This window comes from Quercus lobata, chromosome 12 (genome assembly GCF_001633185.2).
Source record: "Quercus lobata isolate SW786 chromosome 12, ValleyOak3.0 Primary Assembly, whole genome shotgun sequence".
Lineage (NCBI taxonomy): Eukaryota > Viridiplantae > Streptophyta > Magnoliopsida > Fagales > Fagaceae > Quercus > Quercus lobata.
This window is the reverse complement of record NC_044915.1, coordinates 15170808-15242896: the sequence shown is the minus strand read 5'-3', so window position 1 is coordinate 15242896 and position 72089 is coordinate 15170808. Positions and strand designations below refer to the sequence as shown.

The window sequence follows — 72089 nt, the reverse complement described above, 5'->3', positions numbered from 1 at the left end:
TGTACAGCTATTACTGAATTATTTTATGTTATAAAAAGTTACCATATATACACAAGTGTTTACTATTTGGTTTAATGGAAAGTCAAAATAGATGGCAATATTTATGTATATTTTGAAATTGTCTAAAATGGATTGGTATTCAAATTTCAGCCATTTTATGGGCTATTAATTTCAATAGCATTATGACACCAAAAGACAATTTGATTTGACTATTAATTTGTTTTCAACGTATTTAGACTTGGAAAAAGACAATTTGATGTCCAGCTTTTATATTATATAAGTAGAAAGAAAGCTATTGATTGTCATTGATTTCAATAGCTTTATGACCATTTAATTGATATCAAAAGTTTTGATTCTTTAGTTAGGGACAAGTCCGGCTATTATATATATATATATATATATAGAGAGAGAGAGAGAGAGAGAGAGAGAGAGAGAGAGAGAGAGAGAGAGAGAGAGAGAGAGAGAGAGAGAGAGAGAGAGAGAGAGAGAGAGAGAGAGAGAGAGAGAGAGAGAGAGAGATAAAATTTGATATATCACCTCATTTTTGGATTACAAAGTTACAAACTTTCAAAAAATATTTTATTATTGTTCAAAACACTCACCATCGTGGATTCTAGTTAGTTCAACTAGTAAAGTCTCTGATGGTTGAATAAGAGATCTGTGGTTCAATCCCTGCCTACACCAAAATCTGATTGGTGTCTTGATCTAATGTTAAAGAGCTATTATTAAGAGCGAATGTCATACGTTGAAACTTTCTCAAAAAAAAAAAAAAAAAAAAAACACTCGTCATAGGTTGAATTTATTCAACTATGTGTTGGCTTTATTCCGTGACAAATTTTCTTGTAATTCAGCATTTAAAAACCCTGTATTTGAGTGAGAATAATGTAAGGATTGTGTGTGAGAGAGTGTGAAAATTTGATCAAAAGTGTGCAACAAGAAGTGACTTGCGACTAACTCGCAAGTGGTGACTTGCCAAAATGTAGCACACGTGTGAAACATGCTGGAAGTTGAAGGGTCAGAACAGTTGGATCACTACAAGACAAAAAGTACAGTTTGGCCAGTTTGGCAATGGCAACTGGAACTTGCGACTCATCCTAGTTGCGAAGTGAGTCGCCAGTGCACCTTGTTTTGCTGAAAACTGACTTTTCACATTCCATCTCATACCTTACTATAAATACCCTTATACCCACAAAATGTAGAGAGCTTCCAGAGAGAATTTTGAGAAAAAAACCCTAGATAACAACAAGATTGATTAATCCACAATCTTATACATTTGATTTTCCAAATTCTTCTATTCTCACCCTCTCCATTGTCATACCCATTAGAGGATTATAAACCAAATCCTTAGCTCCCCCAATTCAGAGCAGTGAGAAGGTTTTTGGTGTTTGGAAAGTAGTTCAAGAGAAAACTAATTCATATTGGTTGATGTAATGAGCTAATTGCGGGATCCGGTAAGGTAGAGAAGACACAGTTTGGCGTAACCTTGTTAAAGCAAGAAGCTTGGAGGCTTAGGTGCATCGAGTAGATTAGATTTGGAGTGTCTTTTGCTATTCATATATCTCAACTGATTTTTCTAGTAAATCATTTTATCGCTTGGAAGGCGGCGAAGAGGTTTTTCACCGAGTTCTTCAGTTTCCTCTTCAATAACACGTGCCGATGTTATCTTGTGTGTGAGAGAGTGTGAAAATTTGATTAAAAGTGTGCAACAAGAAGTGACTTGTGACTAACTCGCAAGTGGTGACTTGCCAAAATGTAGCACACGTGTGAAACATGCTGGAAGTTGAAGGGTCAAAACAGCTGGATCACTACAAGACAAAAAGTACAGTTTGGCCAGTTTGGCAATGGCAACTGGAACTTGCGACTCATCCTAGTTGCGAAGTGAGTTGCCAGTGCACCTTGTTTTGCTGAAAACTGACTTTTCACATTCCATCTCATACCTTACTATAAATACCCTTATACCCACAAAATGTAGAGAGCTTCTAGAGAGAATTTTGAGAAAAAAAACCCTAGATAACAACAAGATTGATTAATCCACAATCTTATACATTTGATTCTCCAAATTCTTCTATTCTCACCCTCTCTATTGTCATACCCATTAGAGGATTATAAACCAAATCCTTAGCTCCCCCAATTCAGAGCAGTGAGAAGGTTTTTGGTGTTTGGAAAGTAGTTCAAGAGAAAACTAATTCATATTGGTTGATGTAATGAGCTAATTGCGGGATCCGGTAAGGTAGAGAAGACACAGTTAGGCGTAACCTTGTTGAAACAAGAAGCTTGGAGGCTTAGGTGCATCGGGTAGATTAGACTTGGAGTGTCTTTTGCTATTCATATATCTCAACTGATTTTCTAGTGAATCATTTTATCGCTTGGAAGGCGGCGAAGAGGTTTTTCACCCAGTTCTTCAGTTTCCTCTTCAATAACACGTGCCGATGTTATCTTGTGTGTGAGAGAGTGTGAAAATTTTATTAAAAGTGTGCAACAAGAAGTGACTTGTGACTAACTCGCAAGTGGTGACTTGCCAAAATGTAGCACACGTGTGAAACATGCTGGAAGTTGAAGGGTCAAAACAGCTGGATCACTACAAGACAAAAAGTACAGTTTGGTCAGTTTGGCAATGGCAACTGGAACTCGCGACTCATCCTAGTTGCGAAGTGAGTCGCCAGTGCACCTTGTTTTGCTGAAAACTGACTTTTCACATTCCATCTCATACCTTACTATAAATACCCTTATACCCACAAAATGTAGAGAGCTTCCAGAGAGAATTTTGAGAAAAAAACCCTAAATAATAAGATTGATTAATCCACAATCTTATACATTTGATTCTCCAAATTCTTCTATTCTCACCCTCTCCATTGTCATACCCATTAGAGGATTATAAACCAAATCCTTAGCTACCCCAATTCAGAGCAGTGAGAAGGTTTTTGGTGTTTGGAAAGTAGTTCAAGAGAAAACTAATTCATATTGGTTGATGTAATGAGCTAATTGCGGGATCCGGTAAGGTAGAGAAGACACAGTTAGGCGTAACCTTGTTGAAGCAAGAAGCTTGGAGGCTTAGGTGCATCGGATAGATTAGACTTGGAGTGTCTTTTGCTATTCATATATCTCAACTGATTTTTCTAGTAAATCATTTTATCGCTTGGAAGGCGGCGAAGAGGTTTTTCACCGAGTTCTTCAGTTTCCTCTTCAATAACACGTGCCGATGTTATCTTGTGTGTGAGAGAGTGTGAAAATTTGATTAAAAGTGTGCAACAAGAAGTGACTTGCGACTAACTCGCAAGTGGTGACTTGCCAAAATGTAGCACACGTGTGAAACATGCTGGAAGTTGAAGGGTCAAAACAGCAGGATCACTACAAGACAAAAAGTACAGTTTGACCAGTTTGGCAATGGCAACTGGAACTCGCGACTCATCCTAGTTGCGAAGTGAGTCGCCAGTGCACCTTGTTTTGCTGAAAACTGACTTTTCACATTCCATCTCATACCTTACTATAAATACCCTTATACCCACAAAATGTAGAGAGCTTCCAGAGAGAATTTTGAGAAAAAAACCCTAGATAACAACAAGATTGATTAATCCACAATCTTATACATTTGATTCTCCAAATTCTTCTATTCTCACCCTCTCCATTGTCATACCCATTAGAGGATTATAAACCAAATCCTTAGCTCCCCCAATTCAGAGCAGTGAGAAGGTTTTTGGTGTTTGGAAAGTAGTTCAAGAGAAAACTAATTCATATTGGTTGATGTAATGAGCTAATTGCAGGATCCGGTAAGGTAGAGAAGATACAGTTAGGCGTAACCTTGTTGAAGCAAGAAGCTTGGAGGCTTAGGTGCATCGGGTAGATTAGACTTGGAGTGTCTTTTGCTATTCATATATCTCAACCGATTTTCTAGTGAATCATTTTATCGCTTGGAAGGCGGCGAAGAGGTTTTTCACCGAGTTCTTCAGTTTCCTATTCAATAACACATGCCGATGTTATCTTGTGTGTGAGAGAGTGTGAAAATTTGATCAAAAGTGTGCAACAAGAAGTGACTTGTGACTAACTCGCAAGTGGTGACTTGCCAAAATGTAGCACACGTGTGAAACATGCTGGAAGTTGAAGGGTCAAAACAGCTGGATCACTACAAGACAAAAAGTACAGTTTGGCCAGTTTGGGAATGGCAACTGGAACTCGCGACTCATTCTAGTTGCGAAGTGAGTCGCCAGTGCACCTTGTTTTGCTGAAAACTGACTTTTCACATTCCATCTTATACCTTACTATAAATACCCTTATACCCACAAAATGTAGAGAGCTTCCAGAGAGAATTTTGAGAAAAAAACCCTAGATAACAACAAGATTGATTAATCCACAATCTTATACATTTGATTCTCCAAATTCTTCTATTCTCACCCTCTCCATTGTCATACCCATTAGAGGATTATAAACCAAATCCTTAGCTCCCCCAATTCAGAGCAGTGAGAAGGTTTTTGGTGTTTGGAAAGTAGTTCAAGAGAAAACTAATTCATATTGGTTGATGTAATGAGCTAATTGCGGGATCCGGTAAGGTAGAGAAGACACAGTTAGTCGTAACCTTGTTGAAGCAAGAAGCTTGGAGGCTTAGGTGCATCGGGTAGATTAGACTTGGAGTGTCTTTTGCTATTCATATATCTCAACTGATTTTCTAGTGAATCATTTTATCGCTTGGAAGGTGGCGAAGAGGTTTTTCACCGAGTTCTTCAGTTTCCTCTTCAATAACACGTGCCGATGTTATCTTGTGTGTGAGAGAGTGTGAAAATTTGATTAAAAGTGTGCAACAAGAAGTGACTTGTGACTAACTCGCAAGTGGTGACTTGCCAAAATGTAGCACACGTGTGAAACATGCTGGAAGTTGAAGGGTCAAAACAGCTGGATCACTACAAGACAAAAAGTACAGTTTGGCCAGTTTGGCAATGGCAACTGGAACTCGCGACTCATCCTAGTTGCGAAGTGAGTCGCCAGTGCACCTTGTTTTGCTGAAAACTGACTTTTCACATTCTATCTCATACCTTACTATAAATACCCTTATACCCACAAAATGTAGAGAGCTTCCAGAGAGAATTTTGAGAAAAAAACCCTAGATAACAACAAGATTGATTAATCCACAATCTTATACATTTGATTCTCCAAATTCTTCTATTCTCACCCTCTCCATTGTCATACCCATTAGAGGATTATAAACCAAATCCTTAGCTCCCCCAATTCAGAGCAGTGAGAAGGTTTTTGGTGTTTGGAAAGTAGTTCAAGAGAAAACTAATTCATATTGGTTGATGTAATGAGCTAATTGCGGGATCCGGTAAGGTAGAGAAGACACAGTTCGGCGTAACCTTGTTAAAGCAAGAAGCTTGGAGGCTTAGGTGCATCGGGTAGATTAGATTTGGAGTGTCTTTTGCTATTCATATATCTCAACTGATTTTCTAGTGAATCATTTTATCGCTTGGAAGGCGGCGAAGAGATTTTTCACCGAGTTCTTCAGTTTCCTCTTCAATAACACGTGCCGATGTTATCTTGTGTTTGCTTCTCTCTATCCCTTACTCTCTACTTTTAATTACTGTTGAGTTGTGATTAAAGTATGGCTTAGAGCAGTTTGCATATTTGGATATTTCTTATATTTCATATTCTGCACATACATTGTTTGAATATAAACTTGTATTGAATAATTTGTATTTAGGGGTCTAAACATTCACAAATGTTTCACACTCCAAGTGAGTTTTCAATTGGTATCAAAGCTTATATCCTACAAGCAGTGTAAGCTCGCAAGGATAATCAACAAAGGTGGCTCGGCTGTTGTATCCTGGTGACAACGTGCAAAAATTACTTGTCTAACTACATCGAATAAACCGTAGATGGCACAATTTATCTCAAGGTAATGACTTGGTCCATGCCTCATCTCTGCCACCGCTTTTGGTAATATCTTTGTCGTGTAAATTTCAAGGAAAAGTCAAATAATATCTCTCATTTATTTCACTTAACATATTAATGCATCTTTATTTACTTAAAAATGGATGGAAAGAAAAAGGAATATAAGTATAGAAGAATATTAGTCTACTACATTACATATAGATAGAGAATCCCTCACTTACAAGTAGAGCCACCCCTTATGTTTACCATCCGATTTTAATAACTTTACATATTAATGCATCTTTATTTACTTAAAAAGGGGTGGAAAGAGAAAGGAACAAAAGTATACAATACTATTAGTCTATTAAGCTACATGTAGATTGAGAATCTCTCACTTGCACATAGAGCTGCCTCTTATGTTTACAATCCGGGTTTAATAGATTTACATACTAATGCATCTTTATTTACTTCAAAAGGGATGGAAAGAAGAATAAATAGAAGTGTAGAACACTATTAATCTATTACACTACATGTAGATAGAGAATCTATAAGGTTAAGACGTTTTTTTTTATAATCTTTTTTGAAGCTTGATAAGTCGGAAATTTATGATTGTCATTAAACTAAGATTGTCATTAACTAAGAGAAGACATCACACATTTATTAGGCTCATTGATGACAAAGCGTAACAGACGTATCAATGGTCACAGAATGAGCTATGAACTTCAGACAAAAATTTTGTAACGCACTAACAGTTGAACATAAATACAGTAATTCATTGCCCATTAATTAGGCATGCAACTATAAAAGAGAAGGCAACATAAGTTAAAGGTACACACAAATATACTATACGAAAATCACTCTCCAGTCAATTCTCTCTAAAATCTTTCTCCCTTACTAACTTAAGCAACAGAGGCGGTTTGGCTAACACCACAGCGGCATCTTACTCTTCCACCCAGTTCATTTTTACAGGATTTCCTTCAATAGAAATGACCCCAATCACAGTTTCATCCATCCACTACAACGAGTAGCTCAACTGCTGATTTTTTGCATCATTAGTTTGGCACCATCTGTGGGGAGCGCTAATCATTCAAGCCATCTTTCCTAGTGATAAAATAGTTCCTCGAAGTACGAGATGGAATAAAAATTCGCACAACAGCTAGAAGCTATGCAACAGCGACAAATCCAGGCTCTCCTGACTAATGTGGAAGAACTAACTCGCCAAAATGAAGAGCTGTGAAAGACAATGGAATCCCAAAATGCAGAACGTCAGCGGACAAGTGAAAATCAAAATGAAGAAGATTCAAACTCCCAAGCCAATAGGCGAGACAAGACCTCAGGAAAAGATTCCTCCAGGATGGAGACTGAGCTTCGAAACATGAGGAAGGAGATGGACGAGTTAAAAAGTGCCATGAAGGACAAAGGCAGGGAGAATTTGGATAGGATGATTTGAAGGACGGACTCACCATTCACCACTAAAGTACTGAACCGTCACCTTCCATCGAAATTCCATCTCCCACAGTTGGAATCATATGACGGTTCCAAGGATCCCTTAGATCATATTGAATCATTCAAGACATTGATGCTGTTACAAATGACCCCAGACGAGGTGATGTACAGGGCATTCCCAACGACGCTGAAAGGAGCAGCCAGAGTATGGTACAGCAAGATACCCCCAGGAACTATTGCAAATTTTGAACAACTCAACAAGGGTTTTGTTCGTCATTTCATTGGGGGACAAAGACACAAGAAGCCAACCAGTCATCTTCTCAACGTTCAACAAGTAGAAGGAGAATCACTAAGACAATATGTGACCCAATTCAATAAGGAGCTACTACAGGTAGACGAAGATGAAAATCAAGTCATCCTAACAACTTTCCAAGCAGGATTGCTACCCGAGGATTTTTTCTTCTCAATCACTGAAAGCCCACCAAAAACAGTCGCGAAATTGCTCCGAAAAGCTCAGAAGTACATGAATGCAGAAGATGCGATGCTTGCAAAAAAATGAAAGGAAAAAGTAAGAAAGATGAAGGAACAAGTAGCAATCACAATAAGAAGAAAGAGACACGAAGTGTTTGGCAGACCATAGGGACAGGGCTGGCCCTACCCTTAGGCGAATTTGGCAATTGCCTAAGGCCCCCAAGTGGAAGGGAGGCCCCAAAATTTTAGAAAAAAAGGGGTAGTAAGGGCTAAAAAAAAAAATAGTTTCAAATGATTTAGAAATATCTAGTCCATCCTTTTAACCAAAGAACAAAATTTTTGGTAAATCCGGTTAAATATTGATTCTAAACAAAATCATTGTCCAAAAATAACATTATTATCCTCTAGACAAACCAAAAATCAACAAGATAAACTACAAATCCGATCTAAGAGATTAACCACAAAACAATCACAAATCAAAACAAATAAAACAACTCAAATCCCTAAAATTTTTAGTTTTACCGTTCCTCTACTTCTTTAATTCTTTCTCTTTGCTCTCTGCCTCTCTCATCTCAAGGCTCAAGCAAGCTTTCTCTGCCTCTCTCATTCCTTTTCTGATTCTCTATTCTCTGCCTCTCTTAACTACTCTACCGCCTCTGCTCTAGGTTTTGAGATTGAGAGTTTTATGCGTTAAGGATAATTTATTTCATTATTTGGGTTTGGGCGCTTGGCTTTCAGGTTTCAGCCTTTCTATTCATTGTATTTGTTAAGATAAAAAGCTTGGGCCTGCCTTTGCCTATTTCACATTTGTTCAGTTTGGGCCTTCAGCTTCAATTTTTTTTTTTTTTTAAGCCAGCATTTTGTTTTTTTGGGTTATAGATATTAGATACTATTTGTTTTGTGTTTTTTTGTGGGTGGGTCTTATTAATAAGCCTTGTGTTATGGCTATGCTTAAATTTCTGCTCTAGGTTTTGAGATTGAGAGTTTTCTATGTTAAGGTATAATTTATTTCATTATTTGGGTTTGGGCGCTTGGCTTTCAAGTTTCAACCTTTCTATTTATTGTATTTGTTAAGATAAAAAGCTTAGGCCTGCCTCCTGCCTGTTTCACATTTGTTCAATTTGGGCCTTCAGCTTCAATTTTTTTTTTTTTTTAAAGCCTGCATTTTTTTTTTTTTTTTTTTGGTTATAGATATTAGATACTATTTGTTTTGTGTTTTTTTTTGTGGGTGGGTCATATTAACAAGCCTTGTGTTATGGCTGTGCTTAAATTTTTGTTACGCTTGTGCTTAATTTTTTTTTTTTAAATTTTAACCTTGTGTTTATATATAAATATATATATATATATATATATACATATATATTAGTTAGTGGTAATACATTGAATAAGTCTTTACTCTTTATTTATGCAGGTTGAGATTGTTAAAAACTTGTTATTGTTCGGTGAAACTACAACAATACTTTTTATATAAATCAAGTTCTATTTCTCATTTGCTCTACACTTGAAAGTTATTTTTTTATTTTAGTCTTTATAAATATATTGTTTGATTAAAAATGTCTACTAGAAAATATGCATCTGGATATGAAAATTAAAAAAAAAAAATTAATTAATTGAGTCTCAAAAAGGATCAATGGATAAATTTGTTATTAGTAATAAACAAAATATACACAAAATTTAGATGAAATATATCACAAATGAGCAAGAAATTCACCAAAAAGAGTTAGAAGATAATGAAATGATACAATTGCAAGATAACAATGATGTTCAATTTTGCAATACAACAAATCTTGATAATGAACTTCAAAATAATTTAGAAGAAAATGAAAATAATGAAGAAAATGCCACAAATGAACAAGTTCACCATAATGATGTTCAACTAGAAGAAAATGAAAATAATAATGACATGTTGAGGTAATTGGAAAAATATTGACACAAAATTAAGAGATTTATTAGTAGAAAGAGGTCCAATTGGAGACAATGATATAATTTTTCCTAGAGGTGATGACACTAGACATTTTTCTACTATTTATTACACTCGAATATTATCAAACGGGAAGAAGTATGATAAAAAATGGCTAGTGTATTCAATAGATATGGACCAAGCATTTTGTTTTTGTTGCAAGTTGTTTGAGTCTAAATGTACTGGCCAACTATGTAATGAAGGAACTTGAGATTGGAAAAATATTAGTTCTAAAATTAGAAAGCATGAAACAACTAGAAAGCATATTACTAACCTGAACACTTGGCTAGATTTTGAAATGAGATTGTCAAAAAATAAAACAATAGATAAAAATATCCAAGAACAAATTAACAAAGAGAAAGATCATTGGAAAAAGGTTTTATTAAGAATTATTGTTGTAGTAAAGAATCTTGGTAAAAATAATTTGGCATTCCGAGGAAAAAAATGAAAAGATTTATGAAGAAAATAATGGAAATTTTTTAAGTCTAATTGAAATGATTGCAGAATTTGATCCAGTTATGCAAGAACATATTAAACGTATTCAAAATGGTGGAATCCATAAACATTATCTTGGACATAAATACAAAATGAATCGATACAACTATTAGCAAATGAGATTAAATGTAAAATTATCAAAAAGATCAAAGAAGCAAAATATTTTTCAATTATACTTGATTGTACACCAGATGCAAGTCATCAAGAACAAATGTCTCTCATATTACGATGTGTTGATATTTCAACAAGTCCAATAAAAATAGTAGAACATTTTGTTGAATTTGTAAAAGTTGATGACACTACCGGAAAAGGTCTTTTTGATGAAATTATAAATGTAATAAATATTCTTGAGCTTGATATTAATGATATACGTGGACAAGGATATGATAATGGGTCTAATATAAAAGGAAAACATCAAGGGGTACAAAAAAGACTTCTTGATATAAATCCTAGAGCACTTTACACACCATGTAGTTGTCATAGTCTTAACCTTGTACTATGTGATATGGCCAATTTTTGTCCAAAAGCTATATCATTTTTTGGAATTATACAACGCATATATACATTGTTTTCTTCTTTTACAAAAAGATGGAAAATTTTACAAAATAATGTGTCAGGTTTAACTCTTAAGTCATTATAACAAACACGTTGGGAAAGTCGAATTGAAAGTGTAAAAGCAATAAAATTCCAAGCTTCACAAATAAGAGATGCTTTGTTACAATTAGCACAAACAAGTGAAGATCCTAAAATAAAAAGTGAAGCTGATTGTTTAGCAACATATGAAATTGAAAGTTTTGAGTTCTTATTGGGTATGACTATTTGGTATGACATATTATTTGCTGTCAACTCTGTTAGTAAAAACTTACAATCAAAAGACATGCACATTGATGTTGCTATAAATCAATTAAAATGTCTCATTTCTTATTTTAAAGAATATAGAGAAAATGGATTTACATCTACAATGAATTCATCTAAAAAAATTGCATTGGAAATGGAAATAGAACCTGTATTTTGTGAGAAACGTATTATTCATAGAAAGAAACAATTTGATGAAAATGTTCATAATGAGACAACACGTTCTGTTGAAGAATCTTTTAGAATTGATTATTTCTTATATATAGTAGATAAAACAATTAGTTCAATTGAGAATAGATTTGATCAATTTCAAATATATGAAGATATTTTTGGTTTTCTATTTAACTTCACGAAATTGAAGTCACTAGATGATGATAGTTTACAAAAATACTGTCTTAAACTTGAAAATTTTCTCAAACATGATGTTTATTATGATATTAATGGTTTTGATTTATTTTCAGAGTTAAACTTTGTTAAGGACATATTTTGTATAATTGGCTTATCCTTTGACAAAATGCACTTTACTTGTATTTGGGTAGATCTAGGATGTGTTTAATACTTTAAGAAACTTTATTTCAAGTTCAAGTGTTAAAGCCATGCAAGTCTGTCTAAGAATCAAGTGAGAAAGTGCTGATTTTTAAAGCTCGATAGCTTCTCGACACCTCCTCGACACCTGCCTATCTGTCGAGCTCTTCAGCTGATTCTTATCGCAATCTCGATAGCTTCTCGACAGCTGGTCGATCGATCGAGAAAGCTTCTATTCCCTCAACACCTGCTCGATAGCTGTATCTGTTGAAGTTTAAACCTTGACACCTGCTCAACACCTACCCGATAGCTGTTATCTGTCGAGGTTACGGGAATTCAAATTTTTGATTTTTAGCCTATGCTTATGTATTTGTTTAGGGTTTCTTTTCTCACAACCCTAGACTTATATAAGGCTTATTTTAGAGGCCGTCACATAAGAGAATACAAGGAGAACATATGCAAAAGGTGATCGATGTCTTATTCTCTCTGAAAGAAGCTACTGCGTCTTTACGCCTTAGGGTTTTGTAACCAAGTGCTTCTTGATCTTCATTGTTGATGAAGCGAAGAAATTTGCAGCCAACAATCTTCTTCTAGTTGGTGGTTAAGTCGTGTACTGGGATCCATGCAATTGGTTAGTCATGTACTGGGATTCGTGCATCAAAGGGTGGCGTTCATATATTGAAGAGTTCAGAGGTTTTGAGGCGGTAGAAGGTTTCTACTGTAAGTTCATCTACGGGAATTGTAGAGTCTAGAGACAAAGGTTTTGTACTAGATCTGAAACTTCTCTTTTTCTATAGTGGATTGCTTTTCGGGAAGGTTTCCCCCAGGTTTTTTTACTGTGAAACTAGTTTGTTTCATTGGTTTTCCTGGGTTATCATATCCTGTCTTATTTATTTTTTCGCTGCATGATTTTAACATGATATTGATGTTTGTGTGTTTTAACAAGTTTTATTAATAATAAATCCAATTAACAACTTGGATATAAAACTTGTTAATTCTATCAACCGGGGTCTAAATTTCCCAACAAGTGGTATTAGAGCGGGTTCACTCTAATTGGATTAATTTCCTGAGTGTGATCCTTGACCCTTGTTGGGATAATCTCTTTTGATTCCTTCTTTATTTGATGGAACTAATTATGCGTACTGGAAAGTTCGTATGAAAGTTTTTTTGCAGGCTCTAGGTGAACATGTATGGTAAGCTGTTGAAGTTGGCTGGATTAAGCCAAAGGAAGCGCCGGTGGATTGGGATGATGCAACAATCATAGCGGCAAATTTCAACAGTAGGGCCTTGAATGCTTTGTTTTGTGGGGTGACCAATGAGGAATTCAAGAAAATATCATCCATAGAAGTTGCTAAGGAAGCATGGACTATTCTTGAGACCACCTATGAAGGTACCAAGGCAGTAAAGACTGTGAAATTTCAAAGACTCACTAGTAGTTTTGAAGAAATAAGAATGGAGGAGGATGAGACCTTTGATGAGTTCTATGCTAAACTCAAAGATATTGTGAATTGTGCTTTCAATCTTGGAGAATGTATTGCAGAATCCAAAATTGTTAGGAAAATCCTTAGGTCCTTACCTGAAAGATTCCATGTCAAGATCACTGCCATTGAAGAAGTGAAGGATATTGATCAAATTCCTTTGACTGAGCTTGTAGAGAACCTTCAAACCTATGAGATGGGATTAGGCTAAATGGGAAAAGGTGGAAAGAGTAAAAACTTGACTCTTAAGGGTATAGAGGAAGAGATTGAGGACTCTGAAGATGAAGATGAGAGTGAAGATGAAGATGAAGATGAAGATGAGGATGAGAATCTAACTTTCATAACTGATGAGATTATCAAGCTTCTTCAATTTAGGAAGAAGAATAAGGGCAAACCTCCTAGGAAATTTAAATCCTCTAGGAAGGGCAAGAATAAGAAACCCCTTATCCAATGCCATGAGTGCAAAGGTTTTGGTCATATGAGGATAGAGTGTCCAAACTATCTCATGAAGGAAAAGACCAAGGAGTCCAAAGATAAAGGGTTGGTTGCTACTTGGAGTGATACTAAGAATGATTCTTCTGATGAGTATGTGGATGAATGTCGTCATGTTATGGCCTTTGCTGCCTCAACCGATAAGGTGATTGTGGAGAGTGCTACTGACAGTGAGGATTCTTCTGATGATGAAGTACCCAAGAAGATGACCCTTCAAGAAGCCTATGATAAGCTATGCACTGAATTTATAAAATCTGAGAAGACTTTTCATCTTTGTAGAAAAGAGCTTAATGAGGTAAAAACTGAATAGGCTGATCTGTTAGTCAAACTTGATGAGACTACAAGGTTAGTTAAGACTCTTGTTGTGAAGAACACTTCTTTAGAAGAGAAGGTCAAGAATCTTGAAGTTGAGCTTAGTCAAGCTAGAAATCAAATAGAGAGGATGTCTAGTGTAAAGCTTGATGAGGTATTGAGTGCTCAAAAGCCTAGTTCTGACAAGACTGGCTTAGGATATGCTGTTTCCTCTGGCCCCTTCTCTTCCACAGCTTCTGGATCAAGGACTGTCTTTGCGCCTCAATCTGAGAAAGGTAATAAAGGTATGAAATCCAAAACGGTTTTGGCTAATTCTAAATCCTTTGTTAGACCTCATGTTTGTCACCATTGTGGTGTTTCTGGACACATTCGCCCTAATTGTTTTAAGTTGTATTCTCATAAGCAATTGTCCAAACGGTCACAAGTTTCCTCTCAAGGACCTACACCTTTGTTTGGAGAGTTATTAAAAGCTTTGAGCTTTTTAACTCAATTTCAGGAGAATTTTAATTCTTTTATGTCCTTTAGTAGACATACTAGGACACCTTTTCATCTTCACGGCCAAAGATTCGTCCTGTGTGGATGAGAAAGGAGCCTAAGACTTAATTGTCTTTTTCTATTTGTCCTTTGCTTTAATTCTTTCTATCTAAAGTAGGACTCTTTTTGCTTGATTTCTTATCTGCTTTTGGAATCATGCTTTCATGCATATGCATCTTTCTTTCATACTTTCATGTTGTTTGTCTGTTTTTGTTTAGTTGTTTAGTTTTTATTTTGTTTTGTTCTCAAAATAAAAATAAAAAGAAAAATCAGAAAAATACAAAAATAGTGTGTTTTGTGTACATTGGTACTTGTGTACCTTGGATGGCCATTGAAACAAAGTTTTCTAAACTTTGTATCTTTTGTAACTTAGATGAGCATCTCTATGCACAATTAAGCAAGTAAACTTTGTGGCTCTTGTTTGTGATGAGTAAGATTAAGATTAAGATTATCTTTTATACTTAACACTCGTATCACTTTTTTTGATGAGAATGACTAAAAAAATCCTAAGAGAAAGGCATTAATAACCATCTCACCACTGTTACCCGCCAATCATAATATGACACCTGTATGTTTCGGCATAGCAAAAATGCAGTGTCAATGACATTTGTGTGCTTAAGCATAGCAAAATTAGAATGTCAAATATAATTGGGTATTTATTTTCTCTCTAATATGCCCATGCATGATATGCTTAAAAGAAAAATATGCAAAGAAAAATCAAAAGCAAAAAGATCAAAAATGCTTTAAAAATGATTGCAAGCGTGTATTCTAAGAGATGTGGGAGTTATAAGATGTACCTCGAATGTGATAGTCCCCATCAATCAGTTATGATTGTGTGTGAGTTAAAGTGATTTTCTCATATCTCAAATTGTCATAACATGTATACACATGCAATCTTGCGATATTTTTCACACAACACGCAATATTCTTTGCTACTCTTGATACATGTCTAGGTACAATGTGATTTGGCTATCACAAGGTTTTACATGTGTTAACATATGCTCACTAAACTGTTTTGACTTGTTTTTGAAATATAAAAATTGGTTAGACTTGTTTAGTGTGTATGTGCATTTTGCATCTTTCTATTATCTTGTCATCTATAGCATCTTGTTTCATTACATTCATGCATTTATATGGAATTCTTTGTACCCCCTTGATCATCTTTGATCATCTTTATGTCTCTCGGGTGAAGCTTTCTAGCTTCTTGTACCCTTTGTCAATCATGACAAAAAAGGGGAGAAATTATGGAGACTTTGTGGTTTCTTTTTTAAGATCTACATGTTAAGAGGAGAAATACATGCCTTTGTAAGGGAGAGATGTGTTTCATCTTGTTAGGGGGAGTGCTTACTTCCTTCTTCTTGTACACCGGTCTTGTGACCATGTTTACATACATTGTGTTTATCATATATATATATATATATATATATATGCTGATGTATGTCTTCTTCACCTACCTCTACATGTGTTGTTTCTTTTCTCTCTTTATACACATGTTTCTTGTTTTTGTATGCAATCTATTATTTCTGTTTCACACAAAGATACCTTGATGAGTTTTGTTTAAAGTGTTTCAGAAATACAGGTTGTCAAAGTCTACTTGCCATAAACTCTTTTCTTGCAAAGTTTTTCAAGAGTTTGTGTTAGGATAGATTTTATTGTATTCAACAAGTGAATATGAGTTGAGTAATTTATGACTTCTCTCATATGTTCATTTGTTTGTTGTGGTTTTGTCACGGATTGCCAAATGGGGAGATTGTTAAGGACATATTTTGTGTAATTGGCTTATCCTTTGACAAAACGCACTTTACTTGTATTTGAGTAGATCTAGGATGTGTTTAATACTTTAAGAAATCTTCTTTCAAGTTCAAGTATTAAAGTCATGCAAGTCTGTCCAAGAATCAAGTGAGAAAGTGCTGATTTTTAAAGCTTGATAGCTTCTCGACACCTCTTCGACACCTGTCTATCTGTCGAGCTCTTTAGCTGATTCTTATCGCAATCTTGATAGCTTCTCGATAGCTGATCGATCGATCGAGAAAGCTTCTATCCCCTCGACACCTGCTCGACACCTGCTTGATAGCTGCTATCTGCGAGGTTACAAGAATTCAGATTTTTGATTTTCAGCCCATGCTTATGTATTTGTTTAGGGTTTCTTTTCTTACAACCCTAGACCTATATAAGGCTTATTTTAGAGGTCGTCACATAAGAGAATACAAGGAGAACATATGCAAAAGGTGATCGATGCCTTATTCTCTCTGAAAGAAGCTACTGCGTCTTTGCACCTTAGGGTTTTGTAACCAAGTGCTTCTTGATCTTCATTGTTGATGAAGTGAACAACTTTGTAGCCAACAATCTTCTTCTAGTTTGTGATTAAGTCGTGTACTGGGATCCGCGCAATTGGTTAGTCACGTACTGGGATTCGTGCATCAAAGGGTAGCGTTCATATATTGAAGAGTTCAGAGGTTCTGAAGTGGTAGAAGGTTTCTGCTGTGAGTTCATCTACGGGGATTGTAGAGTCTAGGGACAAAGGTTTTGTACTAAATCTGAAACTTCTCTTTTCTATAGTGGATTGCTTTTCGGGAATGTTTCCCCCCAGGTTTTTTACTGTGAAACTAGTTTGTTTCATTGGTTTTCCTGGGTTATCATATCTTATCTTATTTATTTTTCCGCTGCATGATTTTGACATGATATTGATGTTTGTGTGTTTTAACAAGTTTTATTAATAATAAATCTAATTAACAACTTGGATTTAAAACTTGTTAATTCTATCAACCGGGGTCTAAATTTCCCAACAAACTTTTTAAAAGAAATTTTACAAATAAAAGATTATACTCCAATTGACATACTAAATTATATAAAAAGATTAGACTCATTTCCAAATACATGCATTGCTTATAGGATTTTACTAACAATATCTATTACAGTAGCTTCTGCAGAAAGAAGTTTTTCAAAATTAAAATTAATAAAATCATATCTAAGATCAACAATGTCCCAAGAAAGATTAAGTGGATTAACTATATTATCGATTAAAAAAGAGATGTTAGAAGAACTTGAATACAAAAATTTATTTAGTCAATTTGCATCTCAAAAGGCAAGAAAAATAGATTTTAAATGAAATATATTATAATATAAAAATATTAAATAAACATTAATTTAATTAATATATAAGTATAAAAAAATGCCCCATTTTTAGTTCTCACCTAAGGTCCCAAAATGTCTAGGGCTGGCCCTGCATAGGGAAAAAGAAGGAACTTCCAAATAGAAAGCCAAAGTTCACTAACTTTACTCCTCTAATAATGCCAATTGAGCAGATAAGGGATGATCCCTCCTTTCAATGGCCGAAACCAATCAGTACTCGAGCAAAAAGAAGAGACAAGAACAAGTACTGTAGGTTCCATCAAGACCATGGGCATCGCACCGACAAGTGTAGACATTTGAAAGATCAGGTGGAGATTTTAATCCGGCAAGGAAAGTTACAGAAGTATGTCAGGAAAATGAAGCTCTACATATACCAATGAAGGACGATAAAGACAGAAATCAAGAAGCAGGAGATAGCAAACCTCCTATATGAGAGATAAAGACGATCTCGGGAAGATTAACGGCAGACAGAACGTTGAAATCCCTTAAAAAAGCCCATGAAAGAGAAATAAATAGTGTCCATTCACGGCTCCCTCCAGTGAAGATGCCAAGGAATGATGAACCTAATATCATTTTCTCAGAGAGAGACGGTCGCGGCATTAGGCAACCCCATGACAATCCACTGGTAATCATGCTCAAAGTAGAAGAATTCAACATCCACCGAGTGCTCATTGACAACGAAAGCTCAACAGATATCATCTACTTACCTACGTTTCAGCAGATGAAACTAGATAAGAAAAGGATCAGGCTCTAGGGCTGGCCCTGCATAGGGAAAAAGAAGGAACTTCCAGATAGGAAGCCAAAGTTCACTATCTTTACTCCTTTAATAATGCCAATTGAGCAAGTCCTGATGCAGATAAAGGATGATCCCTCCTTGCAATGGCCGAAACCAATCAGTACTCCAGCAAAAAGAAGAGACAAGAACAAGTATTGTAGGTTCCATCAAGACCATGGGCATTGCACCAACGAGTGTAGACATTTGAAAGATCAGGTGGAGACTTTAATCCGGCAAGGAAAGTTATAGAAGTATGTCAGGAAAACGAAGCCCTACATATACCAATGGAAGGACGATAAAGACAGAAATCAAGAAGCAGGAGATAGCAAACCTACTACAGGAGAGATAAAGACGATTTTGGGAGGATTAACGGCAGACAGAACGCTGAAATCCCTGAAAAAAGCCCATGAAAGAGAAATAAATAGTGTCCATTCATGGCTCCCTCCAGTGAAGATGCCAAGGAATGACGAACCTGATATCGTTTTCTCAGAGAGAGACGGTCGTAGCATTAGGCAACCTCATGACGATCCATTGGTAATCATGCTCAGAGTAGAAGAATTCAACATCCACCGAGTGCTCATTGACAACGGAAGCTCAGCAGATATCATATACTTACCTACGTTTCAGCAGATGAAACTAGATAAGAAAAGGATCAGGCTTTTCACCTCTCCTCTAGTGAGCTTCATTAGCGATAGAATCATCCCTAGGGGCATCATCACTCTAACCGTAATTGCAGGCACTTACCCAGCACAGGTCACCAAGGAAATTGATTTCCTCATAGTTGACTGCCCTTCAACATATAACATCATCTTGGGAAGACCTGTACTCAACAGGCTAAGAGCAGCTACGTCAACATATTTCTTGAAGGTGAAATTTCCAACAGCCCATGGAATAGGAGAAATCAGAGGAGATCAAGTTCTAGCAAGAGAGTACTACCAAGCTACCTTAGCATCTGGGGAGAACCACAAATGGGTGATCAATGAACCAAAGCCCATCCCCCAATCGTCAGAAACACCACAGCAAGTTGAGGTCATCCCAAGAGATTCGACAAAAGTATTGAAAATAGGATCAGCACTCACCACTCTGGAGACAGAGAAGATGGTTTCCTTCTTAAGGATAAACCTAGATGTTTTCACCTGGAAACACAAGGATATGTCTGGAATTGATAGGAAGATCATACAGCATCGTCTCAATGTCAACCTAGAATGCAAACTTGTATAGCAGAAGTAGAGAATATTTGCACTAGAGCGCAACAGAGCAGTAACTAAAGAAGTAGATCTTACTCTTCACAAAAATATTTTATCTTTTACTCTATTTTATGGGAAAAGAAAGTGTTATAGAGAGCTTATATCCTACGAGCTGTGTAAGCTCACAAGAATAATCAGCAAAGGTGGCTGGGTTGTTGTATCTTAGGGACAACGTGCAAAAATTATTTGTCTAACTATATTGGATAAATCGTAGACGGCACAATTTATCTCAAGGTAATGACTTGGTCCACGCCTCATCTCTGCCACCTCTTTTGGTAATATCTTTGTTGTGTAAATTTCAAGGAAAAGTCAAATAATATCTCTCATTTATTTCACTTAACATATTAATGCATCTTTATTTACTTAAAAATGGATGGAAAGAAAAAGGAATATAAGTATAGAGCACTATTAGTCTACTCCGTTACATATAGATAGAGAATCCCTCACTTACACGTAGAGCTGCCCCTTATGTTTACAATCCGGTTTTAATAACTTTACATATTAATGCATCTTTATTTACTTAAAAAGGAGTGAAAGAGAAAGGAATAGAAGTATACAATACTATTAGTCTATTAAGCTACATGTAGATAGAGAATCTCTCACTTACACAAAGAGCTGCCTCTTATGTTTACAATCTGGTTGTAATAGATTTACATTTTAATGCATCTTTATTTACTTCAAAAGGGATGGAAAGAAAAATAAATAGAAGTATAGAACACTATTAATCTATTAAACTGCATGTAGATAGTGAATCTATTGGGTTAAGACCTTTTTTTAAAAAAAAATCATTTTTAAAGCTTATAGTTATAGGGGTTAGGACCTAGGACTTTTTTTTTTTTGATGAACGGTTAGGACCTAGGACTTGGGACAAAACTTGATGGTAGATCATATGAACCATGCGATTCCAAACTAGGGCGGCATAGACTTTGGATTAAGGCCCAGCCTGGTTGAAAATTAGATAAGCCTAGAAAACCATCTAGACTCAACTTTTTCGTCCCCTTGTTTTTTGACTGAAAAGACTTAACCTTGAACAAATAGAAGCTGCGAGCGAGCGATACACTTAAATTTTATTTTAGGAAATTAAAATGGATACACTTAAATTAAAAAGTTGCTGAAAATAGGCTATCATAGGGTCATTGGTAGCCTATTTTGTGCAACTTTTTAAACATTTTAAATACATTTACACATTTTTTCACACATTTTTTCACCACATGTATATCAAAAACATTTAAACAACATTACTCAAACACCTTTACTAAACACCCCCCTTTGACTAATCTTAATATAACTGAATTTGAAACTGGGTACCCAACTGGCCAATTAATTTTGAGAAAGATTCAACTTTGAATGAAGATTCAATAATCTGTTTTAAAAAAGAACTAAAATAAAATCTTTGAAATTTTGAATAAAAGAATTAAGAAGAAATTTGTTACTTTTCACATTTTGAGATAACTAATTAATTTAGTTGTAGGAGATAATATTCAAATAAAAAAAAATTAGCTGTAGGATAATGTATTTTATTTTTTCATCATCAAATTTGGACAAAAATTAAGAGCATTTGTCATCTTTTTCTTTGCATTTCACTATTATTTACTAAACCTTTTACTACCCTGTGAAGAAGTTTCTAACCTTGGTAAATGAATTGTGGAATGATTTCATTATTCGACTTTCAAGTATATCTCGTTTATTTAAGAGGAGTGTTATGTCCATAACATTTTTACCATAAATTATATTTTTTGATTAAAAAAAACCCCACAAAAAAGTTTAGCTCCAATACAGGCGACACATCTGCCTAAAACAGAAAGAACTTTCATCGTCAAAATCGACCTCAAAGATTTTCCAAGTGAATAATGATTAAAACCTCTCAAGAAAAAAGTGGAAAGTTGTACCTGCAAAATAATAGAATTGACCAACTTTAAAACCCAATAGTTTCAAAGACCATATATTGTTTCCCATCGTTTAAAGCCCCTTTAAGGGAAGCATGAAGATTAACAGTCACCATATAAGCCATCGATCACTCTAGTCTTGAATGCATTTCATCAACTCGCATGCTAATCAGTTTGCACATTTCGATCATCATCATCATATCTTTATAGTCATAAATACGACAAAGATATAAGCAAAAACACAACTTTTTGGTGTCACATGCATTCCACGCCCCAAATCACATCATCGTCCCCACACAAAGAGACTGATCAAAATGGTGGGGGCCAATCATCGGCTCAAAGTAAATATAGCTCTAGCAGCCCCCACCACTTGATTAGTTTTTGATACGACTCTTTTGATCACTGAAGAGATAAAGATATACCATTCTCTCGTCGACCTAATCTTTTACCATAGTTTTGTAACTTTGCTTTTTGTTTTTTGTTTTTTGTTTTTGTTTTGTTTTGTTTTGGTTTTCTATTTTATTTTTTTTATAGAGTTTTTCGATAAAGTTTACTAGTAGATCTGTTGAATCTTTCAAAAACCGTAATACTCATTTAACAATGCCCTACGTGCTTTGCAAATGATAAGAACTAGGAATTAATTACTATCTAGGAGCTAGAGCTAGTAGCGGCTCAATAATTATTTTCTTGGTATGAGGCATGTCTTGAGTTTGAACTTTAGGGGATAGAGGACTAAGAGGAGGATCTCGTTCAATTTAAAGATTATTGCTTTCTATTGATTATAAGTATAGGTAGGACCGAACTCAAGTTATGACTCAACTCATTTGATAGAACGTTTTCAACCTCATACCCTTTCAGTGTTTTTGACATTAGTTTCTTAGCAGATAGGAGAGCTATTATGGTTATGTTCATTTAGGATTATCACGATTAGTTGCTTTCACTTTTTTTACATAGAAAAAAGCCAATCCAACTTATCATAATTGTCACTAAAAAAGGGGAAATACTGTGCACTAAAAGCAAACAATGGTCCCTTGAAAATTAAACAAAAATTAGGCTAATACAATCTCCCTTCAAAACTACACATAATTAATTCCAACAATTCTTAAATTCAAAAATAACATGAGTTGTTGATAAGCATATGCATCTTTACTTTTTAACACTCTGGAAAACTGTTTTTTGGAAAAATAAATTGTTTTTCTATATTTGTAGTAAACTTGAAAATGATTTTGAAAACATTATATGTCATTTGACTTTATAATTTTTTAAAAATATTTCATGTAGGTATGGTGTTGTTGGCAGTTTGTACCTAGTGATGACAAGGATAGATTTTTCGATACCCCAAAAGATATAGGTATTGTCTATTGTCATGCTTTATAGATTTTTCTTAACAATTTAGATTTTAAATTAGGGATAAATTATTGTCAGAGTATGCATCATCAAAGTTGATGATGCCAAAAATTGTCAGTATGTTATTCGTCCAACAGAGCCAACGTCTTCCTTGAATACTTGGAAGACAAAATAGAGATTTTGGTGAAGAAAACACCAGTAGGGTGTTTTCTTAAAACCCTCCGATGGTGAAGCTAGTATTGTGACTTTAGCTAGTGATAATTAAGTAATCAAAACTTCTTTAGGATTTCAATGGTGTATTTGTGTGTACCTTTCCTTCATTTGTCTGATTCCTTTTATAGGAGTTGGACCTTGTAAACTGCCTTTATTACGCCACAAATCAGGCTTTATTGCCTTTGTAACCTATCAAACAATTAAGTTGACAATCTTTAATGATCAGCGGTTACAGAACCTATTGAAGGTTGTGTCAATTACTGATGTACCTATTATAGTTTCTTCTAATAATTCTATGATTATATTTAAAAGAGTAATTCTTAAGTACTCTCAGAATATAGAGAATGGTGCTTCTTCTCTCATATTCATGGTAGGGTTCGCTCATTAAATTCATGATGGGGTCCACCATGAATGTGAGAGGAGGGAGCACCATTTCTCCGTGTTCCGAGAGTAACTAAGAATTTTCCTATTTAAAAAATGATTTAGACCACACTAGCTTTCATGGATGCCATCCGATCATAATTTCTCCGAGTTTTATTAAGAAATAAATGATCCTTTTATGGCACTTGTAACTTTTTTTTTAGAATAATGATAGAGACACAAACTATTTTACAAATTGCTGATGTAGTGAGTGATTATTGGTAATGAAAATGTAATATTAATGATAGGTCTAGATGAAAACCAATAAGAGTTTGACCATATCAATATTTTGTAAAAATGTTGTAAAATAGTTTGTGTCTGTAACATTATTATTTTTTTTTTTTAACATATGATACTCTTGTAATCCTATCTATCTATTTTCATTATTAAAAAAAATAAAAAATCATATCGATCTATCCATTTGATAATCTGTTTATCTTCACAAATATATGTGAATTGTTAAGATTATAAAAATTAAAATGAATTATCAGAGTAATGAGGATGTCCGTATCACAACAAAAGAGGGGAAAAAATGAAACTATGAAAGTAACATAGAATTAAAATTTGTTTAAAAAAAAAAAATCTAAAAGGTGCTCATTATATAGTATCAGAAAAGTATTCAATTTTTTTTCTTCCTTGAAACAAAAAAAAAAGGGGGGGGGCTCGAAATTATATATAAAAAGGTACTGATGGGCTAACAATAACATAGTAATACATGCACCTTTTATTGATCTATCTAGGTAGTGTAATACGCTCGAATGTGTGAAAGGTAGTAATTGAATACTGGGAAAAGTGAAAACAATAATGGTGTAATTGGTGCAATGCAAGAAGGATTGCAGCGTGAAAGAACAAATGATGAAAAAGAGGCTCAAATTTATCATGTGATTCAGACTTCTTGTTTTTATTCCCTTTCCATCTCAATGTCAAACAGATAGTCAAATATGCTATTCGTAAAAAGAAGGATCAGAATGACACAATGTGATAGTTTAGTGGAATGTTGTTGCCGAGAATGACACAATGTGATAGTTTAGTGGAATGTTGTTGCCTAATTTTGTTGACCTTCTATATTTTGTTTTAAATTTTAGAACTATAAAATTTTTAACGAATCTTTAAAATAAATAAAATGTTAAAATTACAAATTTTTTTACAAATTATTGATATGATGAGTAGTTATTAGTAAGTAAAAAAGTTATATAAGTGATGAGTTCAGATGTGAATCAGTAAGAATTTGTACATCAGCATTTTGTAAAAATGTTGTTGTGGGGACCAGTCAATCAACAGGCCCATTAAGGTCAGGATCGTGGGGTCTGTGGCCCATCCGAGGATGCATATCCTTCCAAGGAGGCCAAGTCAGGTCATAAGGGTAATTACTGAGGGAGGGTGGTAGTCAATATCACGAAAGTAGAGTTCTGTATTCGTCCGAGGACGCCATACTTCTCGGCAGTATGCGTCCGAGGACGATCAGGACGCGGTCTTGTTACAACCGGATCTCATAATTATGTCACCACTAAAGATAGGATAAACAGACCAAGGGTAAGAAAGAAAAGGCAAACAAATATCTATAACTACAATTGCCTTTGCATTAATTACCTCTCAACCAACTCTCTGACCGCATTAATGTGGAGGTGATACCTGAACAGTAAGGAGACAGCCTCACAGCTGCCCATAGGAAGTTCCAGGAGGTGCTAGATGGGACAGAAAGAAATCTCCCGAACCCAACCTACACGTGTGTGATGAGGATGGAACACAAAGGGTCGTATATAAACTGAAAGAAGAACATGCAAGAGGAGGATCGGAACAAAAAAGAAAGAAAGAAAGAAAGCATAGACTGAAGAAGAAGAATGTAAAAAGCAAAAAAACTGTATCGATTACCAAAACAAAACGATCGTTGTGTCAGCTCTGAGCCTTCAATATACATGAGGGTGAATCTTTTCATTACACAAAAGTTAATCTAGTTCTTAACACCCACGCTCTACAAATTACATTGTTTGGGCCTATTTACGTGCGAACCCAGTATCGTTTTGGGTCGTTACAAATTAAGTCCTTACAGTTGTATATAATTCTATAGCTATAACATTATTCTAAAAAGAATTAATAATATTGTTAAGGAGGGAAAAATGTAATTTTGTTTGTTGCTAAAATTAGTATATATATATATATATATTATATACATACTAGACTCATCAACCGTGCTTTGCATGTGCAATAATACTCTTTTTATTTATTTGTTTTTTGATAGTATTATAATGTTTAAAAGTGATATATAAATAACTGTGTGTATTTTTTTAAAAAAAAGATGTAAGGTAATGTGGAATAATGTTTAAAAATGAGATAGAGATAGTATCTTAAGTTTTAGGCCAAATAGATAAAATAAAGGAAAAAGGAAAAACTTAGGAATAATAAATTACTCTTTTAACCAATTTTTTATTTAAAATTATTTAACTAAAAGACAAATGTATTTTAGAGAGTTTAAGAATTTGTGTGAAAGTATTTTTGTGTGCAAAATGTTGAAATCCAAACATAGAATCATGTTATTAATAATATATATATTTATTTATATACTGATAATATTTATATAAAAAAAAAAAACAAAAAACAAAAAACAAATTGGGGGGCCATTGCCCTATAGTCAATGTATGCCTTCATCATAGGATCGAGATATAGCTTTCAATTAAATTTTGATTTTGATTTTTTTTTTTTTTTTTTTTTTGAGAATCAAATTTTGAAATATTGAATGTTAACAAATGGCGATGAGATCTATATAGACACATAGACCCAAATATACATACAGCCCGATCGAAATAATTAATAGAAAATAAAGAATTGAATTCTATATATTGAACCAAATGAAAAAAAAAAAAAAAAAAAAAAAAAAAAAAAAAAGTCAAAACATAAATCATGTATCTCAATAACAAGATCAAAATAAGAAAGAGGAGTCTCATGAAAACACTATAAAATTAGGTTTGAACACTATAGAATTAGGTTTGATCCTCTTTTTTTTTTTTTTTTTTTTTTTTTTTTTTTTTTTTTTGAGGGGAAACATCAAAATTTTTATTAAAAAGCACCTCTTAAATCGGCTTGAACTACAGAATAAAGATGTGGTGGAACATCCTCCATCCACACTAGGAAATCTGGTATGCCAATGGCATGTCTAGCCAGACCATGAGTTAAAGAATTACCTTCTCTAAATGTATGGGAATAAAGTAATTTAACAAATTGTGAGGATAAACTTTTCACCTCATCTATGAATAAACCAAATGGAGCTAAAGGGACCGAATCATCCGTTTGAGCCTTAAACACTTCCAGTGAGTCTCCTTCTAAGATAGCTTGTTGAACTCCTATGTCTGATGCCAAGGAAAGGGCTGTAACAGCCGCCATCGCCTCAACCTCTCTACTGCTATAGGCTTGATGCAACAGTTTCGAGCATGAAGCTATCACTTCACCATCTCCAACTCTTATCACCACTCCTATCCCTGATTTATTTTCTTTCGGAAAGGTCGCGCCGTCGTAATTTATTTTCAAAAACTCACTCCTCGGAGGCTTCCACCTGCTTCTGGTCCGTCGTGTTTCCTGTTGTACTTGGGGTGCATGATCTGCTTGCCTTCTTTGAAATTCCAGTAGCCACGTCCTTGCGGTATGAGCAAGTTGGTGAAGACTATCAGCTGGTATATTAAGTCTTACTCTGTTCCGCTGGTTCCATATCATCCATACCGTTGCTGCAAATAATTCAACATCCTTTTTCTGCAGAATCAACCACGATAATAGCTCTTTGAAGTCCAGGAAGTGCACTGAACTTCTGAAACTCCATGTTTTCTTAATTAAAAGAATAGGGTAATATCATTAAATTATAAAGTTCTTGACATTTTAATGTTTTTCTTTTAATGAAATTTCTTAAATATTCTATTATAAAAAAGAAAGTTAGAAAGAATTTAGATTTTTAATTTCTACCTGCCCATGAAAGAAAACAAAAAATGAACTTTTATTAAATTTCTTTTTCTTTTCTGAATGAGATCTTGCTTTGCATGGTAACATTCTTTTTTAGTTTTTTTTTTTTTTTTTTTTGAAATGCTAATCATAGTGTGCGGTGTGCCTGACAGTCCAATGCTTCCATGTGTCTAACCATTGAATTGCAGGAGGAAGTCACGTGCTTTCTAATTGACGTGGCGCAACAGGGATGCGGCTTTCTATCTTCTGTCTAATCAGATAAGATGCCACCTAATTATAGGTTTTTTTCTTTTTTTTTACAAAATATAAATTATATTTTAGTCCATGTGGGGGCCAGAGTCGCGGCATCCAAAATATTTTGGCAAAACTATAATGTTAGTCTAAGAAGTTTATCCTATGTGTGCAATTGGTCCCTCAAATTTTAAAACAGAGTTATATTAGTCTTTCTACTAACTGCCGTTAGTGATGTTACTTACATGGTTAACGAAATAATGACTTGACATTTTTTTAATAATGATGTGGTATTTTTTAATTCAAAAAATTACAAATTGTTTGGTACTGATTGGGTCTTAGTATTATGTTGGTACCAACATGTTAAACCTAACAAGTAAGTTAAAGATTTAAAAAAAAAAAAAAACTACTTGCAAAGCTGCTCACATTTTTCATACAAGTTTTGAAAAATATTGGTTGAACTTTACGGAGGCTTCAGCCTTCAGCGAGTGTCCCACCCTTGTCGCTTTTAAAACATATTTACTGGTCTAGTTTGTTTTTAAAAATGTTTATTGAAATCCAATTTATGTAGCGTCTGTGTCTTCCGTTTACTTGATTTGATTTCCTTAATGAATTTTTCTTGTTGATGTATATGGAATGGCCCCTCTTCATGAACTGCGGTAATTAATCTGACATTTTAAACAAATTTCCAATGTCTAGGAAGTGAAGAGGATGGAAGTAAACTACTTGCAGTATTATCCAATCCAGATTGCCTACCATGTTACTCAACAGCATATATGTTTGAAGTACTCCAGCCAAGATGAGGATTCAATTCGACAAGCATTGCAGGATCTAAAAGAGCAATATATTGTCGGAAGGATCTAGAGTTTGGTGTAAAGCACAATTCTGTATTTTGGTACCTACTTGAACTGAAAGAACAATGTAACAGGTTTGCTATCTGGACCGGAGATGTATTGCCAAACTTTTGTAGAATAATCATTACGTCTGTGTTAACAGAAAGCCAGAATGTGCAGGTTCAAGTTTTAATTAAAAAAATTTGTAATTTTTTTAATGATGCGGCTAGGGTTTGGGTTTCTCCACTCTCTCCCCTTTTCTCTCTTGTTTGGTACTAGGTTTTGAATCAAATTGTTTATTACATTTTTTTGATGGGGAGATTATTTCTTACATGTAAATTTATTTTGTAATTAAAAAATGCCACATCATTTAAAAAAAATGTCAAGTCATTATTCCGTTAGCCACGTAAGTAACACCACTAACGTTAGTTAGTAAAAGGACTAATACAACTCAGTTTTAAAACTTAAGGGACCAATTGTGCTCGGTTCAAACTTGAGGGACCAATTGCGCACACAGAGTGAATTTGAGGGATCAACATTGTAGTTTTCCCAAATATTTTTTAGTTATAATATTTTTCATTTTTTTATTTGGCCTTCCTTTCAAGACATTAGTCCCCTTTTGCTCAATAAATTTAACTAACCTCGTTCAAATAGTAACTATCCAACCCAAAAACTTAACAAAAACAATAAAAAATATTCACAATAGTGATTATATTTGAACAAAAAAAAAAAAAAAAAACTATTTTACCAATAAATAACAAAAAAAAGCATGTGTTATTGGAGAAGCTAAAACTAATTTTTTTGTAACTACATTAAACTGGTATAAATACCAATTGAGTATAGCAAGTTGTTAAAAATAAAATACAATATTTTATTAAAATTATATCTCTTCTTTCAATTAAAAAACTCAAATTCTCTCATTTCGTTTTATTATTTTAATAAGTTGTTTATATTATTTTAAATGAAGTGATAAAAAAATAGAACATTTATTATTGGGTGTATTGTAAAGTGAGGTGATAGAATAGATAAAATAACTTTTTGAGGTGCTGAAAGCTAAAATTTTTAGCACCACCAATGTGAATGCTCTAATTTATAAAAAATAAATAAAATAAATAAAAAAACCCTAGCCAGCCTAGTATTTTAAAAAAAAATATTTTGTTTAATTTTTCTTTATTGGTAAATAATTGCATCTTAATGTATTTAAAAACAACGATTTTAAATATTTATAATTTTTTAATACTATATAGATGCTTATTTGGATTTTTTTTTTTTTTTTTTTTTTTTACTCCAACCTCCGCTAGCTTAAAATCATAGATTCGTTCCTACTTATACTTATTGAGTACCCATTACGTCAATGGTGCACAACGGTATTCAATTGTGGTATTGATAAGCATAAAACATGATCCATGCGTGCTTATGTACATTTATGTTTACTATGTTTATAAGATTTCTTCTTAAAGAAGGGAAGTTCATGAGTCAGAATTTTAGACAAACTAATTTTGGGATAAAAGGAAATTTACATTCATTATGTAGTCTGCCCCTCCAGCAAAAAAAATCCTCAAGAACATCAAATCATTATACTAAATTTGATTAATCAAATATTTTTCAAAGCATTGATTTAGAAAGTATTTTCAGAAATTATATGAAAAAAATAATTGATTTTTTTTACAATTTTCTACATTTCTCATAAATGTGATATAAAAAATTTCCTAAAATAGCCTATTAATAAATGTTCTAAGGGCACATATTAAGAGGACCATTTGATTAAGGGAAAAAGAAAAAAAAAAAAAAAAAAAAAAAAAAAAATTTTTTGTTGTTGTTTTTTTTTTTTTTTTTTTCATAAAAATGATGTCAAAGTTTTCAAAATGATTTATTAACCATTGCAACACCTTTTGATTAATTGTTTGGAATAGTGTAATACACTGATACTTTCCTGACTCTCTTTTAATTGGCTCATAAGTCATGATCGTTTTTTTAATAAAGAAAATACCATTTTTTTTCAAGGAAACATGTGGTTCCCATGTAATTATTTAGGAAAACACTATCTTATTAGATAAGAAATCTCACGACCAATTTTTTTTTTTTTTTTGTTGAGAGAGTTTCACAACCTATGACATCTGCTCCTAATAATAGCTTTTTATCATCAGATCAAGATACAAATTAGTTTTTGACGTAGGCAAGGATTGAACTCCAAATCTCTTATTTAACTATCAGAGATTTTACCAGTTGAGCTAACTAAAACCCACTCATGATTGTAATTATATGATGATAAGGAAGAAGCGCCCAAGAAAACTACTCACCAGTGAATTACTACAATTATTACAAAAAGGAAAGACTAGTGCATCAATTGACACCGTTTATTACTCCACTAGATAATATTTTTACATATATTTAAGAAATAAAGTCAAATTATGTATAAAATTGTTGCATGCTAACCAATAAATAATTGAATATATATATTTTTAAATATACATTCAAAAAAAAAAAAAAGTCCAAAAACTATCCACATTAATCAATCTATAAATGTGTATATTTATATTTTTGCTACAACAACCGTGTATTACACCGTTACTCTAGCTTTATATATGTATATTTTAATAGTATTTTACTTCACCCGTGAGGAAAAGAGAGATATGATTTTAAATAATAATAAAAAATTGGTAAGGAAATAGTGTGTTAATAAAATGTAGTGTAAAATAGATAGTTTAATGTGGTATGTTTTTAAAAATGAGTATGTTAAATAAAAAAAGTATATTCTTTTTCTAAAATAGACAAAAAAAATTTGCATGAGCTTATGCAAATACTCTAAGAGCACTCACATTAGTGGGTGCAAAATTGTGCAAAATAGAAAAAAGATGCAAAATTTACACAATATTTCCTAAATCTGCTCCGCATCAGTTCGACTATTGTTGTGTAAATATACACCTTTGCTACAGTAACCGTGCATATTTGCACGATTACTGTAGATGTGTATATTACTATTTTATTAATTTTTTCTCTCACCTTTGCTCTCATTAGTCTCTCTTCCCCCACATACTCTCAACACTACCTAACCACCACTTAATCACCACCACCACCACAACCCATGATATTCCAATCACAAAATCAACCAAAACAAAGAAAACTCAAACCAAAAATCAATCCAAACCCAAAATCAAACCTTCAATGGAAAACTCAACAACTTAGAACCCAAAATCAAACTTTCAACCAAAAAACCCATCAACCCAAACCCAAACTCAAATCGAAGCCATCGTCACCACTGCCATGGAGAGCTTGCTGCTTTCTTTGCTTGTGGAGAGCTTGCTGCTGCCATTAGAGAAGAGAGAAACAAGTGCTTGAGAGCTACGACAAAGGAAAAGATCAAAAAAAAAAAAAAAATGAAGAGAAAAGACCGTGGAAGTAGAGAGAAAGATGTGATTTTGTGAGATAAAAAAGGAAAAAATAAAATAAAAAAGAGGGTCAGAAGTTTTAGTGGTGGGAGTTAAAGTTAAGGGGAAAGGAAGCTTCCTTACTTGTAAATATCTCTACAATACAATTTAATTATAAAAGAATTATAATTGTGTTTTTTTTTTTTCAAACAAACATGATTTTATTTGAAATTTTGTTAAAGTCTATATTAAATTTTTTAATTCAAATCAGTACATTTTTTAAAAACTAAAATCATACTGATAGTAAATAATATATATTGATGATGCAAAAAATCGCTAGTGAGTCGAACGGTCCTCACATGCTCTTGACAAAACCTACGAAACAAAAACACAGAAAAAACCTTATAGAGAGTACCGGTGTGGTACCTGCCAAATACCTTCCGAAGGTTAAGTTAGAAAGAGAATTTTTACAACTCTAGAGTGCCAAAGCTGGGGAATCATGCGTACCTTGATTTATGAGGGTTTTGGGGTTTTTATAGTAGTGTAGAGTTGACCTCTGTTTCTTTGTGGAGAAGGTATTTCCTTGTAGAGAAGATTCTCATTAATACTCGTATTTTATGAGATCCTTTCCTTATAGGGATTCCTCTGATTATGGTTAGGCATAGAATGCATGATATTTCCATATTAGGATTCTTGGAGACCACTCGTGCCACTTAGGTGCCACGTGGCTTTAACAAACCGTCTCCCTTGGATCCGTCTACTTTAAGGAGTCCATCCATCGCCCTGCCTCTCCATCCAGGTTATGAGTCCATCTGCTAGTTCTTTGGTTGGTAGAATAACTAGGCCGTCTCTTTTGGCAACTCCGTCACTTATGACTGTCTTTGTTAATTGGATCCGTTTGCTTTGGGATTTATCCCTACCAGTTGTCCCCTCACCCCACGAGTCCATCGCCTGGTATTCTAGCTAGACAGTGGGGTGACGGCTTCACCTAGTTCTAGGGAGTTGTGTTTTGATTGACAGGGTAGTTGAGAGTCATAAATGTTGAGGGGACACATGGCACAATTTTAGTGGTTAGTTACTTGGATCGAAGCGTCACTTCGTCTCTCACGCAATTTCTTCTATATATATATATGTTGTCTTCTTCCCCCATTTCTACCTTTGTTGCTAATTCCCAGAGTCAGAGCTTGATCGTCGCTTATGAGAATCCGTCGATTCGTTATCTCAGCGCATCCTTTAACCATACCAGCCCGTCTTCTATTCGCACCGTACACTTGTAAGTGCTCCTATCCTATATATTTTTCCTTTTTCTTTCTTTTATTCAAGACTTATGTGACCACCGTGTAAATAGACTTGTAGAGTCTTAGGAATTTATTCGTCACTTGTAGGTGTAATAGATGTCTAGTGAAGCATTGAGTGAACAGTCGTATGTCTGCGAAGGAGTGGGCTACGATGAAGTGTACCCGTCAGGTTAATACGACCCCGGCGCCTCATACCCTGAAAGGGATCTATCTGCCAACTCACCTTCCGAGGAGAAAGATGAGGATTTGGACGAGGACGGGTCTGAGAGTGATATGGACGAAGTTTCAGGCAACGAGGAGAGCGACAAGTCCCTGCTCAGAATCGTTGTTGGCCCTGATGGCCTTAGGAACTTCATCCCCCCCCTAATAGGACGGTCGATGATTTTAGTTCGACCATACAAAGAAAACACTCCAACACCTTACGAGATAGGTATCAAATTCCCATTGATGTCCCTATCCGTCTGCCACACAAATTTGAGAAGTGCTACTACCTTGATACCCTTGATGTTGGGATGTATGAGCAAATGTTCAAGGCTAGGTTTAGGCTGCCTTTGAGTGCACTCCACCATCACCTCGCCCAATATCTAGGGCTAGCCATCACCCAAATTTCTCCGAAAGCTTGGAGAATCTTTCTTGGTGCCGAGGTGTTGTATGGGGTATTAAGTAAGGGGAGCCGTCGCTTAACCTTGGAGGAGTTCTTCCATTGTTATCATCCGTTGGAGATAGTTAAGTCCCAGGGCATCTATAGTTTCCTAGCAAGGAAACCATCACTAAGGCTAGTGTATAAGACCCCTAACTCCAACCGAAATTGGAAGAACCGGTATATTTTCATCCAAGGAGACAATTGGGTGTGTCACCCTGATGAACGACAGGATATGCCTATTCTTGATAGAACTTGGGGTATAGTGCCTCCGTCTGGTAGGTGTCCATTTACTTAGTTTGTCTGTCACTTACACATATTTATTGTTGTCTAATTTAAGGTTCATTTTGGTTGCAGCCCAGGATCGTCCAGAGGTTACCCTCGAGCAGTGGAATTTTTTGGAGAAAATATTTTGTATCCCCTTGGAAGAGAGGACCTGGAAATAGCTCGTCACCTTATACACTATCCACCGGTATTGTGAGGGCCCTGAGCCTACAGACATAGCCTGTCGCTACAACCAGACCTCTCGCAAACTTGAGTCCGTCGTTTATTTTTTATTATTATTTATTCTTTATTCTTTTTGAATAATTCTTGTCTAACTCTCTCCTCCCGTTCCCTTTGGCGTAGAAATGGACGATGGTAAGATGAGAGCCTTCATTTGTAAACAAGCCACTGAACGTGCAAAGAAGCGGTTGAAGGGGGTTGTGCCCCCTACTGAAGGGACGGCGCAAGCTAAACCATTTTTAAATAAGAAGTTAATGGATAAGGGTGACCGTCCACCAAAGAAACTCAAAGAAGCAGCTGCGATCACCGTCAGAGAGACGCTTGTAGCTACCCAGGTGCCTCCTCCTATCCATCATGGCGTCGATAAGGGCTAGATGACGGCCAAAGGTCCCGTCCTTGAGTAGCGCCCCCCTCTTCTTCATAAGGATCCGCGATATGTTGTGGGGCTTCTGTCTTCCATCATTAAGGACGACGACTATAAAGACTTTGGTAACCATGCCACTGAGGCCATGGGGGAGTCAAGTCTCTTTGGCTTGGCTTAAGTGCGCAATTGTCCTCCTTCCCTTCCTTCTTCAACTATTGTTCTTATTTCTAACCTTCTTTTAACTTCTTACAGGGGGGTGATGATGATGAAAGGTCTGATAGACCGTTGTCTGGCTCGAGAGAAATAGGTTGATAGTTTGAAGGAGAAGGCTGAGATTGTTGAGACGGAGTTGAATGAGCTTAGGGCTTGGAAAGAATCACAAGTCAAAAAGCTGTCCATGACCAAGAAAGCTCTGGAAGAGTCAGAGATTTCCAATTTAAGGGAGCAAGTCTGTTGGGCTAAGGATGACGGGACAATAGAGTTTCGTAATTCTGACGGCTTTCTTACTAAGCTCAGCAACTGCTACGACAACGACTTTTAGGAGTGCCTTCGTTAGGTTAAAGCTCTTTACCTCGATTTGGATGTGTCGCAGGTGTCTTTAGACAATGTGGCCCAAACTCTGGCTAGAACCGTCAACCATGAAGGTACTGATGAGATCCTCGAGGCCGACCCCATGCCTAACGTTCAAGCTGATGGAGAGACGGCTCCTGAAGATAAGCAGGTCAAGTCCGTTGGGGATGAGAACCATCCTATTAGGGAGGAGGATGGGCCAACCGAGCATGAAAAAGTCGTGAATGAAGACAACCCCGTCAACCAGCCTTAGTATTTTTTGTAAAATTTACTATTGGGTCTTGTTTTTTATTTTTATTTTATTGTAGAAATCCTTTTGAGAACAATGGTTATGTAATCTTCAACATTGCCCACAAATTTTTGGCTTTTTATTTATAAGTTTATGAGCTTTCATTCTACCTAAAAAATCTTGGAACTTATACTCGTTGGCTTTGTAGATTTTAGGGAACTTGTTTGATGTTTCAATCTAAGAATATTCTAGGGTAATCGTGGTTCGTCCACTTTATAAGTTGGACTTAGTAAATTTTCAGGATGAACATGGTCCATCCACCTCATGGGTTGGACTTAGTAGATTTTCAAGATGACCATGGTCTGTCCACCTCATGGGTTGGACTTAGCAGATTTTTGAGATGACCATGGTCTGTCCACCTTTGAATTTTAATAAATAACCTTGGCTTATCATCCGTCCATCTTATATATGGGGCTTTAATAAACCTTCTAGTGTTGCAATGATCTGTTCATTTCATAAATTCGACTTAACAGGTTTCTCAAGGTACTTATGGGTATCCCTTAATTCGTCCACTTAAGAAATTATGTATTTCTCAGGCTCACCCTTTAGGGTTTCAATAAGGACTTATAAATCTTAGGTTACCCCTTGGGGTTTCTTTGAATCCGTCCACTTAAGGACTTGTATAAATTTCAAGTTATCCCTTGTGATCTTTCTTGAGTTCGTCCACTTAAGGACATAAATTTCAAGTTATCCCATGGGATTTTTGAATCTGTCCACTTAAGGGCTTATACAAATTTCAAGTTATCCCTTGGGATTTCCTTGTATCCTTCCACTCAAGGACTTGTATAAACTTTAGGTTATCCCTTGGGATTTCCTTGTATCTGTCCACTTAAGGACTTTTATAAATTTCAAGGTATCCCTTGGGATTTTTGAATCCGTCCACTTTAGGACTTAGTTGTAGATGTAGTTTTGTAGATATATATATATATATATATATATATATATATACACACATGATATATCTGAATAACTCCTCTTATTATGGTAAACAAGTGCATAAACCAAAAATTGTTTTGAAAGAATAAATAACTGCCCTTTAGGCTAAAAGTGTTGTAGACAATAAAAATAACTAGGAAGAAATAAACTGGAAATAAGGAGTGGTGGTATGTATGCTATCGTCTACTGGTAATATTTTTTTAGGTGCTCGGTGTTCCATGGGTGATGCAATTTTTGACAGTCAAGTGTTTCCAAGTGATAGGTATCTTTCCTCTACCATGAAGTGATTCTGTAAGGTCCTTCCCAATTGGGCCTTAGCTTTCCTTGGAAAGGATCTCCTGTGGCACTCATCACCTTCCTCAGGACAAGATCTCCAACTTGAAAGTCCCTGTGCCTGATTCTAGAATTGTAGTGCTTGACCATGAGGTCCTGGTATTGTGTTAACCTTAGCTCGGCTGTTGCTCTTACCTCATCCACTAAGTCCAGTTGTAGGTGCATGGCCTCATCATTCCTACTCTTATCATGATTCTCCACTCTGAAGCTTGTGAGTCCGATCTTAGCAGGGATAATAGCTTCGCTCCCGTATGCTAGTCAGAAGGGTGTTTCCCCTGTAGGTGTCCTTGTTGTTGTCCTGTATGCCATAGTACACTTGGCAGCTTGTCTGGCTATATACCCTTTGCCCTCTCGAGCTGAGTCTTGATGATTTTGAGTAAGGATTGGTTCATGACCTCAACTTGCTTGTTGGCCTAAGGGTGGACGGGCGAGGAGTAATGATTCTTGATTCTTAATTGCGAGCAAAAATCTCTGAATGACTCGTTGTCAAATTGATTTCCGTTGTCTAAGACCAGGACTCTAGGGATTTTGTACTTGCAAATAATGTTTCTCTAGATGAAGCTTCGTATGTTTTTCTTCATGATGGTGGCTAGTGCTTCAACTTCCACCCATTTGGTATAATAGGGCCCATGATGTCCAGCCCCCACTAAGCAAAAGGTAACGGGGCCGTCGTCGGCGTAAACTCTTTTGTTGTCTGTCTAATGATGTTGCTGAGTTTTGACATAAGCTTAGGCATCCTTCTGCATGGTAGACCAATAGTATCTTGCTTGAATCAACTTGTGTACTAATGACTGTGATCTCGAATGGTTCCCGCAGATTCCTTCGTGAAGTTCCCTCATGACATAATTTGCTTCCTCTATGGTTAGGCATCTTAGGTACGGTCGGGAGAATCATCTTCTATATAGTATGTCCTTAATTAGGACAAATTGTGCTGCCTGGACCTTTAACTTCCTTGCGGTCTCTTTATTGTCGAGTAGTGTGCCGTCTCTTAGATACAAAACTATTGGTGCAATTTAGTTGCCTTTAGAACCTATTTCCTGTACAACCATGCCATCTATCAAGGGTGAAAGCTAAACAAAAGAAAGTACCTTACTGGAGATGAGCATATGTTTCGCTAATGTGGCCTTGGCAAGACAGTCTGCTTGCTCGTTCTTTTTCCTTGGGATTTGAACAAACTTGGCCTGAAGGTCGTTCTCTACCCACTTCCTTACTTGCTCTAGGTACTTCTTCATCCGTTCACCTTTGCACTCGTAGTCACCGTTCACCTAACTCGTGATTACCTGAGAGTCGCAATAAATAATCACACTTGTGGCCCTTGCTACTTTAGCGAGGTCCAGTCCCACCACTAAGGTTTCGTAGTCTGCCTTATTGTTGGCTTTAGGGAAGTCGAGAAGAACCATGCACTCGATCTAGTCCCTTTCTGGAGAGTGGATCATTATTCCGGCATTGTCAGCCTGCCTGTTGGATGATCCGTCTATATGGATACTCCATTAAGGATGCTTCTCTGCCCCCTGGCCTTCCATATTGGTGAATTCCACGATGAAGTCAGCAACTACCTGTCCCTTCATTGCAGTGCAAGGGCGATATTGAATGTCAAATTCGCTTAACTCGATTGCCCATAGTGTCATCCATTTGGCGGCTTCCGGATTACTCATTGCTCTCAGTAGGGGTCTGTTAGGATGACCACTGTATGGGCCTTGAAGTGGGGTTTAAGTTTGCGAGCTGCGGTAATTAAGGCGAAGGCTAGCTTTTCCATCGGGGGGAATTCTTCCTCTATGCCTCGAAGCACTCTGCTAGTGTAGTACATAGGCTTCTGCACCCTTTCCTCTTCTTTGACTAAGGCCGCACTGACTGTAGCTCGGGAGACGACCAGGTAGAGAAACAACTCCTCTCCAGGTTTGGAAGGACTTAGCAATGGTGGGGAAGAGAGGTATGTTTTTAAGTCCTTAACGCTTGTTGACATTCGCCTGTCCATTTGAAGGACTTCTTCAATGTGCGGAAGAAAGGCAGGTATTTATCCGTTGCTCTTGATACGAACTTGTTCAGTGCCTCTACCTTGTCGTTGAGGCTTTGTACTTCCTTTACATTCTTAGGTGGTGTAATTTCCATTATGGCCCAGATCTTGTCTAGGTTGATTTCAATGCCCTTTTGAGACTCCATGAATCCTAGGAATTTTCCAGCCATTACCCCGAATGCACATTTGCTTGGATTGAGTTTCATGTTATAAGAACAGAGTGTATCGAAGGTCTCCTTGAGGTCTTCCAAATGATGATCTTCCCTTTGAATTTTCACTGACATATCGTCCACGTAGACTAAGACATTCCTTTCATTTTGATGTGTAAATATCTTGTTCATGAGCCTCTGCTACATTGCTTCTGTGTTCTTGAGACCGAATGAGATCACTTTATAATAGAAGAGGCCTTGGCTAGTGATGAATGAAGTTTTCTCTTGGTCAACCTTGTCCAGCTTGATTTGGTTATAGTCAGAGAAAGCATCCATGAAGCTCAATAACTGGTGCCTCGCTGTTGAGTCCACCATGACGTCGATCCGTGGGAATGGGTAGCTATCTTTGGGGCAGGCCTTGTTTAACTCTGTGAAATCTACACACATCCTCCACTTTCCCCTAACCTTCTTGACCATCACTACATTGGCTAGCGAATTGGGATAATATACTTCCCTTATGAACTCTGCATCTTGCAACTTGTGGACTTCTTCCGCTATAGTTTTGTCTTGCTCTTGGGCAAACACTCTTTTCTTCTGGCAAATAGAGGGAAAAGAGGGTGATACATTCAACCTATGAACCATGACTGAGGGGTCGATCTTGGGCATGTCTTTGTGGCTCTAAGCAAAGACATCCTAGTTCTCTCTTAGGAAGGTCATGAGCACTTGACGAATGGGTGGACTGGCAAAGGTGCCAATTTTGGTTGTCCGCTCAGGTCTGGAGTCATTGAGAAGTATCTCCTCCAACTCCTTGACAGGCTTTGCAACCGTCCGTTGCTCTTCTATGCTCAGAGTTTGTAAATGGTTATCCATCTCCAACATCGCTATGTAGCATTCGCACGTTGCTACATGGTCTCCACGTACCTCTCCTACCCTATATTTTGTGGGGAACTTGATCATCAAGTGATAGGTTGAAGTAACGGCCTTTCACAAATTTAGTATAGGTCAGCCCAGTATGGCATTGTAAGTGGATGAGCAGTCGACGACAGGGAAAGTAGCATCCTTAGTAATCTATTGAGGGTAATCTTTGATCGATAAAGGTAATGTAATTGCCCTCGATGGGATATACTTTCGTGCCTCCGGCCCAACGAGTGGTGCATTGGTCTGTACGAGTCGTCCTTTCTTGATCTGTTAATTCAAGTTGTAGCATTCAGCTGTGTTGTGACTATGGTCACGATGAAAACGGTAGTACTTGTCTTTGGACCTCCTTGTTGGGATCTCCCTTTAACTTGCCAGGCCACGTCAAGGTCGTATCGTCCTTGATCTGCATTAGGACTTAATCAATCGGGGTAGTCAGCGGGGTGAAATTAGTAAACCTTTTAGTGGGCGGTTTGAAGCACCTATCCTCCCGTCAGTCTCTAGTCCTAGTCATCTTCCGCCCTCTTTCCTGCTACACATCTTCCTACCTATCCTTCTTCTTGGGTTTTTCCTATTGGGCTAGTAGTGCATCTTTTGTGTTCATGTATTTAGTGGCTCAGTAAAGTACATTTGACATGGTTTTTGGGTCGTTTTTGTATAAGGAAAAAAAAAAATTCCCCTTCTGCAAGCCATTGGTAAAGGCAGGAACAAGTATCTTGTCATCAGCTTCATCTATTGAATGGGCTTCTTTGTTGAAGTGTGCTATGTAGGACTTCAGTGTCTCGTCCTCTCGTTGCTTGATGCTCATCAGGCATGCAGTGGATCTCTTGTACCTGTGCTCCTATAAAGTGCGATGCAAATTGCCCACTTAGCTCCTTGAAAGTACTGATGGAGTCAATCTGCTGAACTATACCCTGGTGGGACTTTTTAGCGTAGTTGGGAAAGCTCAGCATATGATCTCATCCGGAACACCTTGTAAGAGCATGAGGGTTTTGAATGACTCTAAGTGTTCCAAGGCTTCTATCATCTGGAACACCTTAGACCCATCATAGGCTTCTATCCGTGGCATATGAAACTTTGCTATAAGGGGGAATGTAGTGACGAGCGCTGTAAAGGGCAAATCTATCTGGTGAGCTAGCTTGTCGAGGTCGTTTGACACCCGTCCCTTGAGGTCGTTTATCATGAAGTCCATCCTCTCCTTCATCATCTGCATCTCTGCAACCATGTGCGGTGGTGCTATGTCTGCGACAGATAGACGGCTGGTGTCCTGTCACTTTTGTTTACTCAGGGCATTGCTGCCCTCCGGTCCTTCTCGATCCTGCCTTTTGGCGATGTGCTGGGGGTCGATACCCTTTTGCTCCTCTCCCTGATTATTGGGCCCAGCGTTTCTTTGATGCAGCTGTTCTTCCAAGTCATGGTTTTGCTTAGTAAGGCATTCCACAGCCTCGGCTAAAGTCTATACCTGCCCTTCGAGGGCAGTAGTGCATGGTTCACCTTCTTGATTGTTGTTGGTTGCCATCGAGTGTGTGAGTACCATACAACTCATTGTCTAGGAAGCGGTAATATGGCTACAATCGCAGTTCCCACAGACAGCACCAACTGATGATGCAAAAAATTGTCAGTGAGTCAAATGGTCCTCATGTGCTCTTGACGGAACCTGTGAAAAAAAAACATAGAAAAAAACCTTATAGAGAGTACCGATGTGATACCGGCCAAATACCCTTCGAAGGTTAAGTTAGGAAGAGAATTTCTACAACTCTAGAGTGCCAGAGCTGGGGAATCATGCGTACCTTGATTTATGAGTGCTTTGGGGGGTTTTTATAGTAGTATAGAGCTAACATCTGTTTCTTGGTGGAGAAGGTATTTTCTTCAAGAGAAGATTCTCATTACTACTCGTATTTTATGAGATCCTTTCATTGTAAGGATTCCTCTAATTATGGTTGGGCGTAGAATGCAAGATATTTTCATAATAGGATTCTTGGAGACCACTTGTGCCACATAAGTACCACGTGGCTTCAACAAACCGTCTCCCTTGGATTCGTCTACTTTAAGGAGTCCATCCGTCGCCCTGCCTCTCCATCCAGGTTATGAGTCCGTCTGCTAGTTCTTTGGTTGGTAGAACAACTAGGTCGTCTCTTTTGGCAACTCCGTCACTTATGACTGTCTTCGTTAATTGGATCCATCTGTTTTGGGATTTATCCCTATCATATATATATATATATATATATCTATAGATATCTCTCTCTCGCTCTCCCCAATGCGTACCCTGAAACGACACACCGAAATATTTCATTGATGGCAGAATGATGGTCGAAGACACTGATCTATTGGCTGTCACCAAAGCCATTATTTTGGTGGTCTGGCCACCAGTGCTGGTGGCATGGTGGGCGAAGACACCGATCTAGCGACGGTTGTCGAAAACACTATTTCAGCGGTTCGACCATCGAACCTCCACCACAAGTGGCTCCATTGGCCGAGCCACCGGTGTTGATAGTTTACTTAAAATATAAGTTTAAATTAAAAAAGTATGACCATTAGGGAAAATAATAAAAAATTGATGAAGAATGAATATTTTATTGAAATATCTTGTAAAATAGATAAACTGTGTGGATGTTTTGTAAAAGTAATAGTGTAAAATAGAAAAGTAGTTTTTTTTTTTTTTTTTTTGGTAAAATAGACAGAATCTTTTAGAAGAGCTGATGCGGTTGCTCTAACATATTGGTCATACAACTAGACTACTCTATTACGATAACAACATACATCTTCTTCTTTTTTTTCTTTTTTTTTTAATCAAAATAAGAAAAAGTGTCCCACAGGTCTAATAATTCCCTTACTAAAAAACAAACAAAAAAGCTAGCACTTAAGATTTATGATAAATTAGTGTGCGTATGGCATTGTCTTAAAAAATCAGTTTTTTTTACTATTTAGTTTATTTTTGCTACTATTCTTGAGTCTCATTACACTTTTTGGTACTATTGATGAGTCTCATTGTACTGTTTCAGCCACATTTTAGCTTTATCTATAATACTTTCAGTAAAAAGTTTTCAGTTTCTGCTAAATAAGTTGTCCCCAAACAGACACTTGGTATATATATTGTATACTTACTCAATCTAATCCATTATTTAGAAAACAATGTTATTATATTTACAACATTTTTACAACACATACAAATTAAACATGAGAAAAGTGACATATTCTCTCCTCTTTTTTCTCCCTCACCAAAAACTCTCCAACGAAGCAAATACCAAAAATATCCATCTACTAGTACATGAGAGTATTCTCATCAACACTCTCAAATGCTATAAATGCTAAATTTTAGCATCAAAAGATCAAAAAGCATACTCCATCAAAGCTCTTAAATCCTATTCATTTTGCAATCCAGCAACAGTGGGTTGCTATCTCTAGCAGCCCACTGTAGCAAGATTGTAAAAAAAAAAAAAAAAAAAAAAAAAAAAAAAAAAAAAATTGTTTAATAAAGAGAGAGACAGAGGAGAGAGAAAGGAAAAATAAAAAATGAATAAAAAATAATAAAGAAAAAATATTTAAATGGAGTATTAAAAAAAATAGAAGTTTTGATGAAAATGATATTTTAAAATGATGTGTTATATATTATAAAATTAGTTTTTAAGATGATAAATGTTAAATTTTTTAGAAGTGATTATGAGAATGCTTACTAACATCAATCCTATCCTAAAGTAGCTATTCATAAAGTGTACTCCTCCCACTTGTACAATAATTCCCTTACTCAAAAAAAAAAAAAAAAACAAAAAAAAAACCTAGAACGTAAGATTTATGATATATTTTACCATATATATATATGTTGTACCCCTACTCCATTAGAACTCAAAACGTGTACATCACAAACAGTGAAATATCCATGGAAAAGGCATGAATGGGGTTTTTTTTTTTTTTTTTGCTGAATTGCGTTCTTCATAATTTAACAGTCACATAACACAAAACAATAGGTGGTTTGAAAATTCCCGCATATTTTAAGACACATACAGCTCATCCCCGCTCTATATCACCTACTCTCTCTCTCATCCTATCCAAAAAAACACAAACAAAACAACATTGCAAAGTCACAAACTTTCTTTGTGTGTGTGTGTGTGTGGGCGTGTGCGTGTGTGTGTGTCAGCCAATTCATTGAATTTAGAGAGAGAGAGAGAGAGACCCACTTCCTCGACCAAATCTCCGCCGTCGGTCTGTCATTGTAGTTACCGTCCACATGCTGCCGTACGAGACAATACAGGAGGCATCGGCGGCACTTGGCCGCAACCTGACTACGGCGGAGACCATTTGGTTCAACTACTCGGCTAACAAGTCCGACTACTTCCTTTACTGCCACAACATTATCTTCCTTTTCGTTATATTCTCAGTGATCCCTTTTCCTCTGATCTTTATTGAGCTCGCTCGCTTGGCTGGCGTTGATCGATACAAGATTCAGCCAAAGGTTAGGTTGTCTTCGCCCGAGATTTTTCGTTGCTACAAGGATGTTATGCGCATTTTCCTTCTCGTTGTTGGTCCTCTACAGCTCGTTTCTTACCCTTCTATTAAGGTACGCTTTTTTTGTGTTTTTGGGAATGAGATTTGGCTTTGCTTTTGGGCTCTGCCAAATCTCTGGTTTTATTGATATTTTTACAATTTTGGCTTGTTTGGGTTTTCAATTTCTTTGCAATGGTGATTGTGGGGTTGTGAAATTTGGTGATATTTTTACTGGGTTTTCAATGCAATACGAATTCCCTGATTGTTTGTAATGTCAAACAATTTCTATGATTCGAGCTTTTGGCAGTTGTCGTCCTGATTTGAAGTAATCATTGCAAATTCTTTTCCATGTGCCTAATGAGATTTGCAAGCTTCTGAATTTATGAGATTTTTTTTGGGGGCTAATTATGCCTAAAATCTTGAACTTCTGAATGAAATAATGGGCCTTTTTATTTTGGGGGGATTTTTCTTTTTGGTAATTTTAGTACTCATGGACCTGTTCTTTATCTTTCTGGAATAATTTTTGAAGTATTGAATTTTGAGCAAATTTGTGTTCATCGACAGATAATTGGGATTCGAGCGGGGTTGCCATTGCCTTCAGGATGGGAAATGTTTGCACAGTTGGTAGTATATTTTCTGATAGAGGATTATACCAATTACTGGATCCACAGGTTTCTGCATAACAAATGGGGATATGAAAAGATTCATCGAGTTCACCATGAATACACAGCTCCAATCGGATATGCAGCACCATATGCACATTGGGCCGAGGTTTTGATCCTCGGGATTCCATCTTTCCTTGGGCCAGCCATGGTGCCTGGTCACATGATCACATTCTGGTTGTGGATTTCTTTGCGGAATATAGAGGCTATTGATACGCATAGCGGGTATGCATGATACACTTGACTCTTTTACTTGCTTACTATTCTTTATTGCTTTAGTTGAGTGTGATGAAATGATGCCAACTTTAGAATTTTTTTTCATTCTTTATTTCTTTTCTCTAGTAATAGAATTCTATTTAAAGTACATTGGATTTCATATATCTTCAATAGTGCCTTGCCTTTTTGTTGAGGGGTCCTAGGGTCAGGGTGATGCCTTTTTGCTTTTCTTCTTTTATTTTTCTTTTTTGATGGTGGGGGATGGCTGGGGGCAGAGAAGGGAGTTCTTTGCTTTGTTGTTAGTTTTTTTTTGAGTAGTGAGTTACTGTTAATTTTTACTCAAACAAATTAGCAAAACGAATCATTTATACATTAACAAATATAAAAGTATGAGGAAGATATGCTGAAACTTGGAAATTTCTGTCTACAAATCTGTTGTCTGTTTAGATGGAGGGTGATAGTTGTGGGTGCATGAATTACTTTAATTTTACAGTTCAGATCAGTTGCCATCCCTAAAAGTCAGCTTTGAAATTTTTACATATGCAATATTGATATAAAGGTTTTTTTATTTTTTAATTTTATTTTATTTTATTTTATAAATGTCTTGTGCATGCCATCTAAGAACCGCCTCAATGATGATTATCATTTCTTTATTAAACTTTGTAAAAGCTTTGGCAATGTGCACATAACTGATTAGTTATTGGAGTCCCTAGAGATTGTTGTCATGATTGTTGATACTTTATGACTCTTTTTGCATATTAAGTAACTTTAAGTCTGACTATCTTTTTAATTCATTTTTTTTAGTCTCCTTGGATGTTATTTCTTGTTTTTGCACCAGATCAATTTTTTATTATTATTATTTTTTTTTTTTGGGGGGGGGGGGGTGTTATTAGGCCTAGTTTTAGGTAAGAGTGTGCTTGCTAGTCCACAGTAGTCTTACAAAATCTACTAATCACCATGAAGAAGAGTTGTTAAAGGCTTAAAACTTACAAGTTGATTACAGTGACGGAGAGGAAAGACAAGATATTGGTCAGGATTATGAAAAGTAACCTAGTAATTTAAGTATGCATACTTCCATGGGGAGAGACTGATAGAAATAGAGGCAGTGTTGAAAGTGAACGTTATTTTAATAATAAAAAATAATTACAAACTTGTTTTCCTTATCCTTGAATCAATGTTTTTGTACGTGCTGTATCATACCTGATACCTATTGTCATATCAGGGTTGTAAATTGCATCTGCAGAACTCTACCCGCAAGAGTTCTAATCCAGTGACTTTTGGGAAAAAAGAAGGTTTTTTTTTTAATTTTTCTATTTAAAATTTTTTTATGGTTAATTGATAGCCAACTTCCCAAGAAGTCACTAAAGCCTCTGCAACCTGTATGGAGCTGTAAGGGTAGGATGGGATATGCTGCAAGGTTTTTAATAAAGAAAGTTAGAAAGATGCATTGGTATGCCAACATCATCAAGAATAAGTATGAAAGAGAAATTTTTAGTGGAAAAAAGGCTGGTGTGATTAGCTGTTCAGTTTAATAGAGAGTTAGACATCTTTTGATATTTTTTACTACTATTGTGGATGATCTTAGCAGTTCATTCAAAAAGAGAGCTCTATGGTCTTTGTTATCTGCAAGTGGGTTTGACTAATGAGATCAAAATAGTCCTGGAAAGAAAAAGTACCAAGTAAAGTGAGTTTTAGATGATAGCCTATGTGGAAAAGGATCCGTGTAGTTTGCCTCGAGATGGTTGTGAACCGGCCACAAGACAATGATGACAATAATTGCTGCTTCATAGGTGGGGTATTAACGGATGAATATTTTGGTCTTTTGAGTATTACATCTGGCCCTGGGTGGGTTTAGCGAATAAGTAACATACAAATGTTGACTTGGATTATTATGTTCCAGGAATTCAGTTGGTTGCTTAAATTACATGTCTATCATTGTTTTGCATGTTTTGGGAATTCACCTATGATGGTTCTTCCTTTGTATGGATTTTTGTACCAATCAGCTCCATTTTTTTTTATAGGTAGGTAATCATGGAGTTGATTAGTACAAATGTTGTATGGTTTCACTTTCACATGCTACTCTATATCCTTGTTGTCTTCTATATGGAATTCTTTACCACTGAGGGCAGCAGAAAAATGTTGAACATATGTTTTGCACTACAGGTATGACTTCCCTTGGAGTCCCACTAAATACATTCCTTTTTACGGTGGTGCTGAGTATCATGACTACCATCATTATGTTGGAGGACAAAGCCAAAGCAACTTTGCTTCGGTGTTCACCTACTGTGATTACATTTATGGAACTGACAAGGTATTATCAAATTTTTTCAACAAATTTATTTTGCTATGTATATTGTTAAATTATCGGTTCTTCCAAAAGCTTAATTTACTAGAAAATGTTGAATTTAATCATTTAACCATAGTTTAATACTCTTCCTCACATGGGGCCTAAATTCCCCCTTGATAAGTGGGTCCCAACACATGGGATTTTTTTTTTTGACATTTTAAATGGGAAGTAGAGTAAAGCCATGGATCAAATTCAAGATCTCCTGCTCTGATACCATGTTAAATTACTAGTTCTTCCAAGAGCTTAAGCTACTAAAAAATGATGAATTTAATCATTTAATCATAGTTTTAACATACACATTGTAAAATGGTTGCAACTGAAAGATGTTTCTGCAATAATTCTTCTTTGATTGTTTTCTTCAGGGCTATCGATATCAGAAGAAGATCTTTCAGAAGGTAACCAATAATACCTCGCCCTTCTCTTTATCCTTTTGTTTTTGTTAGAATGTTAATTATGTACTATGGCATTTTGGTTAGAGCCTATTTGACATTTTTGTTAACATTTGCGGGGTTTGGAAAATCTGGATGCAACTGTTTGGTATGGTTCAAAGATTCTTGAATTAGTCTGACAACTTGATTAGTTTCATATCTTGAGAGAGACAAAATTTGAGTAACTCAGGAACTATCTAGACACTTGTTTCCCCATAATTTTATTCAGATTGATTTAGCAAGCAGGTAAATTTTCTTCTTTATGTACTGTATTAAATGGTTGTCCTGGAGGTTGAACTGCCTTGCATTTTATATTTTGATCATGAATTATTTATTTTGTTTTATGCAAGGAAGATCTTTTCTATCTTGGGTTTTGTATTTTCTTCTTCCTACTAATTATTTTACGTTGTTTTTATTTTTATTTTAAATCTAATACAGTTGAAAGGGGAATTGAAAGGCAATGGTGAGCAGAATGGAGTCCCATATCGCTTTTCTACCCAAGATCTTAAATCCGACTAGCTGTGGTACTGCAGAACCCTATCTGGAACAATGTTTTTTGTTAAGCTTCTTGCTAGTGACAACATTCTGGAACCTTCTATTTAGAAAGTTAACATCAGTGTGCTAGTCAAAGTAGAAGTCCATAGTGACCAAGGTGGATATTAACTTGGGGCTCTTAAAAATGGTGATGTTGTGTAGCTTTAGGGAGGGATTTCTAATGTCTAAGATTCAGAATTCGACTTTGTGCTTTAAAACAGAATTTCAGGATTTGGGATCTTGGATTGTGTCTATGAATTTCAGGAAAGTGTTGGTCTTCTATCTTTAGTTCAAAAGTAAAATAAGGTATGCATGTTGATGTTGTGTTGTCTCTGGTCCTTTGAGATATGACTTTCTCCTTTTGTGGATTACCTGCCAATGGTATAATTGTCAGATTTTTGTGCAAATGATTCATTATGCAACTTTATAATAGGCATTCCTTTCCATGTTATTTTCTGTAGATGGTCAGGTTGGTTTTAGCCTTGTATGAGCTGTTGGGATTACTGTATCAATAACTCAATATTGGACTGTATTACATTATTTGCCAAAAGTTTTGGGGATTAAAAATTCTAAAACAAAAACCTGTAAAGGGGTAGTATTACCATCAATGCTGACTGTTACATTATTTGCCAGATGTTTTGGGGATTACAAATTCTAACTCAACCTGTAAAGGATAAAACTTATGTTTTAAATCGTAATTGGATCCCATAATATTTATTTTTCTCATATTTTTTAAAATGTATTATTACTTTGGATTTCATAATGTAATCTTAACTCTTAATTGGCATTTGCATTTCAAGAAATGGGATAAGTAGACACCTATTGCTCCAATTATGCAGTGAAGTTCTTTATATTTCGGCCAATTTATGAATGTTTTCCTTCCATCTGAAACTGTATGAAGCTTGAGGAACAAAGAGTGCATGGAGGGGGTTAACATATCTCTTTCAAAGGTTCCAACTTCCAATTATTTTTGCAAAGGTTAAGAAACTTGATGAACTTCTTTTCAGCTAAGTAAATTGACGAGCTTTGCGCACAGTTTAGTTAGTCAAAGTTTGTTTCTTTTTACACGGAGCTCCTGAAATTTGTGCGAAGAATTTTCAACAATCAATCAAGCATCTTTCATCTTGAATATAACCGGACTTTAAATTTATTCCATATCATAATTTTATATTTCTTAGGATTTATAAATATTTTACGTGATTAGTTTATTTTTTATATTAGAAAATAATTCTATAAGAAAGAAAACTATTACCAAAATTTTTTTTTTTCTTTTTGAGAGAAAGTTTCAAACTATAGCGTCTGCTACTATCGGAGACTTTACCAATTGAGCTAATTAGAAACCCACAACTATTATCAAAATGTTATTTATTTTTGTAAGGCATGCAATGTTCAAATAAAATTTTTTTATTGATATCTAAAAACATTTTAAATTTATTTTAACCCTTTCAATGGTTAGTTCAGGGACACGAGTCATTTATAATGCTGCTTTGAAAATTTGACTTTCACCTCAGTTAGTTAGGAATTTGAGTTTTGACTATGTTGTTACAAATATGAAATATCACATAACCGTCCCCAAATCTCTCCTCAACCAACAAAATATGCACATTTTTTTTGACTTATTAAACAACAATGGGTCAAAAAAAAATTATTTATTTTCTTTTCCCAAAAAGAGTTTATAAAAAATATATCTTAAAGCAATGCCCTTAGTATTTGTTAACTTTTCTCTTAAATAATAAACATAATAGGAAAAATGTTAAAGGTTACAAGACTTGAATATTGTTGATACCCATTTTCGTGATACATTTCTACAAGTCTGATTCAACCAAGCCCAACCGCCTTGTGGGTCCAATTCATGTATTTTATTATATTTTATCATTTTAAAGCATGGCTGAAACCCATGCGACAAACGTGGGAAATTGAGAAAGTATGATTTGAAGGGTATGTGTCGGTTTCTTTTGGATCTTTTGCATGAACCTAGCCCATGTGTGCTATTAAGTGGGCAAGGGACACTAGTAGCACCTTAGGCTCATGGAGGAGGTCTTGTACCCGAAATTTCCACCCTAAAAGAGTTTTTATGCTCTGGTTGTTTCTGGCCCGAAGTTTTTGCCTTAAACCATTTTTTCCTTTAAAACATAGTTGGCTCTCATTGGCCAACTCCAGCTGCTAGCCCTCACATAAGCGAGTATTCTAATAATCTGAAATGGTTGATAGAAGGCAACCAATTAGAGCAAACCCATTTAGAGCAAACCCATTAAAAGCATGCCAAACTCTTCCCTAAAAAAAAAACAACCCAAGCCAAGACACCAAATAAGTGTCATGGACTCATGGGGGATAAAAGCCTCTCCTACTACCAACAACCAGTCATTAGTAACACCCCAGACTCAATATAAAACTCTTTTCAGCTTAAAAATCAACCAATCACGTTTTACCCCCATAGTTGAAACTTTAGAGTAAAAGCCTATTCAGCCAGCTAACATTCTCACAATTCTAAAATCAAGGGGTGGAAATATGGGTACAAGGGAACCTTCTCTCTCTTCCTCACAACCTGTCTCAATTTCCTCTTCTTGTTCTTGTTGACTATGGGTCGAAGTTTCAGACCTATGTGTTTTTTCTTCATTTTCTTGTAATTCAATTATGGCATTTTGATTTTTCTCTTGTTAAAGCATCATTAGCTTTTTGTTCATTATACATTTGGAATTTTGGGCTTGATTCTCCACAAAGAAACATTTCTAAAGAACCCAAGGGGAGATTTGGGCTATTCTCACATTTTCAGCCGTTGTCACAAAACGTCCCTGACAAATACTTAAATATGGTAAAAGATGCAAACTTTGGAGAAGCAGTGGCAGTGAGTTAGTGACTGTAACATAAAACTGGGGTGGAACTACAGCCAAGGGTATAAGGGCTATGGCCCCCAAAATACTTGATTTTTCTTTTGTTAAATCACTATTAGCCTTTTGTTCATTATACATTTGGAATTTTGGGCTTGATTCTCCACAAAGAAACATTTCTAAAGAACCCAAGGAAAGATTTGGGCCATTCTCACATTTTCGGCCTTTGTCGCAAAACGTCCCTAACAAATACTTAAATATGGTAAAAGATGCAAACTCTGGAGAAGCGGTAGCAATGAGTCAGTGACTGTAACATAAGACTGGGGTGGAATTACAGCCAAGGATGTGGGGGCTACGGCCCCCCAAAATTTTTTTTTAATCCTTTATAATATTTATAACTATTTAAAAATTTAAAAAGAAAAAGAAAAAAGATATAGCCTACAAAAATAGAAGTTGGCTCCTCAAGCAAAAATTCCTAGTACCACCCCTTGTAGAGATATGGCTTGAATTTAGGGGCTTTTTATGCACATACATGATCTATATGGGAGTAATTCCACTATAAGTGGACTCACTTGTTTTTTGCCTAGTTTAAATTGAACTAGGACTCCTTGTTTTGGATGACTTGTCATTTGGTGGAGGTCTACTTAAATTGGATCTCTTTTCACGTGGTGAAGGAGACTTTTTCTCATATTAGTCTTGAAATTCTACTTGACTTTGGAGTCCAACATGAGATTGATTTGATTTAGCCGACCTTGAGAGACATCGATGTGATTTAGAGTTATAATTGGAGTAGACTTTGTCTTTTGCTTGGATTAGTATGGTGTATGTGGACACAAGGAAATTACATTACAAATTCTATTGCTTGAAGGACTTGCATCTTTGCCAACTTGAATATCCTATATAAACAAAGTGCGTTGTGGAAAATTTAGAGTTTTGTGTGTGTGAGTAAAAGAGGCTTTCTCTTGATTTAGTTATTTGATATTTGTGGGTTGCAATTTGGAATTGTGAGAGAGGTTTGTTACCGCTTGGTTTTTGGTTTTACGGTTTGGAGATTTGCTCTCTCTTGGTTTGTTGCAACTTTTGGATTTGATTTGTGGTTATCTCTTTGGTTTGAGCACAATTGGTATTTGGTATTCGTATTTGGTATTTGTGAACCTTTGGTACTTTGGTTTATATTTGTGAGAGAGAGCTATTTGGGTGTATTTGGGATTTGGGTTTGTGAGAGCGCCTTTACATCAATTTTTATTATCCCAAATTTGTTATAGTGAAATTTGTTCATCGTCGCTTGTGGATGTAGGCTATTGCTGAACCACGTAATTCTTGGTGTTTTGTGTCTATTTTTTTTTGGATTAATTTTCTTTGTTCCTATTGTTTGTTTGGAGATCTTTCTCAAGTCTAAAATATTTTCACAATCAATCTTGATAATTTTGCGCTTTCGCTATTTTATAACACCCCTGACATAAGAGAAGAATCAACCGAAAGGTTCCATGATAGGGAAAGCAACCCAAGCAAAACTCTTGAAAAGGCTATCACCCATACTCACTTTAATTCTTTCTCTTGCCATACTTGTCCCTGTAATATGGCTATTATATATGAGAGACTATGATTGTGAAATAGTCCTAAGGTTGCCAAAATTGCAACTTGGTATTGGTATTGGGCTGATCATTACCTTCTTAATTAGTTAGCAATATTGTTGTGTTCTTGCAATCTTGATTTCCAAAGGCAGAACTTCTTGCAGTTATAGTGCTTTGCTATGTTCACCGTGGGGCTTGCCCTCATTGGGGCCTATAACAAGGAAAGTCGTACAATATCAGGCTCACCAATGTGGCTGAAATTGAAGGTTCAGCTGAAATAGAAGGTGCATAACAATGAAAATTAGAACAACATCAAAACGTGCATTTATGATACTGGAGCATGCAATGATTTGGTGATGACAATGGGCTCCAGGAATATTTTTTAGGGTCGTGTTGGAGAGGTTAACAAAGACCTCTTTGTAAATAATATTTTCTTATTTCATCTTAATAATTAGGGTGATAAGATGATATATTTTCTTGTAACCCATTATTTGAAAGAAGATTTTTGAAGTCAACGCAAGTTCTCTTTGAAGATGAACCTTAGGTAGGAGATAAATTTACCAATAATACTAGCAAGAGAATAAATGATAAACTATAAATTCATTGGGCATATTGTTTATTAGTATAATGAAAATATTAATTATTGTTGCAAATATTAAATCTTGGAAATCATCTATAGTTTCTTATTAAAAAAAGGCAAAAGACTGTATGGGTTTAGAGGTTTGGTTGGAAGACTCACTCGAGGATATTTCTCCTCTTCTCTTAGTTGATGTTCATTAAGCACTTAGGAATAAATTCCTGGGCTATCCTTGGTTTGGTTTCTCAAAAAGAAAAAAAAAAAAAAAAAGATACTTTAATTTATTATTTATTAGTTTTTGTCTTTACCCTTTTCAATTTTTTTATTTAACAATTCAACTCAACTTTGACAACTTATTGACCTTTGTAATTCATTAAGAATAATTTTTATTGGGCTTGCTTTTTTTTTTTTTTTTTTAAATTAGATTAAATTAATTTGTTGTTAGAATTTTTTTATTCTAATTTTAAAAGGCCAAAATCAAATTTGGTGTTGAATATGAATTGGTTTGTTTTTTTGGGTTTCTTTTAGGGCATTCAAGTTTTTATTTTAGGATGATCAAATAAATAATTTTAAAAAATATTATATATAAATAATTTTTTCACAAGTTAAGGGGTTGATTGGAACCCCTGGAGACAAGTTGGCGCCGCCCTCGGTGTTGAGATCATTAATGCTCATATGAATTCAACTAAAAAAGATTATTATCCATAGCGGTTATGTTATTTACTTTGTATGCATATTCTTTAGAGTGATGGAAGAAATACTACAAATTTTACTATATAAGTTTAAGGCGAAAACACCATTTTAGTCCTTCTATTTTGGGGTCACAATCAATTTGGTCTCTACATTTTGGTAGCAGTCAATTTGGTCTCTGTTATTTTTAATTTGACGTCAAATTAGTCCCCCCCGTTAACTCACTAAAAGAAAATGCTTAAGTGTCAAATGGTATCCATTGCTAGCACATTTAAAGCTTACATGACTTATATAATAATATTAAAAATTGACAACTCATCATTTTAATTAATAAAAATGCCACGTCATGAACAAACACTGATACGCCCGACCAAAATGGTAATCGTCCATACAATGCAAGATAGGGACGACCTCAATAAAATCGTCCAGAGATAGAAGGTCGTCGCTCAAAGACCTGAACACTCGTTCCCACTCTTCGCGGAACGGTTACGGGCATTAATCAACCTTCAGACCGTTGGGAATGGCAGCTCATCATTAACACCCAGCAAGGGCGTTACAAGACAAGATTAAAGCCTCCATCAAGACTCCACCAACGGCTAGAAGAAATGACCTGCAGGCACACATATATAAAGACTGAACCCCAAAAGGGGTGGGGTAAGAAAACACTCTAGCACACTATTCTTATTGCTCTCCTTTGTCAATCTTTCTGACTTTGGCATCGGAGACCTTTTTGCAGGCACAACGCCGGCGAACTGCTTCCTTTCGTTCGTCCACGGATTACAGAAGATTGATTTGGTGAGGAACGGCTTCCATCTAGACGATCATAATCAAATGACGATCATTTCATCATCAGTTTGGCGCCGTCTATGGGGAACGACAATTCAAAACGTAACCTGTCCCCAATCCAAATGGAATTCAGTACAAATCCAGATCCTGCTGCACTGGCCCTACAAATCCAGTCGCTGTCAGCAACCGTGGAAGAACTCACAAGACAGAACCAAGAGATGAAACAACGACTACTACAGGAAAGCAATCGTGCAGATAGGGGAGATGACGAAGACAGCAACAGAAGGCGAACCAGCACTCCGGAGGAAGCAAGCTCGGATCTTTTGAGAGAGATGAGGAAAGAGATGGACGAACTAAGAAACGCCATAAAAGGAAAGACGGACCAAAACTTGGAGAGAATCGTCCGGAAGACGGATTCACCCTTTACCATGGCCGTCCAGGAGTGCCCTGTACCCTCCAAGTTTCGTCTATCCCAGCTGGAACCTTTCGACGGGCTGAAAGACCCCTTGGATCACCTGAATACCTTCAGGACGACCCTAGGCCTCCAACAGCCGCCTGACGAGATTTTATGTCACTCATTCCCTACGACCCTCAAAAGAGCAGCCAGGGAATGGTTCAACAAGTTGCCAACATCGTCCATTGATAATTTCGAGCAGTTGAGCAGCTCCTTTGTCCGTCACTTCGTAGGGGGACAGCGACCAAAGAGAACTGCCGACCACTTGCTTACCATCAAATAAGGAGAGAAGGAACCACTAAGGTCCTACGTGACACGCTTCACCCGAGGAATGTTGGAAATAGACGAGACAGATGACAAGATACATCTCACGACCTTCAAAGCAGGATTGAAGTCCAGGGATTTTGTGGCATCCTTGGCAAAGAACCCCCCTAAGACGATGGCCGAGGCACTGTTAAAAGCTCAGAAGTACATGAACGCGGAAGAAGCCCTGGCAGCTATTGACGGAGCAGATAAGAGTAGGGAAAAGAAGAAAGAAAAGGAGGACGATCGAAGAAGGCTAAAACGGGATCGGGATGACAGACGGAATGACGATGGAAATCGAAGGAGGGAGGACAAAAACCCTCGTCCATCAAAGTTCACCCCGCTGGTGATGCCAGTAGATCAAATTCTAACAGAAATAAGGGACGAACCATCCCTAAAGTGGCCGAAACCACTCCATTCAGCACCTGGATTGCGCGACAAGAGGAAATACTGTCGTTTCCATAAAGATCATGGGCATTACACGGAGGACTGCAGGGACCTAAAAGAGCAGATTGAAGAGCTCATCCGTAACGGGAAGCTACAACAGTATGTAAAAAGGGGGGATTTCGGCAGGTACGGACAGAAAAGCCAGCCAGTTAATGCACGAAGAGACGAAGATCGCCCACAACCTCGTCCACAGAACGCACTAGGGGAAATAAAGACCATCGCCGGGGGACCAACCACCGGAGGATCATTCAAGTCTCTCAGAAAGTCATACCAAAGACAGGTAAACAATGTCCACAACATACCACCGTCAAAGCAAAGACTCACCAGTAAGGACTTGCATTTCTCTGAGGAAGATACCAGAAGTGTGAAGCAGCCCCATGATGACCCGCTCGTCATTATGATCATGATCGAGGGGTTCAACACGCGAAGAGTCCTGGTCGACAGCGGAAGTTCAGCAGACATAATCTATCTTCCTGCTTTCCAACAACTAAAGCTGGACCCAAAAAGGTTCCGTCCTTTTGAGTCTCCCCTCGTCAGTTTCAGCGGAGACAAAGTATACCCCAGAGGAATCGCGACGTTAACAGTAACGGCCGGGTCATACCCCCTTCAGGTAACTAACCAGCACAATTTTCTGATAGTAGACTCACCCTCGTCCTACAATGTGATCATTGGCAGACCAATGCTTAATCGCTGGAAGGCTGCTATCTCCACCTACTGCTTAAAGGTGAAGTTCCCAACAGAACATGGAATTGGGGAGATTAAGGGAGATCAAGTACTGGCCAGAGAATGCTACCATGCCATCCTGGCCTCAAAAGAAAACCATACGTGGACGATTGAGGAGAAGACGCCAGAGATTATGGAGAAACTTGAAATGGTAGATCTGGCTGAAGGGAATCCTCCAAGGACGACCCAAATAGGGACGAGCATGAGTCAAAAGACGAAAGGCGAAATCGTCAGCTTTCTGTAGAGCAACCTCGATATTTTCGCCTGGAGCCACAAGGATATGCCAGGAATCCCAGCAAGCCTCATCCAGCATCACCTGAATGTTGATCCGGGAAAGAAACCTGTCCAGCAGAAAAGGAGAGTCTTTGCTCCCGAGCGAAATAAGGCAGTGATGGACGAGGTAAATAAGTTGCTTGCAGAAAAATTTATCCGAGAAGTCCACTACCCAGAGTGGTTGGCCAACGTAGTCATGATCAAAAAATCAAATGGGAAGTGGAGAATGTGTGTCGACTTCACAGACCTGAACCAAGCATGCCCAAAAGATAGCTTCCCGTGCCCAGAATCGACCAGCTAGTAGACTCCACAGCAGGACACAAACTTCTCACATTTATGGACGCGTTTTCAGGATATAACCAGATACAAATGGCTGAAGAAGACCAAGAAAAGACCGCTTTTATCACCAGCCAGGGACTTTACTGCTATCGGGTCATGCCTTTTGGGCTCAAAAACGCAGGGGCCACCTATCAAAGATTGGTAAACCAGATGTTTGAGAAGCAAATCGGGAGAAATGTGGAGGTTTATGTTGACGATATGCTCGTCAAGAGCAAGGAAGAAGAGAACCATCTGGACGACCTCAGAGAGACGTTCAATACTCTCAGACGGTATAGCATGAAGCTAAATCCGTCCAAATGTGCCTTTGGGGTTTCCTTGGGAAAGTTTCTCGGGTTTGTAGTATCGTAGAGAGGGATTGAAGCAAACCCCGAAAAGGTCAGGGCCATCCTGGAAATGTCTTCACCCAGGACGGTCAAAGAAGTGCAGTCCCTAACAGGGAGAATTGCGGCCCTCAATAGGTTCGTCTCGAAGGCGACGGACAAATGCCTTCCATTCTTTAAGACTTTGAAGAAGGCGTTTTCATGGACGGAGGAATGTGAAGCGGCGTTCCAAGAGCTGAAAAGTTATCTCAGCAACCCGCCCCTCCTGAGCCCGTCCAAAGAAGGTGAAGATCTATTCTTGTACTTAGCCGTCTCAATCACGGCTGTCAGCGCGGCATTGATTAGAGAGGAAGGTGGTTTGCAACTTCCTGTGTATTACGTTAGCCAGGCCTTCCAGGGTGCCGAGGCACGGTACCCACGTATAGAGAAGATCACCTTCGCCCTGATTATGGCTTCGAGGAAGCTTCGTCCATATTTTCAAGCCAATCCCATCGTCGTGATGATGGATCAGCCCATAAAAAAAGCAATGAACAAGCCCGTAGCAGCAGGAAGAATGGTACAGTGGGCAATCGAGCTCAGCCAGTTCGACAAAAAATACCATCCAAGGGTGGCGATAAAAGCACAAGCACTGGCCGATTTTATAGCGGAGTTCACCGTCCCTGAAAACATAGAGAACATCTGGACGGTTAATACTGACGGATCGTCCACTCAACGAGGAGGCGAAGCTGGAATCGTCCTCACTTCTCCCGAAAAGAATGTCATCAAGTATGGAGTCCAACTTAAATTCCCAGTGACCAATAATGAAGCAGAATATGAGGCATTACTGGCAGGATTGAGAGTAGCTCGGGCACTAGGAGCTGAGAATGTTGTACTCAGGAGCGATTCCCAACTCGTCATTGGACAAGTAAGGGGGGAGTACGAAGCAAAGGAGGCAAGGATGCAGAAATACCTCAAGCTGATGAACCAATTGATCAGCTCCTTCAATTACATAGAGTTCGTCCAGATCCCCAGGGATCAGAACACAGAAGCTGATGAGGTGGCACGAAATGCCTCAACGGATAGCGGAGGTAAGAGGATCGATTGGAAGACGGAAGAACAAAACCAACCCAGCATACTGGAACTTCAAATTTCCTCCGTCCACACAGACCATGGATGGACGAGCCCGATAGTCACATTCCTTCAAGAAGGACGACTACCGGATGATCCAGAGGAAGCTAAAAAGGTAAGGAGACGAGCAGCCAGATTTACGATACTTAATGACGAACTCTACAAAAGAGACTACTCCCAACCGTATTTGAGATGTGTTGAAAAGGAGGAAGCCAGGTACATCCTTGAAGAAGTGCATGGTGGAATCTGCGGAGATCACACGGGGGCAAAGTCCCTCACCAGAAATATCATGAGAGCTGGCTACTTTTGGCCAACAATGCAACGAGACGCAGCTGATTTCGTGAGGACGTGTGACAGTTGCCAAAAATATGGGAATGTTCAAAGAATCTCCAGGGAGAAAATGACCACAATATCATCTCCCTGGCCATTCGCACAGTGGGGGATCGACATCATGGGTCCCTTACCTCAGGGAAAGAGACAGGTGAAGTTCTTGCTCGTCGCCATCGACTACTTCACAAAATGGGTGGAGGCAGAAGCTCTAGCAACAATCACCGAAGCAAAGGTACAAAATTTTGTTTGGAAAAATATTGTTTGTAGGTTCGGGATACCAAGGACGATCATATCAGACAACGGTCATCAGTTTGACAGCCAAAGCTTCAGGTCGTTTTGCTCGAGCTTGGGCATCAAAAATAAGTACTCATCACCAGGTCATCCCCAGGCCAATGGACAGACGGAAGTAACCAACCGGACCCTGCTCAAGATCATCAAGTCCCGGTTGGTGGGGGCAAAATGAATGTGGCCTGAAGAATTGCCAAGCGCCTTATGGGCATATAGGACGACAGCGCGGACACCAACTAGAGAAACACCGTTCAGTCTGACATATGGCACAGAAGCAGTTATACCAGTCGAAGTTGGTCTCACAAGCTTAAGGAGAGAATTTTTTGACGAACAAACCAATGAGAACCAATTGAAGGAAAACTTAGACAGTCTGGACAAGATTAGAGATCAGACAGCTGAAAGAATGGCAAAGTACCAGTAGAAGATAGCAGAATACTATAATCAAAGAGTGAAGCTAAGAAGATTCAACATTGGTGACCTCGTCCTTAGAAAAGTCACCCCTGCGACAAAGGATCCAGCACATGGCAAATTGGGACCGTCCTGGGAAGGACCCTACAGAGTCGTCCATTATTCGCGTCAGGGCAGTTACCACCTGGAGGATTCAGAAGGAAAAAGACTACCTTGTCCGTGGAACGTGGAACATCTAAAGAGGTATTACGAAAAGGAACCATAAACTTCATTGTAAAACCAATTTGATACTTCTATCTTATGTATGCAATTATTCGAATTATAAGTATTGTCCAGCATCCCTTAAGTGTTATTGAGCAAATCATGCGCCACTGTTTTCAAAGATAAGCACAAACGATCGTCCCTAAAAGGCTTAACGACGATAAAATTCCTTAAATGGATGTACATCGTCCCTAAAAAGCTTAACGACGATAAAATTCCTTAAATTGATGTACATCGTCCCTAAAAAGCTTAGTGACGATAAAATTCATTAAATGGATGTACATCGTCCCTAAAAAGCTTAACGACGATAAAATTCCTTAAATGGATGTACATCGTCCCTAAAAAGCTTAATGACGATAAAAATCGTTAACAGAGTTACGTCGTCTCTTAAAAAGATTAATGATGACAAAATTCTTTAAACGAATTACATCATTTCTAAAAAAGCATAACGACGACAAAAGTTCCTTAAGGGGATGCACATCATCTCAAAAGCTAAAATTCGTTGATGTCCGTGTGCATCACACAACATGATTTCGTCTGTACAGAAGAGCAAGAGGATCAAACCCCTCAAGTTGATCAACGTAATCTCGTCCATACAGGACAACCAAAAAGTCAGATTATGGGGAAACATTTCCAAAACCCCCAGGAAGGTACAAAAATCCTCACAACTCATGCAATCATGAAGAGCAAAAACAAACACAGACATTTATAAAATCAAACATAGAGTTAAATTGTTCTAGAAGCAAAAATGGGGGGCCCCAAAAACAGGAGGGGCATCCAAACAATAGCTGTTCTTAACTTAGTGCATAAAAAAAAAAAAAAAAAAAAAAAAAAAAAAAAAAAAAAAAAAAAAAGAAAGAAATTTTCCTTAAGGCAGAACCATGCTTGACCAAATACCTTCGCAGCAGCTCGAACCCTTTGAAGTACCACTGGAAAAGAATGGTGTTATATTCTTCAGTGATTTGGAAAGCAGTGACGGCCTTGGCCACTACAACCTTTATCTTCTGAGCGGCCGCCGCTAGGAGTTCGTCCTTCTGCTTCACAGATTGTCTCTCAACGTCTAGCTGCTCCGTCAGTACACGAACCTGCTCCTTGGAAACGTTGAGAGAATCCATGGTTGTGATCAAATCCTTCCGCAAACCAGAGGCCTCAGCCTCCAAAGCTTCTACCTTCGAGTTGGCCACGACGGCCTTCTCTTCATTCGCTAAGTACAAAGTAGTGATGTGCATGGTCTCCCCCAACACCTATGGACAAGTACAAAGTTAATAAAAATTAGTTCAATCAAAAGCAACAAAAATGGTCAAGCAGATAAAAACGAAGAAAGGGACAAGATGTATGATGATTCACCTGCACAAGCTTATGAACGTGGCAGCTCACCATCTCGTGTGAAGGAATGCTCATGACTTCCCTCATCTCACTAGGGGTAAAAAGCTCGTTGGCACGGTCCATGGCCGTCCCAGCGTCAGACCAAACGCTGGCACCAACCTTCCCTTTCCCCTTATTAGCGGCCTTCTGCTTCTTCGAAGGACGAGCCACCTCCTCAATTGAAATACCAGGAGATGCAGCCAGACTCTCTTCCAGATCAAGGGTAGGTGTGGACGACCCTCTCTCCACCACCTCTTTTTCCTTCTCCTTTTCTTTATCTGTGATTCTCAGCCTCTTCTGGCCTATGCTGGAAAGGGGCTCATTCTTTTTCCCCTTAATTTTGTCATACATCTCTTTATTAAATTTCGACGTCATTTCTACACAAAAGAGATCAAGGACGAATAAAAAAGGTGTAAGGACGAATAAAAAGAATACAGATAAACACGAAGAAAAGACGCGAAGTGCAACTTACGTTTTCTCTCTTCACGGTCGAGGGTACTGAGTACGTAGAGGGAAGGTTCTGGTCCCAGACAGTGACGAGCTAAGGTATGCGGATCAATCAGCTCACCAAAATCTTCTATCGTCCTTGCGTATTTGATTGCAGCCTGCACTTGCTCTACAAATTTGGCCTCTAGCTCTGGACGGTCTTTCACTGCAAAGGACGACATCAACAAAAAAAATAAATAAATAAAAATAAATAAATAAAAAGGGGGCCAACAACATTGGGGTACACGCACCAATCAAAGGGGTCTCCCATCGTCGCAGCAACCTAGGTACGTTCCCCCACAGATCATCAGGCAACGTTTCCCAACCGTCCCCAGATACAAAGAAGTATCTTGATTTCCAGTAGCAAAAGGACGACGGAAGGTCAGCTACCAGACGAGCCTTCCTACTCCAGGGTACGAACTCATAGTACCCAAATTCTCTGGACTCTTTTAGACGATACAAGTGGACGAACTCATTAACTGAGATCATATCCCCGTCAGCAATGGTCGTCCAAATCACCATAAAACTAATCACTATTCTCCAGGAGTTAGGCATAAGTTGCCCTGGTGCAAGGTTAAAATGGTAAAGAAGCTCCATTATGAACGGATGGACGGGAAATTGGAGGCCACACGAAAAAGCAGCCTCGTAAAAGCAAACTTCTCCGTGGGCAAAGGCGCAAGCCTTTTCGCCCTTCCTAGGTAGACGAGCCCTAGTTCCCTTTGGAAATTGGAATCTGTCCTTAAATTTATTAAAAACCTCAACTTTCAAGGAGCGATTTTCCTTCAGGGCATGAAATCGATGGACCGTCGCTGGAGCAGGGGAATGGGAGGACGAGGGAACACGGGAAAGAGTGGTGGTCGTAGCACCGATCCCGGCCTCTTCCTCGACCACGTTTGAGGACGAACCCCCCTCTAAGTCACCTAACCCTTCTTCTAAACCCATATTTTCCTCTCTTAGGTGCCCTCTAATAGACCGAAACCAAGCTTGAGACTCCAACAGAAGAGAGTATAAAACACACAATGTCGAACCTAACCCGGTACCCCTATTAACAAATTCCTCAACTACTGGGTACGAACCGGTAAGGGAAGGCGCACTCAATAGGTCACCGGAAAGCTCTACCAAGGAACCTAGGCGGGCAAGGAGAAAAGCTACCGAAGGGAAGTTACGCCTAGCTTCGAAAGTGTCCACCATTAAAGGAAAAAAGGAAAAACTAACACCACCACTCAGTAAGAAGAGAAAATAGTACAGAGAGAAAAAGAAACTTAAGTGACACAAATGCAAGGAAAAACCAGAAAGGAAAGAAAAGCGTAAATGGGGGTGGGCGTACCTGGAAATTAGGGAGAAAACTGAGAAGGTGAGGAGCAAAATACGCGTAGGAGAGATCAACCGCACAGAGAATGGGGAAATGGAAAAAGGAAAAGCCAAAAGAAATCAAAGGTCTCTGCCTTGGAAAGTGCGGGAAAACTGAAAAGGCACTCACCGGAAACGAGGCACTCCCACCAATAGAAATCAAACACGTGGCACTGAGAGGAGCCACAGCCGCCACTACACAATCAATGCGGAGCAGAACTCCAAGCGCCATAACTGAAAAAAATAATAATAATAATAAATAAATCAAAAGTAATGATAATAACAATCTTTTCATATTCCTATAATCGTCCGAGAAATGGACGACCATGGAATAGGGGGGCAGTTGATACGCCCGACCAAAATGGTAATCGTCCATACAATGCAAGATAGGGACGACCTCAATAAAATCGTCCAGAGATAGAAGGTCGTCGCTCAAAGACCTGAACACTCGTTCCCACTCTTCGCGGAACGGTTACGGGCATTAATCAACCTTCAGACCGTTGGGAATGGCAGCTCATCATTAACACCCAGCAAGGGCGTTACAAGGCAAGATTAAAGCCTCCATCAAGACTCCACCAACGGCTAGAAGAAATGACCTGCAGGCACACATATATAAAGACTGAACCCCAAAAGGGGTGGGGTAAGAAAACACTCTAGCACACTATTCTTATTGCTCTCATTTGTCAATCTTTCTGACTTTGGCATCGGAGACCTTTTTGCAAGCACAACGCCGGCGAACTGCTTCCTTTCGTTCGTCCACGGATTACAGAAGATTGATTTGGTGAGGAACGGCTTCCATCTAGACGATCATAATCAACTAACGATCATTTCATCATCAAACACCAAAGATGAAAGAAAATAAAATAAAATCAGCCAAAGACCGAAATAGAAAATATAATTCCTATCATGGTCTTCTGTTGCTTGTTTTGCATTGAGCCCATTGACAAAGCGAGTATTATGATTACATGGTGCAGCAGAAGGCCGAATGAGCTAAAACCTTACTCAACGCTCTCAGTAGCTTGCAGAGGGTTTGGGACAGTGGTGAGGACACTGGCAAGAAATTGGCACCTCTGGATTTTCAATTTTCACAATTCCAAATACACATAGACGGTCTTTTGTAGATCTTCGAAATTTGTGTGCGTTTGGATTGCAAGAAAATGAAAGAAAATAAAAGGGAATTAAATTTTATATTTCGGTCTTTGGCAGATTTTCATTTTCTTTCATCTTGGGTGTTTGTTTATGACATGGCATTTTTATTAATTAAAATGATGGGTTGTCAATTTTTAATATTACTATATAAGCCATGTAAGCTTTAAATGTGCCAGTTGTGTACACCGTTTGTCACATAAATATTTTCCGTTAGTGAGTTAACTGTAGGGATTAATTTAACTCCAAATTAAAAATAACAGGAACCAAATTGACTACTGCCAAAATGTAGAGACCAAATTGATTATGACTTCAAAATATAAGAACCAAAATGGTGTTTTTGCTTAAGTTTAATAAGTTTTTTTTTAATATATATATATATATATATATATTTAAAATACTAAGTATTTTTAACACACACACACAAGGAGAAGGAAGAATGTCTTAAAAAAACTGACAATGATGTATATCTAAAAAGACCTAATTTAATAAGTTTTTTGAGCGAATAGTTTAATAAGTTGATGTGTCATTAATCACCAAAAAGTCATTCAATATTTATTTATCATATTGTTAAAGTTTCATCAATCGCATTTATTGTTTATTATATTGTTAAATTATTATCAATCATATTTATTGTCACATTAATTTATAAGATTTTAGAAATTTGTAGTAGTTTTTATTTTTATTTTTTTATTTATGATTATGATGAGCATATATAATTAGCTATATACATTTACGTGCTTCTTATTATGCATATAACTTCTACTTTCAATTATGTGTTTTATGAAATTTTGTATGTTGACATTTTGAAGGCTGGCTGTTGCAAACCACAAATCAAATCATATGTCAAATTCAATATATGAATGTCACTTTTTGGGGAAAACAGAATGTAGCGGTAGATACTAGATAGTTCTTATCCATATAACAACTATTTTGATACATGGACGAATGATCAATCTATGTTACAACTGCAACTCTTGAAAAGAAGGATTTGTGAGGACATTACAGGGCAAATGATGGACACTTGGGTTCTTCCAGGTTGTGATGGCTTTAGTACTCATTGTTTCTCATTTATTGCTATGTTGGAGCATTAAGCAAAATAGGACTTCAAAGTTTACATTTTCTTTTATTAGTCTATATTATTACAGAAGCCTAACCTTAGGCTTTGCAGGTATTGTGTTAAATTTTTCTATGCACTGACATGCGTCTATATTTAAGATGATTTCGACACGTGATTTCACATTATATAAATTAATTAGTCCATATCAATTTGTCCAATTAACTGGTCACCAATAACTGCTCCTTATCATTAAATGCTTATCATAAATTTTTTTTTTTTTTTTTAAATTTTCTCTCTATCGAATTAAATTTGCCAAAGGTGCATGTTCTGCTCATACGAAAATTTCAATCAATTCTTGCCAATATTCACCTCGTAAATTAAGAACATAAATCCAGTAACCCAAACAAGATGTCCAAATAAGAACATCCATGCCCAAATTGATAAACTATTCATACCAAAAGAGTTATATTCACTAACAAATTGTATTTGGTGGAAGATTCATTAAACTATCAATATATATATATATATATATATCAATCAAAAGTTACGCTGCCATAAAAAGAAAAAAGAAAAAAAATTGTCATCCAATGCCACTAAACCTTTTTTTTTTACAAGATAAAAATTCTATTCTAACCTAATCTAAGTGTATATGTGTGTGACGCTCCCTCCTAGAGATTTGAACCCCAGCCCTTGCCCCCTACACCCCACAAGCACTTATACTTGTGGAGTGACCATCGCACCAAGGGTGTGCGGTGGTAATAAACCTTGGATTATGAACGAAGGTTTATAGATGCGGATACATTAATTTTGTTCTTAATTACTCCTAATTATTCTTTAAACCTTTGTTTATTTTGTTATAATATATGCACAATATATATCGATTTCAAAATAAAAAATAACCCGCAATATGTCACTAAGTATCGACTGATTAGCTTGAGCAATGTGGTTTCACAGATTGTAACTAAGGTTCTAGCTAACCGTTTGAAGACTATTCTCCCTCAAGTCATCTTAGACTCTCAGAGTGCATTTGTGCCTGAAAGACTTATCATTGACAACACTACGGTGACCTTTGAGATGCTCCACAAAATGCGGAATTGGAGAAGAGGGAAGGTTGGCCATATGGCGGTAAAACTGGACATTAGTAAAGCCTATAACCGAGTGGAATGAGAATTTCTGTAGCGGATTATGTTGAAGTTGGGCTTCTCTGAGAAATGAGTTAACCTAGCCATGGAAACTGTCCGGTCTGCATCTTACTCCATGCTCATCAATGGTGAAGCCAAGGGATTTATTAAGCCGTCGCGGGGCATCCAACAAAGGGACCCTCTTTTCCCATATCTCTTTCTTTTATGTGCTGAGGGCCTATCTTCGATGTTGAGACAGGTGACAGAGACGAATCAAATGTAAGGAATACTTTCCTATTGAGGAGGAATTCATATCTTTCACCTCCTATTTGCAGATGATAGCCTCTTATTCTGCCAAGCTACATGTCAGGAATGTCAGCACCTCCTCCACATCCTTGCCCAATATGAAGAAGCCTTTGGGCAAGCTATTAACAGACAAAAAACAACTCTGTTATTTAGTTGTAACAAAAGCCAAGAAATGAAGGAGGATATTCGAACAATGCTAGGTGCACAAATTATGACAGATTGTGAATGGTACTTAGGGCTCCCTATGGTGGGTGGTAAGTCGAAAGTGGGTACTTTTAAGGAAATTTTGGAATGAATCACTAAATGGGTGATAGGTTGGAAAGAGAAGTACATTTCAAAGGCAAGTAGGGAGGTTCTTATCAAAATTGTAGTACAGGCAATATCGACTTATTCCATGAGCATCTTTAGAATACCTAAAGCAGTAGTGATGGCATTAACTCGGTCTTGGCAAAATATTGGTAGGGCCAAACACGAAATGAGAAAAAAATCCACTGGAACAATTGGGGGAAACTATGCTCGCCTAAGAATAAAGGAGGGATGGGTTTTCGGGACCTTAATGTTTTTAACTTAGCTATGCTTGCAAAGCAAGCCTGGCGTTTCATCCAGGGAACACATTTGTTATTCTATCGAGTGTATAAGGCTGGTTACTTCCCTACATGTTCATTTATGGAAGTTGAGTTGGGAAGTAACCCTTTGTACGTTTGGTGGAGTTTATTGTAAGCGAAGGAGCTTATAAGGGAAGGCTCTACATGGCGAATAGGTGATGGTGAAACTGAGGGGGTAGCTCGCCACAAATGGCTTCCTCAACCCCCCATCTTTCGACTTAAAGCAGATCAATCCCTGAAGGTGAGTAATTTTTAAAACTCGAGCGCTTGCCAGTGTGATAGAGCTCTTCTCCATTCCATGTTCATTGCCTCCACAAGAGATGCTGTCCTTGGGATCAAATCGGGCAACTTAGGAGGTCAAGACAAGCTGTGCTGGATGGAGACTAAGCGTAGAAACTTCACTGTCAAATCTGCATATCATGTTGCAATTAGAATGGCCAAGTCTCCCGATGGTGAACATTCCCTAGCTGGCCATGATCACAAGCTGTGGACAAAGCTTTGGACGTTGAATACTCCACCAAAGGTTCGAAATTTTGTATTTCGAGCCTGTTCCGATATCCTTCCAACTAGAGCAATCTTCTCTGTCGTAAAATCAAAGTTGATCCGATATGCACCATCTATGACCAACATGATGAAACGACAGTCCATATTTTATGGGAGTGCCCTCTAGCACGAAACGTTTGGGCTTTAGTCAGAGGTAAGTTGCAGAAAATGTAGTGCTAATGCTTCAAACTTCTACCTCCTGGTTTGTCACCTAGTCGATCAACTTGATAGGAAGGAACTAGAAACTTCGGCAATGATTTCTTGGGCCTTGTGGAATGTGAGGAACATATATCACTTTGAGAGCTTACAGTGCCACCCCACTGCAATCCTTCAAGGAGCCACATCCTTGCTGAATGATTACCAGCGCCTATCTGTGCGTCTCCCCAATTAATGAACACGTTCATGTGTAGTTTGGTTTGTTTTGCATGTTTAGTAACTCTCTTCTTTAGATCTGCCAGCCACTATGTTTGGCGTTTTCTATGTATGGTAGACCCCTTTGGTTTTTTACTTTGTAATTTTTACTGTATTAATATACTTCTACTGCTTTTCTGTCAAAAATAAAAAATAAAAATAACGGAAGTCTTTTTAACACCATTAAAGTTTTCAAAACGACGTTGTTTCCATTGTGCCCAATGTGTTATTAATTGTAGCATTATTTCTCTCAGATTCTCTTGGAATTGGGGGTGGCAATTTTACCGCACCCCGCTTAACCCACCACTCCCTGTTTCGTCCAGTGCAGGTTTTTCTCGCCCTGCAAAAGTGGTGGGGCGGGGATGAGGCAAGATTTAAGTCTCGCACCACAGGACAAGATAGGGATGAGTTTAGACTTTTTAGACCCGCCCCGCCCCGCCCCGCCCTCCCCATCCCCGCCCTTCCCCGTTCCGCATTGTTAAGGGTTATAATTGTAAATTGTTTATACCCTAAAACCCTACTATTTAAACAAACACATCAATATTAGCTTATTTTATTTTATCTAATGTGGTTCTCTGCCATTTTTTTGTTATGTGTTACACTATGAGATTTTTTTTTTTTTGTGTGATTGTCTTGTTAAATGCTTGGATATATTATTTAATTTTTTTTTATAAAAATTGAATTTATTTGATGGGATAAATTTAGTTGTAATTTCAAGTATATTAATGAAATAGGTTTCATTAAAAAAATTGTACTAGTTGTAGGGAAAATTAACAAAAAGTAAAGTTTTACGAGGTGGGGTGGGGTGGGGCTTTGCGGGGCCCCAAGTGATGGGGATGAGGTGAGAAAATTTTCTCCGTCATGCGGGGCGGGGATGGGGTAAGACAAAGCCAAGTGGAGCGGGGACGAAGATCCTATCCTGCGCCCGTCCTGCCTGTTGCCATCCCTACTTGGAATGTCCTGAATGGCGATGAGGTTTGTTTTTATAAATTTAGAGAAAAAGGATGAGTAATTAGAGCAACAGCCCGTCTAGCTCAGTTGGTAGAGCGCAAGGCTCTTAACCTTGTGGTCGTGGGTTCGAGCCCCACGGTGGGCGAATTTAATATATTTTTGTCGCTTTTTTGAACCATATGGGCGAAGAGCATAAGAGGTGACAATGGCCCAGGAGAGAGTCCCTACAATTGAATCTGGGCTTCTAAGTCCAGCTCAGATTTCTGATAAAATTTGTTTCTGTCCAACTTTTTATTTCATTGCCGACACCTGAAATATACCTTAAAGGCTTAAAACAATCACAAATCCAGCAAAAAGAAAAAGAAAAAGCACTTTTTTTTTTGGGGGGTAGAATATTATTTTACTTGTAAGTTGATAAATGGTTACTGGAATAGAAGATAACTTTGTCTAAAGTTATGGATAATAGGTGTACGTGCCGTCCTTCTAGTTCTAAGTTCAAACCATGTTGCTTGGAGCTTGTATGGAATTTGTCTTTACTCTCATTTAGAGAAGGATGTAAGATTTATGGAAAGTTTGGAATTTCTTTTGTCTAGTGTTCTGTCAAACTTTTTTTCTTACTTTCTTTTTTAATAAAGTTACATTCAAATTTACTACTGCATTGCCGTCACAACTTTAGATTGTATCAAGATTTTGTTGTTAAAGAGACTTGTTTTCCATATCTAAATTATGAACCAAATTTCCTATCAATGACATGTCATTTAATGTTCGGCCCATAAATATATGCATTTTAAATATTGTTTTCTTTAAAGAACTAAATTTTGAAGAATTTATATATGAGATGTTTTATTAATTTCCAATCATCATTTTAATGTTTGACACTATGATGGGCGGAGGAAAAACATGCAATTAGCTGTGGGTTTAATGAACACTAAAGAATAAAAATATCGAGAACTTTGTAGTTTAGTTGATATACTTTATGGTATTTTAAAATGAGAGATATCTAAGATTCAAATTATTCTTCCTAAACTATCAAATTATATATATATATATATATATATGTATATATATAAAGATATAAAGATGTTCACATTAATTAAACATTATATTAAGTATAACTTGAACTGATTTAGCAAAGAATAATTTTAAAAAAAAAAAAAGTATAACTTGAACTGATCCCTTTATGTTTATTAAAGGAGGGAATTCTATGGTAGCCTTTTTTGTTTATTTTTTTAGGAAGGGTATGGTACTCAGAATCATGTAATTTTCAAGTGATTTCATGAATATAAAAAATAAAAATGGGTTAGGATTAAAACACTTTAAATAAATGATCATGAATATAGTGTGTACCGTACGTGCCCTCTTAGATAGAGACGGCAGACAAATACTTACCGTATATATCAGAAACATTTTCTCTCAAAAAAAAAAATTTATCAGAAACATTTATGAGGCCCTTAAAGTTGCACATCTATTCAAAAAGGCCTAAATTATTTTTGGGCCTCCAAGCACCCAAGGATGCTCCCGAGTTTATCATTGGTTACAAGGCCCATCAATTCCGCATCTCTGCTTTAAGCACACGAGTTAAATAATGCAATATATGAACAGAACCGCGATGATGAAAAAAAAAACAGTGTGAATCTTTCTATCCAAAACTCATTCATACATGCATTTTCAATTTTCCATCATGAGCCTCGTATCTAATCACCATGAAAAAAAAAATACAAATGATACTCTACAACATAATACACTTCGATGGGTCATAAAAATTAAAAAAACAAAAAAATAGACCCATTTAGGCAAATTATCCCATAAGTAAAAAAGCAGAAACTGTAGGTGAGAGACAATAATATGATTCAGTGGCTATGAAATGATCAACCAATCTAAGTTAAATCTTAAGTGATCTCCAAAGTGGAATGAAAGACATTATTATTATAAATTTCACCTAGAGTGGGTCCATCAATTATGTAGCCAGCTGTTTCGAATTGCAAAACAAGTTTCAGGTTTCAGTGTTTTTAGGCCTCCTCTTCCTCCTTGGCCCATTTACTTTTCCCCACTTTTATAAAGGAGAGAAATTGCAAATTAGCTTTCCCAGAATGTCCTAGAGAGCTTTATGATTTGGTTTGGTTTGGTTTGGTTTTTTATTATTTTTCTTCTTCCTCTTGGTGTGGCATCATTGGGGGATGTCAGCTTCTCAATCTTTACCCTACACGTGGTGCGGACCCTGGTAATCATGGGGCCTGAGTACATGACAGTCCTTGGCTCCTTGCACCCTTGCCAAAGACCTTTCTATTATAATCAAACCTATTCAAAGGAATCTACTCAAACTCATTCGGTGTGCGAAGGAAAATTCTTCCAATTTATTTCTTAACGGTTCAGATGCCCGTTAACTTATATTTTGTGGTTCTAATTAACTTAATTAATAATTTTTTTTTTATTATCAAATAGGAGATTTAAAATTCGATATTTGTTTATATTAAAAATTAATTAGTGTTTTAATTTGTTGATAAAAGCAATCATTAAGAACAAACATTGTAAATT

At 37.0% G+C, this 72089-nt stretch overlaps 3 protein-coding genes and 1 non-coding gene across 4 annotated transcripts; 3 read left to right on the top strand and 1 right to left on the bottom strand.

The window, feature by feature from the left end:
• Positions 1-26498: 26498 nt before the first annotated feature.
• LOC115970277 lies at positions 26499-26822 on the bottom strand. The gene has a single exon (XM_031089933.1). The coding sequence runs from the start codon at positions 26820-26822 to the stop codon at positions 26499-26501; it is 324 nt and encodes a 107-aa protein (XP_030945793.1).
• A 16962-nt stretch (positions 26823-43784) lies between these two features.
• LOC115972153 (methylsterol monooxygenase 1-1-like) lies at positions 43785-48953 on the top strand. Its single transcript, XM_031092328.1, has 5 exons — positions 43785-44388; positions 44880-45202; positions 47357-47504; positions 47903-47935; positions 48407-48953. The coding sequence occupies exons 1-5, from the start codon at positions 44059-44061 to the stop codon at positions 48485-48487; spliced, it is 915 nt and encodes a 304-aa protein (XP_030948188.1). The 5' UTR covers positions 43785-44058; the 3' UTR covers positions 48488-48953.
• A 6897-nt stretch (positions 48954-55850) lies between these two features.
• On the top strand, positions 55851-57128 carry LOC115970276. Its single transcript, XM_031089932.1, has one exon. The coding sequence runs from the start codon at positions 55851-55853 to the stop codon at positions 57126-57128; it is 1278 nt and encodes a 425-aa protein (XP_030945792.1).
• A 12498-nt stretch (positions 57129-69626) lies between these two features.
• Positions 69627-69699, top strand: TRNAK-CUU. The gene has a single exon. It is a non-coding gene; the product is annotated as a tRNA-Lys (tRNA).
• Positions 69700-72089: the final 2390 nt, after the last annotated feature.

Coding starts and splice junctions, on each gene's coding strand:
- LOC115970277 (XM_031089933.1), bottom strand. CDS start 26,822: ATGGCGGCTGTTACAGCCCTTTCCTTGGCATCAGACATAGGAGTTCAA.
- LOC115972153 (XM_031092328.1), top strand. CDS start 44,059: ATGCTGCCGTACGAGACAATACAGGAGGCATCGGCGGCACTTGGCCGC. Junction 45,203..47,356: donor GCTATTGATACGCATAGCGG/GTATGCATGATA, acceptor TTTGCACTACAG/GTATGACTTCCCTTGGAGTC. Junction 47,936..48,406: donor AGAAGAAGATCTTTCAGAAG/GTAACCAATAAT, acceptor AATCTAATACAG/TTGAAAGGGGAATTGAAAGG.
- LOC115970276 (XM_031089932.1), top strand. CDS start 55,851: ATGGCCGAGGCACTGTTAAAAGCTCAGAAGTACATGAACGCGGAAGAA.